At 47.2% G+C, this 60,948-nt stretch overlaps 1 protein-coding gene and 2 long non-coding RNA genes across 4 annotated transcripts; 2 read left to right on the top strand and 1 right to left on the bottom strand.

Moving 5' to 3' along the window:
• Nucleotides 1-6,152: 6,152 nt before the first annotated feature.
• On the bottom strand, nucleotides 6,153-25,351 carry LHX5 (LIM homeobox 5). 2 transcript variants are annotated; one of them, XM_082202912.1, is made up of 5 exons: nucleotides 24,834-25,351; nucleotides 21,687-21,910; nucleotides 18,354-18,598; nucleotides 13,771-13,936; nucleotides 6,153-6,661 (listed from the first exon to the last, which is right to left on the bottom strand). In XM_082202912.1, exons 1-5 carry the CDS (start codon nucleotides 25,004-25,006, stop codon nucleotides 6,303-6,305), a joined length of 1,167 nt encoding a protein of 388 aa, XP_082059038.1. In that variant the 5' UTR covers nucleotides 25,007-25,351; the 3' UTR covers nucleotides 6,153-6,302. The 2 variants fall into 2 exon arrangements, with proteins under 2 accessions (XP_082059038.1, XP_082059037.1); XM_082202911.1 differs by having other exon boundaries at nucleotides 18,354-18,631; nucleotides 24,834-25,347.
• LOC309520956 lies at nucleotides 18,193-19,225 on the top strand. Its single transcript, XR_014214490.1, has 2 exons — nucleotides 18,193-18,296; nucleotides 18,840-19,225. It is a non-coding gene; the product is annotated as an uncharacterized lncRNA (long non-coding RNA).
• A 15,617-nt stretch (nucleotides 25,352-40,968) lies between the features above and the next one.
• Nucleotides 40,969-44,395, top strand: LOC309520955. The gene is made up of 2 exons (XR_014214489.1): nucleotides 40,969-41,293; nucleotides 44,136-44,395. It is a non-coding gene; the product is annotated as an uncharacterized lncRNA (long non-coding RNA).
• Nucleotides 44,396-60,948: the final 16,553 nt, after the last annotated feature.

Raw genomic sequence — 60,948 nt, 5'->3', positions numbered from 1 at the left:
CACTGTACTCTTTTCAGCATCCGCCAAAAACATTTGTTCGTTTAGGGAAGCTATCCAGACACACAGAATGTTGGCATGTGCTTTTATCCGGGTTTAAGCTTATTGTTGATTTTAATTGCTTTTGAATGTTTTAAATAACTGTTTTTAACTGGGGTTTTGTTTTCATTAAAAATTATAATTTCATTGTTTTAGTTTTGAGGGTTTTTTCTTCCTTTTTTTTAACAGTAGAACATTATATAATTTTTTATGAAATAAATAAAATAAAACCTTGTCTCTGAATACCAGTTGCTAGGGTTCACAAACTGGAAAGGCTATAATTCTTGTGTTTCAGGGGTTGGACTAGATGACTCTTGGGGTCCCTACAATTCAATGATTCTACTGTAAAGTCCTGCTTGCGGGTTTCCCAGAGGTATCTGTGGCAGTGGTGTAGCGTGGGGGGTGCAGGGGGGGGGCGTCCGCACCGGGCGCAACATCTGGGGGTTAGGGTTAGGGGGCGCAAATCCACGGGTTAGGGGGCGCAAATTACTTGCCTTGCCCCGGGTGCTGACAACCCACGCTACACCACTGATCTGTGGGCCTCTCTGAGAAGAGGATGTGGAATTTAGCTATGTTCTGGCCTCTGCCAAGCCCCACCTACCTGCCTACCTATGTACTTTCACCCTAGTGGGTTGGCATTAAATAATAATAATAATAATAATAATAATAATAATAATAATAATAATAATAATAAAATTTATTTATACCCCTCCCATCTGGCTGAGCTTCCCCAGCCACTCTGGGCGGCTCCCAATCAAATATTAAAAACAGTACAGCGTTAAATATTAAAAACTTCCCTGAACAGGGCTGCCTTCAGATGTCTTTTAAAGGTAGGATAACTGCTTATTTCCTTCACATCTGAAGGGACGGTGTTCCACAGGGTGGGCGCCACTACCGAGAAGGCCCTCTGTCTGCCAGTTTCCTCCTTCTTGGCCTCAGTGTTGCCAAGAAGGAGAACTCGTCAGGAAACAGGATGGGAGCAAAACTGGAGATATTTGCTTCAGTGGACCAGCCTCCACACTTACACACGGAGATGTGAGCTAACCAGGCCTCTTGTTTCAAAGGCCCTATGTCAGCCTTGGAAAGCATAATTACAAACAACCATCTTGCATTTCTCTTTCATTTTTTCCCCAAGCTGTTATACAAGTCTCAACTTGTCCTCCTAGGTTTTGCCATTGCTGGTCTCTCTTTCTCCCGCCCTCCTTTTCCTCCATTCTCTTTCTGGGGAAGAGAAGTGACAGTCACAACATCTATTATCACCACTGAGCTGGTAACTTGCTGATCGCTGTGTAAGATTAAAAACTGAAGGTTGGCCAAAGAACAGAATACACGGTATCTGAAACGAACAAAGAGGACACATATTTGCACCCCAGCACACATATCTTTGCAACTCACTGCTGTAAGACACAGTAATGGCTCACAGTATAAGCGCTGTGGTGTATACGCATAGTGCCTTCTTAAATAATAATAATCATGATGTTATTTTTTTATTAAGTATACATGGTGCCTTTTTAAAAGTCTCTTAACATTCTGCATCCTGGAAGTTCAAATTGTGCTCTAAGAAAAACTGAATTCTGTAAGATGTGTAAATGACACAAACAGAAAATGTACAGGATATTTCTCATTTTGCTCATTAATTTTTTTTTTTTTTTGCTGGTATTTGAGGGGGAATGTAATGAGTTGTGCTGGGTGGTGAACCCTTCAAGCTGCCCTGAGATCTACAGGTATAGGGCAGTATACACATTTAATAAATAATAATAATTATTATTAGTGCATTTTTGGGGAGAAAAATATGCCATGAAGTTACTGAAACCATGAAGATGTTGCAGCAAGTGCCACACTTTGAACATTTGGGGTGGTGGTGGTGCCAATAGAGTGGTATCTTGGGTTACAGACGCTTCAGGTTATAGACGCTTCAGGTTACAGACTCCACTAACCCAGAAATAGTACCTTGGGTTAAGAACTTTGCTTGAGGATGAGAACAGAAATCACGTGGCAGTGGCTCAGCGGCAGTGGGAGGCCCCCATTAGCTAAAGTGGTACCTCAGGTTAAGAACAGTTTCAGGTTAAGAACAGACCTCCAGAATGAATTAAGTTCTTAATCCGAGGTACCACTGCACTGTGTACCCAGAAAAAAAGCACCGACTATTATGATCATTTATTTAATTTTTATACAGCCCTTTACCTGTAGATCCCAGGGTGCTCCACACCATAAAACCACAGTAGAAAAAACACAAGATACTTTTGATCCTGCGGATTTATGCAAAAGCCAGAAGACTGCACAATCAAATTAACAATTGCCCGACTTGTGCTTTGTTCTGGGAGGTGGGGAGTGTTTCATTTTTAACCATGTAATTATTTGCATACATGCATACATGCCCTGACGGTACTTAATGGGCATAACAGACCCGACAAATATGGGGAAAACAGCAATAGGGGAATGCCTATTGGACCAAAGTTGCTCTCAGATACAAAATCAAATGTGGATGCGTGTGGGTGACTCTGGCCTAATTTGAAGGGTGGGGGAGTGGATTAACAGCTAAATAACCCGGGTGGTGCTGTAGGGACATGGGTGGCGCTGTGGTCAAAACCACAGAGCCAAGGGCTTGCTGATCAGGTCGGAAGTTTGAATCCCTGCGACAGGGTGAGCTCCCGTTGCTCGGTCCCAGCTCCTGCCAACCTAGCAGTTCAAAAGCACATCAAAGTGCAAGTAGATAAATAGGTACCACTCCAGCAGGAAGGTAAACGGTGTTTCCATGCACTGCTCTGGTTTTGCCAGAAGCAGCTTAGTCATGCTGGCCACATGACCTAGAAAAACTGTCTGCGGACAAACGTTGGCTCCCTCGGCCTATAAAGCGAGATGAGCACCGCAACCCCAGAGTCGTCCACGACTGGACCTAATGATCAGGGGGTACCTTTAACTTTAACTCTCAGATATGGATGAGCTGTTGAGACTTACATTTGAGTACATGCCTGAGATTGAGACACTTCCTAAAAAGTGGGACTACCATAAGAATATCAGAAGAGCCTGCTAGATGCCCATGGGAAACCAGCAAGCAGGACCCAAGCAGAAAGGAACCCCCTCTGCTCCTGCAGTTTCTGGCAACTGGTATTCAGAAGCATAGCCATGATGGCCAGTAGCCACTGATCAGCTGTTATCCTCTTGCTAAGACAAGTATCTTACAGCAGAAGCCTCACAAACGTGGAGCTTGGCTGTTAAGGGGGACTCCAGCGTGAAACGACCGAACTAGAATTTGTTGGCAAGGTTGAAGCTGTCCGTTTAGGACTCATTCAGGAGCAGGGCTTTCACTCACCACTCCAAAGGTTAAATTAACACACCCAAAGTAGGAAGGTCATTTATTTTCATTGCACTTAACTGGGATACCTGTGTGTTTTTGCATAGAAACATTGCAGACTGTATACCTCTTGGGTCTGAGGCCTTAATGGCCTGCCAATTTACACACACACACACACTGCCCCCTTTCTCATGTGCATCTGAGCCGACTGAGGACACGCCAAGCATCTGACGAGATGGACTCTGGTCCATGACAGCATCTGCCACAGTAAATCGGCCTGGGATCTTCAAGACACCACAACACATTTCCTGGCATCTTACCTATCACCATTCCTTTCATCACTGTTCTTCAGGGCTGTGCGCACCACTGCTTGTGTAGCTAAAACAGAGGTCCCTATTTTCATGGGAGAAATGTTGGATGGTATGTAAATGCACATTATGTAGCTAAAACCCACACACAGATTGAAGGTTATAGGGGGGGATTTCAAATTTTGCAGAAGTATATCTCTCCCCCCCCCCCCCAACTGGGGAAAAGAAACTCTCAAATCAGCTCATTAGGAGCAGAACATGCTTGCTACTTAGGGAATACAGTACTGGTGTGTTTTAGGGGGGTGGGTGGGCAGAAAACCAGACAGGAAAATAATGGATTATCCTGCAGGAAGTCATGGCTGACTTAACTGGGACCTTAGACAGGAGTATTCCATGCTGCAATATTTTATTGTCGCTCCCACATGTCAGTCAGCCGCCATCAACCTTTGCAGACGCAAGGCCCGCCTTTAGCTACAACCTGTGCAATGAGGCCACTTCTGATTTTTGGACCAGCGATCTATGCCCCTGTTCCTGTTTCGTTTTGCTTTTTTAAAACCTAGGATGACCGGATGCAAGAGAGGTCAAGGAAGAAATCTCAGCAAGGTCATCTTGTCATTCAGGAAAGAGAAAATCTACACCTTTTGGGATTTCTTCTAGCAGAGGTGAGGAAGCCGTGGTCCTCCGAATGTAGCCAAGCTACAGCTCCCATCACCCCCAAGCATAACCCACACTGGCTGGGCCTGATGGGAGTTGGAGTCCAGTCGCAGATTCGCCATTCCTGAATGAGATACACCTTTGGCCTATGTTGTCTGGGATGTTTTTAAATATTTGAAAGCTGCCGCCATGTGCTAAATTGGTTCAAATAAAACAAAAACTTGTTTTAGATTCGAAAGCACGTCAAAGTGCAAGTAGATAAATAGGTACCGCTCTGGCGGGAAGGTGAACGGTGTTCCCGTGCACTGCTCTGGTTTGCCAGAAGCAGCTTAGCCATGCTGGCCACATGACCTGGAAGCTGTACGCTGGCTCCCTCGGCCAATAAAGCGAGATGAGCACCGCTACTCCAGAGTCGGTCACAACTGGACCTAATGGTCAGGGGTCCATTTACCTTTACCTACCATATTTTTCAGTGCATAAGACTAGGTTTTTCCCCTAAAAAATAATGTCAAAATTTAGTGGGCGTCTTATACACAGTTACATCTCTTCTCCCCCCCCCCATTTTCTTAAATCTGAGTCCCCAAAAAGAGACTTAAACATGAGGGTGTCTTATAGATGGAAAAATACGGTACTTTGTAATCAGGCACTGTCCTCCTGTGAACATTTCTTCAGAAGTAAGTCCCTTTAAGTTTAAGATCTCTGGGGTTTACTCCCAAGCTGCTGTGTATATGTTAAAAACAAGGGATTTCTCTCCCACTCTTTCAGGCAGATCCCCATCTTTTCATGATTACTCTGAGAAATGCAGCACCCATTAAGAACAATTGCAATTAACAGTAATCATTTTTGCACTGAATGATAATAATGAGAATTATTCCAATTAATAATAATTGTAATTATTATTGTTGTTCTTAACTGCATTAAATGATAAAATAATCAGCAGAAGAATGAGAATCTTTCCAGTACTCCTACTTATACTGTTACCTCAATTGCAAATTGACACTTCAGATGACTACGGTACAATAAATAACCAATAAACACAAAAACATACTTTATTTGTTTCTTCTTTATACAAAATAAAGAAACTAGGAGCAAAAAACTATAATACATTCTTAAACAGGTGTGTTGCCTCCGAGGAAGGTTTAGACTGGATTGGCGTTTGCTAGCGACATTCCAAAATTGGGTTTTTAAAAAACTTTTATTGGTAGTTGTGGTTATATTTCCGCCAAAATAATTATAATTATAATATAATAATATTAATAATAATAATAATTAAGAAAACAAAAAAAGGAACACCCTCCCCAAATCCCTCTCAACATATTTAAATAAGTCCTGCAAGTCGTTCCAGCACTTACCACGAGGGGGCGACGTGTCACCAATGAAACATTCCTCCTTTCCGGAGATCTTTTCCCAAAGTCCCTTCTCCTGCCACCATCGAACACGCACAAAATAAACCTTTTAATTAAAATAAACTGGTTCTCTCTCTTTTTTTCGGATTTAGGAAAAACAGAAACCCAAAACAACCCAAAAAAACAACAACAACCCAAGACGCAATCCTGGACGGGGCGGGGACAGGTGTGGGTCGTTTTGCTCCCCAACCTCTTTCTCACATCCTCCAGTCTGTGAAACAGGCGAGTCCAGCTTTGGTCCAACGAATGGGCGAGTTCCAGAGATTCGCTGCCAGAGGTTCCTCGAACAAAGACGGCGAACCACCTCTGGGCGCTGCAACCGGGGTGGGTGGGTGGGTGGGTTGGTTGGTTTGTTGGTTGGGGGGCCCGCCAGCCGTGTCCAACGTCCCCACTGTGAGCCCACCCGGGGCCAAACAGCGGGCCGCGCGCGGTCCTTGAGCGGCCCCCGAGGTCTGGCGAGGCGCGATTTGGCATCACGGTGGTGGCGCTTTTGGTAAACGGAGTTTTCACCCCGACGGAGCGGACGGAGCTGGACAAAAAAAAGGGGCTACTCTTCTTTCGGTCCGGTGAGGTCAGGCGCGCGCCCTCCGCCAGGGGGTGGCTCTACCACACGGCCGTCTCGTTCAGCTCCTGGTTGGGGTGCGAGAGGGGCCCGCTGTAGCTGGACATGGAGAAAGGGGGGCTGGGACCCCCGCTGAAGACCTCGCCCGGGATGGGGTGCAACGAGCCTGGCAGCCCGGGCTCCGGGCTGGGCGTGTCGGGGTGAGAGATCATATCCGTATACCTTTGGTTCTCGGAAGCGTGGTGCCCGGGAAGAGGGGGTTCCAGGGGTCCGAGCGGCGTGGATCCGGCCCCCGAGGTCGGGATGTAACTGGAATCGGCGGGGGACTGCGCCTGCGAGGGGGGGCCGTGCGGGAAGAAGTCGTAGTTGCCCCCAGGGCCGTAGTAGTCGCCTTGGTAATCTGAGCGGGGGAGGGAGGGGAGAGAGGAGAGAGGGAGAGCAGGTGAGACGGGATCTAAAACCGGGCTGGAGAGATCCTACAAGGAGAAAAACCCTCCTCCCCTCAAAACCAAAAAATTCCTCCCAGTAGCACCTTAGAGACAAACTATGTCTGTTATTACAGTGGTACCTCAGGTTACATACGCTTCAGGTTACATACGCTTCAGGTTACAGACTCCGCTAACCCAGAAATAGTGCTTCAGGTTAAGAACTTCAGCTTCAAGATGAGAACAGAAATTATGCTCTGGCGGCGCGGCGGCAGCAGGAGGCCCAATTAGCTAAAGTGGTGCTTCAGGTTAAGAACAGTTTCAGGTTAAGTACGGACCTCAGGAACGAATTAAGTACTTAACCTGAGGTACCACTGTAGTGATGTATGGAAGTGAGAGCTGGACCATAAAGAAGGCTGATCGCCGAAAAATTGATGCTTTTGAATTATGGTGCTGGAGGAGACACTTGAGAGTCCCATGGACTGCAAGAAGATCAAACCTCTCCATTCTTAAGGAAATCAGCCCTGAGTGCTCACTGGAAGGACAGATCCTGAAGCTGAGGCCCCAATACTTTGGCCACCTCATGAGAAGAGAAGACTCCCTGGAAAAGACCCTGATGTTGGGAAAGATGGAGGGCACAAGGAGAAGGGGGCGACAGAGGACGAGATGGTTGGACAGTGTTCTCGAAGCTACCAGCATGAGTTTGACCAAACTGCGGGAGGCAGTGGAAGACAGGAGTGCCTGGCATGCTCTGGTCCATGGGGTCACGAAGAGTCGGACACGACGAAACGACTAAACAACAACAAAAGTTTGTTATTGGTATGAGCTTTCCTCCCCTCAGTTAACCATTAAAAAATCCCATGGATGGAGAGGTGGTGTGGTGCAATGGTTAGAGCTCTGGACCGAGGTTGGGGAGGCCAGGGTTCAACTCCCCACTCAGCCATGAATCCCTGTGGCAAATCACTATTTCTCAACCTACCCTCCCCTCCCCACTTAAGGAGTGGGGAGACAACAGCAATCTCCGTGGATAAGCAAGCAAACAAGAAAACAATACATCAACATATCGATGCCAACGGGATTTGGCAGCCCTGGGCTAGGAAGAAGAAGAAGACACCGCTGGCTTCCTGCCATTTCTCTCCTGGACGACCAGGGCAGGCAGGCAGCCGCGCCCACAGAACTGCCTTGCCTTGCCAGTTTGGGGAGTTGAGACCATTGCGCGTCATGCAGTTCGGTGCTGCGCGCAATGGCTGGCAGAGGCTCCTTTCCGGGGTTCCAGGCAGGGAACATTCCCCAGCACTAACCCGGAGAGGTCATCGGGGATGGGACCTGGGACAAAAGCCGAGCTGCGGCCCTTCCGCAAGCCTAGCTGGCCATTGACACCTCCCGGAAGGAAGAGCCGTTTACGCGCAAGCGAGTTCGAGCATCAGCTCCGCCACTGAATCCAGCTCGACTCCTTTCCGGAGAAACACCTCGGAGAGGTAAAGCTGCAGGCCCCGCGCATTGTTGGGCGGCTGTTCCGCTCAGAAGCAAACCCTCTCTGCTCCACATCCCCTGACCTCCCGCAGATAAGCAGAGGGATGCTCACAAAGACATCTGCAGAGGCCAGGACAGTCGGAAAGGAATGAAGGACGCTCGGGAAGGCCCAAGAAGGGTCAAACGCATAGCTGTCAACTTTCCCCTTTTTTAAAAAAGGGAAATTCCCTTATTCCGAATAGGATTCCTCGCAAGAAAAGGGAAAAGTCGACAGCTATGGTCAAACGCCAGTGAGGATTCAAACTTAAAATTATCCACAGTGGGCCAGATGAAACAGGCCAGGACATAACCCCAGGAGAAGTGCAAAGATTATAAACAACCACGATTATTGCAAATAATACAAATGTAGCATAGAAATATATTATTATTATTATTATTAGTAGTAGTAGTACAATAACAGCTGATATTTTATTTGCATTCGTTATCAACAACAGCATGCTGTAATAATAATAATAATAATAATAAGAATAATAATAATGGTATGCTACTAATAATTTTATTATTAGTATAACATGGTAATAACAACAACGTACTACAACAACAACTACTACTACTACAACAACAACAACAACAATAATATATACTGCTACTAAATTTATTGCTAGTGTGCCGCATTTTCACATTGATCTGCCCCCAAAACAGCTCACAGCACAAATTATAAATCAGTGAGCGCGCGCGCGCGCGCACACACACACACACAGAGAGAGAGAGAGAGAGAGAGAGAGAGAAAGAAACATACACAGAGACATTTATATAAAGGATAAACTTCTACCACAGAAACCTAGGCATGGACACGGCCTTCAGGCCAGAAACCCAGTTATAGCTCCATGCTGTACAGGTAAACTCAAAAGTTCCACTCAATTCAATAGCGCCCCCCCCCCAGGAATGGGTGTAGGATCGCAGCCATGGCGCGCAAGGCGGTTGCGCCATTTCCCGCATGAGGATGAGGGTCTGTGATCAGCTACTGTGGGGTGGGATCGGTGCGCGCGCGCACGGAGGCTGGGGTGGACGGTTTGGGGTCACCGAAAACAACACAGTGTGAATCTACGGCGATTATTATTATGTAAGATGTGGGGTTTAAAAACAAGAAATAAGCAAATGCATTCAATAATAAACTCAACAATAATTTTGGTGAGTTTTGTCTTAATAATTGGGACAAAAACAAAACCTCCATCCCCAGAGGCAGTATACCGCGAAATAAATACGGCAGAAAGAGAACGGTGAAAAGCCAGCTCCTTTTGTTTTGGTTTTCTTGCCTAAGCGTTTTGCTGGCGTGTTCCGCGGACGTGGGAAGCCAAAAACTGGATTTTTTTTGGCCTGGCGCATCAGACAAGCGCCTCCACCCTCCAACTATCTACTACCGCCTGCCTAAACTGTCATGGAGCAGTTTAAAACGCCCCACAAACCTCTCCCGATTTTATGCTTCAGAAACAAACACCCCCGACGACACACTCAAGCGGTATAAGAGCATCCTCAAAGGACATCGGACCCCCCCCCCGCATCGAATTCTATTCGATACGTCACAGCGTTCCAAACAGAACGTTCGTGGAGAAAGTAGCAGACACATCAAAGCCCGGAGCCGCCTTAACGTTCGTTTGTTTCTGGACTGCTATCAGATGCGCGCCTGATTCCATACGCTCCGAGCCTGAAGAAAAAAATACGCGCAGGAGGGAAAGAGGGGCTTGTAACAATTTTTTTTTAAAAAAATACAAAAATCTTAAATCTCCAGAAATTGGAGCTTCACATTCAAATTAGGTAATCTTTACTAGCAGGAACCCGGGTGGGAGGAGAAAAAACTTCTTAAAATGCGGTGGGACTTCAACGCAGAGTAAACGCGCTTAGGATTGGGCTGCAAATTTAGTTTCGGAAAAATAGGAGGGAGGAAGGGCAGAAGCAGTCGCTTTAAACCGGCTGGAGTTAATCAATTCTCTCCCGGCTTGCGCCTTCCTCACCCCCCACCCCCCGCCCATCATCCTCCGCCAGTCGCGGATAGGATGTTAATTCGATTAAAGATACACCCATTCCTTAAAAAAAAAAAGGGGGGGGAGAAGGCCCACACAAGCCTAGAACAAAGGTGTTCAGCCGGAGCCAAGTCCGCACGCTTATCCTCCAGAGGGGAAGAGGTTACTTACATTATCTTGCCGCTCTAATTATTATTATTGCTTTTCATAATAATAATTTTAAAAAATAATTCATCACTCGCCCTTCACCAGCAGGTCTCGGGGCCAGTTGCAACTATTTAAAATTCAGAATAAAAGACACAGTTGAAAACATTGATTCACAAGAACAGGGCGGGTTCTGGAAACACAGACTAAAGTGTCAAAGGCCACGGTCTTCAGCGTTCCCGCAAAAAACTGCGTAGTGAAGGCGCCAGATGCACCTCTCTGAGGAGGGCATTCCACAGTTTAGGAGCTGCCACAGAAAAAAAGGCCCTCTTCTCGGAAGTATACATTTATATTACGCACACTCACACAGAGACTTTTTTTCTCCATGAGAAGAGGGCATTTCCTGCACATAATTTGACACATACACTCTCAGAAATAAAGGGAGAAACTTCTGGGAACAGCTAGAATTCGCCAGCGAACAGGAGTTTCTCTTCAGGCAGCCCGAAACCCCCGCAGGGCACCACGCTGTAGCAGTGTATTTTAATATATCTTGTAGTAGATAGGTAGCCGTGTTGGTCTGCCATAGTCAAAATAAAAAAATTCCTTCCAGTAGCACCTTAAAGACCAACTAAGTTAGTTCTTGGTATGAGCTTATCTGAAGAAGTGTGCATGCACACGAAAGCTCATACCAAGAACTAACTTAGTTGGTCTTTAAGGTGCTACTGGAAGGAATTTTTTTATTTTAATATATCTTATTTGACTTCACTTCTCATGCTAAATATCCAACGTACAGGCTGTTCCCGTTCCTCTCGGATGCTTAAATTGTGGCTTTATTTATTAGTTTGCATGCTTTATTTATTTCTGACACCAGAAGATAGTTCCATAGAATGCACATTTAATTAATTATTTACTTAATTGTTTAATAACACTCGTGTATACCTCTTCCTAACAACACCCGCGCGCGCGCGCACGGAACAACTAGAGCTAAAGAGACGCGTAAAACACACGAGTAAATCCTCTGCAGTGCTTATTGGAAAATAAGTCCCGCCGTGTTCAAGTAAGTTTACTTCCCAAACCAGCCTAGCATCATTCCCGTCACTACCCGAAAACTACCCCTGGCGATTTAAGGGGAGAAGGAGCTCACAGCCATAAAAACGGACTGATGTAGAGTCCGACCAGCTAAACTCAAGCTTTGTCTGCCTGCACTGACTGGCAGCGACTCTCCACGGTTTTAGACAAGGGATTTGGAGGTACTATTTGGGATTGAACCTGGAGCCTTCTGCATGCCAGAAAGATGCTCTGCCACGGAGCTACAACCCTTCCACGGATACCAAATTGAATAAAAAATGGGGGGGGGGGCAGGCAAGCCCCGCCCTGCCTAATCGATCAGGAAACACGGCGCGCACACCATCTGAACGGCAATGCCTGTCAACTTTGGAGGGACCAGTCCCCTCAAATGTTTTATGGGGGGCAAGTGATCTCGACCCCTAGGAGTTGGATGAGCCCCTTTCCTGTCTTTGGAAGTGTTTTTTGGGGGGAAGGAAGAGTGCCAAATAGCACCCCCTACCTCCAAAGACGGGGTATAAGGAGCAGGAAACCAGATAGACTTCGGAATCCTCGGGAAAATGGGGTTTCCAGGTTCCCTCCTTGCTCAAAGAAGTAAATAAATATTTTCCCTCCCGGCCTTTGGTTCCTTTTGGGGGGTCGTTTTTTTAAGGGGGTTCGCCTTCAGTTAGCTGGAAGGTGACGGGGTGCGGGGAAACGGGGACGCGGTGCCTGGAAGACAAATGTCCGGGGCCCTGGCCAGAGGCGGCGGCCGCCTTCCATACGCGCCTGGAGTTCGGCCGTAATTGGAACAAATGCCGTCTGAAAAGAGTACAAAGGCGAGGCAGCTGGAGCTTTGTTCGTCGCAGCGCAGGGCGAGGGAGCGCGGGGCGTCAAAGGGGTCGGGCACAGCCGGACCCTCCCGCACAAAGCCCGCTTTCTCGGGCGGGGCGGCGGGAAGGAGGAGGAGATCCAGGCAGGGACCACGCCTCCTCCCCGTCGAGGAAAACCGGGGCGGAGGGAGAGGCTGGCCTGAAAAACGTCGGGGAAGCCGTTGGAAAGGGTTAGACTGAGGAACCAGCTGGAGGGCGGGGGTAGAGGAAACCAGGGGGAGGGTAAGAAGAGGAACCAACGGGAGGAGGAATCAACAAGGGGGGCAACTATGGCGAAAGAGGAACGAAAAGGAGAGGAACAGCAAAAAAGCAGGGGAAAGGGTGTATTTTGGGGGGGAGGGGCGGGCAAATTCAAGCAACCGGCGGCCCTGGTTTCCGAGCTCCCTCCGATTTTCAGTGATTTTAGCGAAGGCAGGAAAAGAGCGGGATTAAGGAAGGGAGGGCAGGGGAAGAAAAGCAGAAGACAGAGAGAGGTGGAAAAGGAAGAATCTGTGTGTGGAAGGGAGAGGAAGTAGATGAAAAACTACGAAAGAAAGAAAGAAAGAAAGAAAGAAAGAAAGAAAGAAAGAAAGAAAGAAAGAAAGAAAATTTTACTCTTTCTCCCTCAGGAAGCAGGAGGTTCAGATTCTAAAGAGGCTGGCTCCAAGATTGGTACAAGTTTTACTCAAAGTAGCCCCTAAGTTATTTGCTCTAGTGACTGATAGATAAAAATTTATTCGCATTGGCCAATGGCCATAGCAATAATAAAACATTACAGTATACGCAGAAAGGGAAAATTGGGCTCTAGTGGTTATTGATATGTGTATTTATATACAGCTTCCTTGTCAGAAAATGGCATCTAAGCGGTTTACAAATGTAAACCCAATGATAAAAATTATATCCGCCCAGTTAAAACGCACAATGAATGAAACCAGTTAATCAAACCATCCATAATCGCAATATACAAGAGCACAAATTCATTAAAACAGCATGGTTGAAGAAACAATTATTAATACGGTTAAACAAGGAGGTTGTGGCCAGGAGATCAAGGATGGCTTGTCTAGAGAGGCGCGTCTTCAGGAGCTGGTGGGATGTCCAAAAGGGGCGGAATTTCAGCAGCGAGAGTATTGACTTCAAGTTAGTCCCTAAATGCACATTTACTCCGAAGTAAAATCTGGCTGTGCTCACAACATTCAAACCCCATTTAAAGCACAGCACTTCTACTCAAGGAATCATGGGAATTGTAGTTCCTCACTCACAGACCTACGGTCTCCGGTACCCCGAGGGGGGGAAAAAGCTCCCAGGGTCCTTTGGGAAAAGTCATGTGCTTTAAATGTAACTAGTGTGGATCTGCATCAGGTAAGATGCTCAGGTAAATGCCTCTAGGATGGTGGTCCTTGTTTGATTGGGATTCAAATATGTTTTGGGGTCTGGGGACAAAACTCAGAAAAAGTCAATGGATGAAAGGAAGGGAAAGCGCCCACCACGATTCCGCCCACTCCCAATCGGGGGTGGGGGGGACCTTCTTACCTCCGTAATAAGTATAAGGGGTGGAGCCTAGCATTTCGGATTCATCCAAGCGGCCTCCCAGAGGGCGCATGCGTCGAGGACTTCTGAAGAAAGCGTGTCTCCGGGCACCCAGCGCGCTCAGTTGTTTCATCCTTCGCTCCTTGGACCGTCGGTTCTGGAACCAAACCTGCAGCGGGCACAGAAGGAGAGAGACCACGGTAATGCCCTCCAGCCGGACTGGACCACAACAGACAGCCAAAAGAAAGGCCGACGGATGGAGAGGCAGGAAATTAGGATAAAAAAACGCACACCACACAATCAAACTCAAAATATACGTACATAAAAGGAAGAGAAGATGAAGAAGCGGGGAGGGGAGGAGAAAGTGGGGGAGGGCATGCAATGACAAAAAGGATATCCCCTCCCCCTGCTTGCAGAAAAACGTAAGGATTTTCTTTGTAGGTCCATCAAGAGGAAACCCGGTTTGGAGGAGAGGGGTTCAGGATCTGCCCATGAAGACTAAATAGTTGAGATTCCTGCATTGCAGGGCGTTGGTCTAGATGACCCTTGGGGTCACTTCCAACTCTACAGTTCTATGACTCTAGGACACTGAAAAGTCCCTATGTATTACTACACTAATAAATGATGTTATATTACCATGGACTGGTAGTAGGGTGGGTAGGCCCGCTAATTTGTGGGGTGAAAGGTTGCGCGATGGCTCTGCTGCTATGACTGCTGCTGCTGCTTTGTGCCCTAATTAAGCACCAGTCTACTACTACAACATAGAAAAATGCCTGTAGTAATTACTACTAGGAGTAACAACTACTAGGAGTAGTGTGTGTTCTAAATGGTACAATTAGCAGTGTGGGCAAACAATCCAAAAATATCTCCTGTTTCAACTCATCACTTTCCCCACCTTAAAAAAATCATGTTGACTTGCCCTAGAATATCCTAGAGATTTCCCACTGCATTTTCTAATACTTCTTGGTGGTGCTTGTATTGGTTTTGCTCCAGTATTCTCAAAAAACCTGGTGCTTTAAAGTACCAGAATGGGGTTTCCTTCTGTCCTATTTTATCCATAAGACTATCCCTGTTAGATGGGATCAAAGGTCCATTCGAACTGGAGATGGAGAATCTGTGGGCTGCCAGGTCAGGTTGGACTGCAATTCCCATAATGCCTAGTCATGGGTCATACTGGCTGAGGATGATGGGAGTTGGAGTCCCACCTAAAAGGCCACCGTTTCCCCATCTTTGATCTAGACCAGCATTCATTTAGACCTTGCAGGTGCTTTTGAGAATCAGATAAGCGGAACATGAAGGCAACACCCTTCTCTTTTCCCTGGCCTCAGCAGCTGAACTTAAGAGGTATAGTGCCTCTGAACTCGGAAGCTCCACTGTCATTCTCTATTAAACTGCTCCAGAGGGAGAAACCACACTTGCAAGATGCTCAGTCCTAGACAGGCTGTTTCATTCATCATGGACAGGAGGAAAAGGCAGGGGGAACTAGAGGGATCTGATCTGTAAGCTGCCCAGAGTGGCTGGGGAAACCCAGCCAGATGGGCAATGTATAAATAAAATATACTACTACTACTACCACTAATAGTAGTAGTAGGGTTTGATTCGGTAGACTCCAGATGGCATGATGCTACTGGACCACCCAGATGGAAGGGCACCTGGGGAAGAGGACTGGGGTTGCGCTACATGGCACCATTGTAGCTTTGCAAAAGAACACTGATCCCATGTTTCAAATCCACAGTCCTTCGTTGGATTATTCATTTTCAGCCTTGGCCTCTGAACTGAGGTAAACATCAAGGGATTGGATCCAGTGCAAGCCTTACACAGAATAGATACATTTCCATAGGTCTACTTTGAGTAGGACTATCAACAGTTACAACCCATCCTTTCCATTTTGGAGGTCTCTTTCTCTCCATTTCTATGGCTAAATTCTGATGACTATATTTTTTATTAATGCCTATATGATTTTATGACTTTTCCCTAGTCCTCTGTCCACTTATCTGGGAGTAAGCCCCACTGAACTCAATAGGATTTACTTATTACAGTAGTAGGCAGGGATTGTATTGCCCTTTTTTTTAGTCAGTAATTTTTTTACCCACTTTTCATAAGCTACCTTATGTGACGATATTCTAAAATTCATGACATTAATCCATATTGCCATCATAATGTATTGATAACTGGAGCCAAGTTGATGGATTTGAGGGCTTATATTCAGCTAAGTTAGACTAGATCCATTGAAAATGATAGACTTAAATTAGCCATGTCCATTAATTTTCAATGGGTCTACTCTTGATACAACTGATGACCCTGTGGCTCCATTAATGTTTAATTTACAACTTGGGGTCGAAACAGTCATTGTAAGTGAGGCTGCTTTGTAAGTCAAGCAAGAGTCCCTGAATCTCACCAGAGCTACTCATTGTTCTTTTGGCCTGCACCCCATCCCAATTTAAAACATAAGGCAATCATACAGGAGTGTGATAAAAATTGCTGAAATGCCCTGCATAGGAATGCTACCAGCTACCACAGTTCCATTTTGAGTTCCTTCAAATTCTGTGCACAATACAAATCAAAACAAAAAAACAAACATGTAATATTAATTTGCTATCCTGTCACTTTCCTCTATATTATTGCAATATTGCATTTATGTAATGTTTCCCATTGTTTAAAATGGCTTATCAAATCCTCCCTTAGATGGCTTGCAATGCTGGAAATATTTCAAGCAGAAAAGGGTTGTGTTAAACTGAGACATACTCAGCATAGACCCATTGAAATAAAGGGGCATGACTAATCCAAGTCCAATCAATCAATCAATCAATCAATCAATCAATAGTTTCAGTGGGTCGCCTCTGAGTATGACTTACTTGGACAGAAAAGATAAGTAGTAACCTTACAACAACATCATGGCTGTCTTAACACCAGCTCAAAACCATGCATGTTTACTCAAGAGGAAGTCCTGCTGATTTCAGCAAGACTTACTGGTAACTTCATAATTATTGTGCCCAGGATTGCAGTCTAGCCTCCAACCTCATGGCGGCTGTGTAAATTGCTGGGGGGAGGGCCATAGCTCTATGGTGGAGCATCTGTTTCTCAGGTAGAAGGTCCTGGTAGGTCTGGGCTGGGAATGTCTCCTTCCTGAAACCCTGGAGAGCTGCTGCCCAGTCAGTGAGGATACTGTACTGAGATAGATGCACCAAAGGCCCAACTAGGTATATAAAGCACCTGTCTATGTGTTGATTTCAATGGGAGAGCACCAAACTGAGGGATTCATTTTCCTGTTGAAATCAAGGGGACTAGTGATTTAACTGAGCTGAGGCTCCATTACTTTGGCCACCTCATAGAAGAGAAGAGTCCCTGGAAAAGACCCTGATGCTGGGAAAGATGGAGGGCACAAGGAGAAGGGGATGACAGGGGATGAGATGGTTGGATAGTGCTCTCGAAGCTACAAACATGAGCCTGACCAAACTGCGGGAGGCAGTGGAAGACAGGAGTGCCTGGCGTGCTCTGGTCCATGGGGTCACGAAGAGTCGGACGCGACTGAACAGCAACAAGTGATTTAACTTTGCCGGGCATAAATACTGTCTGTGCACTTTAAGGACCAAGGCTGCAGTTCTCTGCACATTTACCCAAAAGTAAATCTCATTGAAATTACTAGGAAACGCTTCTGTGCAAACATGGATAGGGCTGGGCTTTACAATTCTAGGCATGCATCCTTATGAGGAAGCTCGACTGAGAATTCCTAGCACTTATTACTTCAAAGTAAACATGAATAGGCTGGTATCCACATTCATTTTAAAGGGACTTGAGCATACATTTTCCCTTAACTGATTTTCAGCCGGGTCTGCTGGGAAGTACAGTAAATCCCATGAATTTCGTGGGGTTTACTTCCTCATAAAGTGTTCCTCAGGTTGGGCTTTCCTAGGCAGCTAGCACGGTGGGACAATAGGAACAATGGGGTGTACGATGTCCTTTTGATGAAGCATGAAAGTTTTGCCCTTTCTACAAAAGGAGAGAGGGAGGTGTCACATAGCCTGCAAAAAACCAACCAACCAACCAACCTATACTTTAGTACTACCCATCCGGATTTCCACTATCCATAAAAACAAGTATTCTAATATTCCACACTTAAGTAAACGAAGGTTTCCCAAAACATTTCAGGATGAAGAACGAAGGTAAAATGATGGCCACCTTCTGGTAAGGAGAACAAAAAGCCTGAAGATTTCTGTAGCTCGACAGCTTCACTTTCCAACTTTCCTGGTTGTTGCTGAGTGATGTGAGTGAGTGAGTGAGTGAGTGAGTGAGTGTGTGACATCTACAGCCCAGATGACATCACAGCACAGGAGACCCTTTGCCGATGTCATTGGTGACAAGCTATGATGCAATCTGCAACATGTAGAAGATCACCCCCTTTCGGTAGACGAGTGCATGGCTGGATATAGAGAACGCTGCGTTCCAAAGAGCAGTGGCTCTATCATCCCCTAAGGGCCACCAAAATGCACAGAGATGAGCAAACCCCTTTATGGTCTAGTGCAGAACAGGTAAGGTGATAGTCCCATCGGAGCTCGGACTCAACAACCGGGCGCGGGTCCTCTTACCTGGATGACTCTCATGTTGAGTCCCGTTTCTTGGGCCAGCTGCTCCCGGATATGCCTGGTGGGCTTCGGGGTGGCAGCAAAAGCTGCTTTGAGGGTCTCCAGCTGCTTCGCCTTGATGGTGGTCCGGGGTCCCCTCCGCTTGGTCCCCGAGTTCTGCTCCTCATTCTCGTTGTTGGTGGTCTCTTTGTCGGAGGAGGTGGAGTTGTCGGTCTCCTTTGTGTCGTCCTGCATCGGGTCCTGGATGTCTGGAGATAGACTTCGGTCGGTACAAGAGGACACTGACAAGGAAAGGGGAGAGTGGGCGTCACTCTTTGGGAAGAGAGGGCGATTTGCAGAAGGAAGGGGGTATCAGTCTTTCTCTTTCCCAAAGGATTACTTGGAAGGACAGCGTTCATCAGTCAGCAGGTTAGGTATGCAAAGACCCCTCCCCTCCTGCAAGGACTTTAAAAAAACACCAACATCAGATTTCATCCTGTTTGGACCTAGGGTAGGAGAGAAGACAGGCCTGGAAAGGAAGGTGGAAGTGTGGTGTAGTGGTCAGACATGGACCTGGGAGACCAGGGTTCAAATCCCCACTCAAACCATGAAGCTCACAGGGCGACCACTGCCTCTCAGCCTATCCTACCTTGCAGGGCTGTTGTGAGAGCAGAGAGGAGAACTTTGCGCGCCATTTTGGGAAAGGAGGGCGACACAATTAAATCTTACTCCCTCGAAAGAAATACGCAGAAGGTGAAAAGAAAAGACAGGAGGAAGAGGACACAGGCTGCCCTGAGGAGCACCGAGGATCCCAAAGGCGGAGGGAAATGCAATCAATTAATTGATTCATTAATGAATCAAACAAACAAATAAAGCCGTCTGAAAAGCAGAGGCCAGCGGCGCTCCACCCCCCGTCCTCTTGGTCCCTTTTCCCCATTTTATCCCCTAGATCTAACCCAACCCAAAGCACCTGGGTCCCGATCCTGAAGAAGAAGAAGAAAAATGGAAGGAGGGGGGGATATGGGCAGGTCTGGTTTTGGAAGGAGTGTTGCAGGACCATTGGGGCGGGGAAGAATCCCAGACTATGTGCTCTCTACACACCTTAATCGGAGACGCACGTTTCTGGGAAGGCGGCTCTGTTGGAGGTAAGGGGAGTTGACTTCTGAGCTAAGGGAAGCATGTCCCAGTTGCAGGAGTTGTGAAATAAAATGAGGTTTGTTTTTCAGAAAAGTAACCTCGCCAGCAACCTCTTCAGTACGTTGCCTTCTAATTTGCTGCTGTTGCTATTTGCATTTATATCCCACTTTTCCGGCAAGGAGCTCGAGGTGGCACACATCGTTCTCCCTCCACAACAGCCCTACGAGGTAGGTTAGTCTGAGAGGCAGTGACGGACGCAAGGTCAGTCAGTGAGCTTCATGGCCGAGCGAAGATTCGAACCCTGATTTCCCAGGCCCGACACTTTAACCGCTACATTACACTCGCTTTCAACCTACTTTCAATAGGAATTTTCTTCTCTCCCCGCTCTAAAAGTTCTAATTTTATTCCTGCTGAAGGGCCGTGGCTCATTGGTAGAACATTTGCTCTGCATGGAGAAGGGAGCTAGCTGCTTGAATTTCCGGGGCCCCCCGTTACAGCTGAGACTATTCCCCTGACTGAATCGCTAGAAAGCCGCTGCCAGTCAGGGTAGACAATATAAGGCTGCTTCCTACGTTCCTGTGAGGTTTGGCTTGCTAAGCCAGGCCCCTCTTGGAGGCCCCGCTCTCACCAGTAACTTCCCCTGCTGGCCCTATTAATCGACGCCCGCCCCGTCTAAAGAGAGGGAGGCCGTTCTGAAATTTGCTTTGCGCTTATTGATACCGCTGGAAGGAAGCAAAAAGGCTCTGGGAGGCGTTGGAGACACCTCTACTGGTCTGTAGGTCTCCCTAGAGGCGCCTGCTTGGACGCTCTGGAGAAAAACATGCGAGGGTCTTTGGTTCTATCCTATCCAGCAAAAGCAGTTATTGTATTCAAACGAATGCAACGTGTCTCCAAGGGGGGGGGGAGGGAGTGAACCGCCAGATGCCTTCCCCTCGACGGCTACTGCAGGGAATCAGGGTCATATCCCCCACAGATGGAAGCGGGAAGGCACTCCTAAACAGAGTGACTTCCAAGTCCCCTCTTTTACAAAAACAAAACAAAACGAAAACAAAACGAAGACGGAGAAGGAAAGGGACAAATTCGACAGACCCCAAGCGATATTTTTCTGGGTAAAGCTTTAAGAGTAGACAAATACAAGGTCTTCCTTTTCTCCTTCACTCTCCCTTGTTGCTAGCGCGCACCCCCCCCCCCCATGTTGTGCAATCCATTTCGGCACCGACGGGTTAATTCCCCAAACAGAAAGAGCTGGAACCACGGTCTTCACCGCCGCGGCTCATCCTTCTGTTTTCCCCCACGCGAAATCCTTCCTTCACTCTCCTCGTCGTTCTTTTGTCTCCCTCCTTTCCCCGCTTCCCTTTGTCTAAAGTTAAACTGTAAGCTCCTCCAGGCAGAGACCCGCCTCGCGCAGAAATCCTTCTGCGCGGCGCCTGGTGGGATATAGAAAAGGACCTTCCAATAGGCGGAAGAAAGGCGCGATAGAAATGCAACGTTGAAGGTCCTCAGAATCACTCTGAAGGTCTGGGCTGGGGGCTGCGCTTGTCCTCATTTGTCCCTTCTGACCCATCCATCTCCGCTCCCTTTGCTCGTTCTCCGTCCAACGTAGGTTTGCAAGCAACTCGGGGCAGGGACCTGCGTTGCAGCGCAAGCCTCTGCGCCTTTACTGGGAAATCAGTCCCACCCAGTTCAATGAGTCCTACTTCCCAAAGGAGTGTGGCTAGGTGTCCACACATCAGCAATCAATCAGCAAAAAATAAACAAATAAAATAATAACAACAGGAACAGCAAAATCACAGAAGACCACCCCTATCTAGCAGCAAATGCACGCTATCCAACTGCAGGCAGTTCGAGTTACTTTGGCCGCTGAGGCAAAAAGCAAAGGAACCTATGAACCTGCCCGAAACTGAATCAGACACAAATTGGTCCATGTATTGCCTCTGCACCGACCCACAGCTCTCCAGGCTTTAAGACAAGGCCTCTCCCCCAGCCCTATACGGAGATGCAGGGGACTGATCCCGGGGACTTCTGCACACAAAGCGGATCCTCTACCACTGAGCTAAGGCGCTTCTCTTCCTCCCTGGCGCGCGCCCGCGCGCGCGCACACAGAGAGAAATCGCGAATCAAATAGCTAACAAAAGGCTGCTCTTTCCTGACACTCCATATCGGTTGCCAAAGGCGACTCCTTCCCCCTGCCCTAGGGTAGGGCTGGCTCCGTCGGCTCACCTGAGTTGAGACTGCCTTCTTTCAAGCTTGCCGAGCTCAAGTAATCGTCCTTGCAGACGAATTTGTTCTCGTCGATGATGTAAAGCTCCTCGCCCGTCGAGAGCTGCTTGTTACACACCATGCAAGTGAAACAGTTCAGGTGAAAGACTTTGCTCCGGGCTTTGCGCACCAGGTCCGACGGGGAGATGCCTTGCGCGCACCCGGCGCACTTGGTCCCAAACCTCCTGGATACAAAAGAGAGATCGTAAGAGTGGGGTGAGGAAAGGGGGGGAGGTCAGAGAAAGAGAGGATGAGGACCCACTAAGGAAGGAAAGGAGTCTTAGCGGGGAGCCGCTCTCCATGGTATTTTTGCGCGCTGGGAACTTCTAGACCTTCCCGGTAGACGCTGCCAAATAATTTAGGGACGGAGCGGGGGGGGAACAGAAGGGTCATTTTATTACCTAGCCCTGGAGAAGTTTTGGCGAAGGGAAAGGAACAGGATCCGACCAACGCAATCTTTCCCGCCTCCAGTCCAGAGGAATTGGGCCATCGCGGCCGACTTTGCGCAGGAGAACCCCGTCGGATACAGTCCCGGCTGCTTGATCTACTTGAGGCCTGTAGCAACACTCTCACTAGGTCCTTTTTTGATTGATTGTTGGCAGCCTGGGGTGCGTCCCCCTCCCCCGCGTGTGTGGTGCGTTGGACTGAATCGGGGCCACAGTAGAAAGACCCAAACTGGGGTCCTTTAGATCTAGGCATTAGGAACCACCCCCTCGCCGTCGCAAAAAGCAAAGCGCGCTGCGTTACGGGAAACGAGAGCTGTGGAAACGCTTTTAATTTTCCTCATTGCAGCGAGTGGTGTGTGTAACGTGTAAAAATCGCCTGTTGAAATGTGGTCCAAAAAACGAAAATCGAGGTCTCTGTATCGATGTGTCAGTGTGTCTGCCCCCGCATACACCTCGAATTTGGGGAATAGAGCGCACAAGGCTCCAGTCACGCTAGGCACCATTTTCTCCCCAGGATGGCCCACGGTGACGTTGATTTAGTGAAAACATTACAACCCATAAATCATTTTGGTGCGGTTATTTTGTAGGGCGGTCGCCTCATCTGCACCTTATTAAGATTTTTTTTTTTTATTTTTTAAACCAAACCGGTCAAGGGGTTTAAAGTTTTTAAAAAGTGGGGGTGGGGGAGGGAAGGGGCTGGAAAGTCTAAGAATTCAGAATGGCCATTACAGGCCCGTTTACATGTGCAAAGCCAGCTTAGCCTCCATTCATTCATATGCGTTTGCCTTGGGGGGCCCTATGCCCGCAGAGCTGAAGTCACTTCGGCTCCCCCTCTCTCGCCCTACAGCACCGCACCTTGCCGCGCCTGCCATTTCCATCCCTAAACAGATAGGCGCTTTACCTCCAATTAATGCCCGAAAACAAAAGGCTGGGATGGATTTGCATTTGCAAAATGAGGGTTTATTTGTTGATTTTCATTTTCCCCAAGACAATAAGGAAGGGAGGTGGGGGGGGGGAGTGAGAAATGCGTGTGGGCCACAGTCAAAGGATTTCCACCTCCTTCTCCGAAGGTTTTTGGCGGGGTGGGGGACAACACCTGAAAACAACTGGCTTTTAAGATCTAGGGGGCTTTGAAAAATATTATTGTTCAATGATGATGATGATAATAATAATAATAATAATAATAATAATAATAATAATAATAATAATACTTGGGGGGGGACTTGGACCCCTTTCCTCTGGACGAAAAAATAATGTGCCTCTACCCCCGAAACTGTCATCCTTTGCTTATATAGGCTGTAATTGCAACCCCACTTACCTGGGAGTAAGCCCGGTTGAAATCAATAGGACTTTAACTTCTGCGCAGACAGCTGTAAATTGTGAAGGAGACCATTGAAATCAATCGGACTTACTCCCGAGTAGGGTCGGACTGCATATATTTAAACCTCGGTTGCTCAGACTAACAGTCTTTTCAAGGAAAATATAAAATCAAGAGGAAGGGGATTGTGTCGATTTGACATTGTTGGGGTGGGGAGGGGGGGGGCGTTTGGACTTCCAGACGCAAGAACTTCAGGACCAGCTTCTGGGCCTCTGTTATGCTGACAAATATTTGTATCGTGCCGCCGGGAAATTCATGGGCTTTGGCGCGCCTAAGCCCACCTTGGAGCGCAGCCTCGACGTCAAAACAGGAGACCTGAGTTTACTCGGGAGGAAGCCCTAGTGAATTCGATGGGTGGGTGTTCTTCCTACGGAAAGCGTGCACATAATGGTAGGCTAAATCTTCTTTCGACCCTTTCTCTAAAGGAAGGAGGCTCTCCTTGCCTGTGTCAAAATGGATATGGAGTATTCCTTTTTATTTCAGTCTTTCCTGGGTAATTCGGGTAGCCCGATTTCGCGCCTTCTCGGATAAATCCATCGCTGGTGGAGGGAGCAGGTTTTGACCTTGCAACTCCCCCCCCCATTTGTCAGTATTTTCCAATACCAAGCTATATAAAAACCTTTAAAATAACAAAATAAAAAAATCGCAGGACCCCCCCCCTTTCTGTCTTTGGGCTGAGTTTCTAAATCAAAGGATGCAAGCCTCTTCCTCTTACTCGGTAGTAAATCCAATTGCCCCCCCCCATGGGGCTATCTTCCCTAGGAACCGAATTTAGGATGGCCCGATCCTATGCTCCTTTGTTCAGCAGCAAGCCTCCATTTCGATGGAACTTACTCCTGGGTAAAGGGCGCATGCTTAAGGAGCACGCTTGGCGATACCTGGCTTAACCCCAAGGAAACAGCCATAGAGGGATCAGGCCTTTGTGTGGGGCGTGAGTGGGGGGCGTTGTTCAGAGTCAGGGCCCTTAGCGTCTATTTACACATTGGCTATACAGAACTAGCAACACTTTTTGGAGAGTCGAGAGAAGAGTAGAACCGCAGTCCTGAAGGGGATGGACTATGGTGTGCAATTTTCCGGGGTGGGGAAAGACTTCAGGGGCTGCAATTCTAAACTCTGAGGTGTCGTACTCCATTTAGTGGGGGCTCAGACCCTAAGGAAGTGGGGTTACGACTACAACCCACATCATCCAAGAGGGGCTATTGGGGTGTTGGTGGGGGTGGGTTAGAAAAGAGAGGGGGGAGGCTTAAGGGTGGGGGAAGGAGATGGAGAGACGTCGCCCCTCACCTGAAAAAGTCGTTCTTACAGTAGAGCTTGCCTTCCCGGGAGAAACATTTCTCGGTCAGGTTGCATTTGCAATCGCAACACTGGACGCACTTGATGTGCCAGGCCCGGTCCAGGACGTTGAGCAAGAACCTGTCCAAAATCGGCCGCTCGCAGCCGGCACAGTGAACCATCATAGCCGCGGCCGGATGGGGGTGGTGGGGATCTCGCCGCGCCGCGCCCCGCTGCCAGCCCACCTCGCCTCTCCGCGCGCTCCCTCTCCGGCGCGCTTCTCGGTGCGCTCTCGCTCTCTCTACTTGCCGTCGGGGCAGCGCGCTAGCTCCTCTCTCCGCCTCGGTCCGCCTGCAGGGCGCCGTCCGAGCAGGTCAGCAGCGACGCATCCTCGGCCCGGCAGGGTGCCTCGACGACAGCGGTGGCGGAGAGAGACGAGGCCCAGCAGGCCCGGCGCTTCCTCCCCTTCCGCGGTCCTCTCCGCCGGCGTGTGGGTGGCTGCCCGGGACTTTGCTCCACTTTCATGCTGTTCCCATCGCCCAGCTTTGTCTCCCGGCTTTAGTAATTCGCGCATCCTTATTCAGATTTGGTGACGTCGGGCGCCACGTCGGGTGGGCGGCGGCCAATGGCGAGCCGGTGGCTATGGCAACCTCTTAATTTATAGCATATCTAAATTGGCTCCAGCCTTGCGCTTGGCACAGAGGGGGAAAAAGAAGGCAGCCCTATTGTTGAGGGGCGAGATTTTCACCTGGCTTGCCGGGGTACTCTGTGAGTATTTTGCCTCCTCAGGAGCCTTGGGGAGGAGGGGGTGCTCGCGGATCGGGGCCCACGGGGGGCTGGAGGACGCGTGTGTGTGTGTGTATCGGTAGATCGGTCCTGGGGAGACCCCCACCCCAAAGAAACAAGCCAGCTTTAGCAATAAAAGAAATCTCTAAAAAGGTGTCAGGTGGGGGGCAAGGAAGGCATCCAAGGATAGTTTTCCGCGCGGTTTGCTTTCGGGAGGGGGCTTGGGCTGCGAGCGGGCAGGCGGCGTTACCTGTCTGAAACAGTTGCGCGCGAGGATCTGGGCTGTAAAGTTTGTGTAAAATCGAGCCACTTATTCGGGACTCTGTATGTAAAACTATTATATTATATTATATTTATTATATTACTGATGACGAATCCACCCCGGCAGTAAAGTGAAAAGGGACCGGTAATTCTCGGAATGCCCATCCTACCACGTTCTACTCAAAGTAGACCCGTTGAAATGAATGGACTTGCGTTCGTTGTGCCCATTCTTCCGAGTGGGTCTACTCTAAGGAGGACTGGCATGCAACCCCGGAATTCCCCCCTCTCTTTCTCCCTCCCCCTCATTAATAATAGTAATATTAATAAATAGGGAAAATAAAACCTTTTGGGACCCCCTCCTTCCTTATCTTCTCGGGAAAGGGACTGGGAATCCTAGAATCTCCCACTCCCAGAGAATAATACTAATGCGAATAATTATAGCAATAAAACTTTGCCAATTAGTCCGCCCTTCCCCCGCACGCCGCCGCTCTCCAATTCCAGGGTCTTGAAAACTGTCCAAGGAAGCAATTGCAGAGGCAGAAAATGAAAGGGATAAAATAATCTTCGCGCGAAACGAGTGTTCGAATAGAATTTTCACCAGGACTCGAATGCTTAAAGTTGCTACTCGGAGGCTGGGGGAGTGCGAAAAAGCGAGAGTGAATCGACCGCGATATCTTTCGTGTTCCCCTTCAACTTCTCCTGTGTGGATTGGATTTCTCCGAGCCCCGTTTCTCTCAAGGCCTATCGATGGGGCTGGGTTGCTTACTTGGGAGTAAGGTCCATTGAGACGCCACATGGCCTAGTTAGGAAGGTTTGGGAGTGTGTTGGCAGGTTCCCTTCCCTTAAAAAATAAAATAAAATAAAATTCCTGATCTAGGAGGACTTTGGAAGTGTATGATCCAGGAGTGGGGAGGAGGAGGGGGTCGTTGGCCTCGTGCGCCTGTTGCCTAGGAATTTGGAGAGGGGGCTTGGCACCCCCCTTCTTTTTGTCATGCAAGGTGCACGGACAATAGGGGGGACAGGAGAGATTAACTTACAAGGTTCTCTCTCCTCCCCCACACCCCAAACCATTCCTTGCTCTCTAGAAATGGGAGGGTTTGACAAGCCTCTCACAAAGCCTCCGTGAATGGTCCGAGCCCCAAATACATAGTTAGTCATTTCATTAAGTCTGATAATGAAGAGACAACTCTTCCCCCCACCCTCATTTGTACGACAACATTAGAAGTGTGGGTGGGTGGGGGAGCTGAGAAGCAGAGCTTCAAAGAAGAGCTGAGGGGGGGGAAAGGGCAGAAACCCAAATAAATGCCCCTTCCTTCCTTTTCCCCAGAGTTCGCCATCTGAAATAGATGCCATCTGAAAAGAGAGAACATGGGAATCGTTCGTTCTTCCTAAAGAAAATCTATTTCCTCGACGTGAGCTCGGTGCGTTAGGAGGCCAGGCGGGGACCTCAACGGGATCCTTCCCACATCCTTACTCTAGGAAGACCCCCTTCCTCTTTCAAATGGAATCTAATTTTTCGTAACAAAAAAACAAAACAAAAACCCAAGCCACTTAATTTGCCTATTGGCCAATTTCTAATTTTGGAGGGGGGAAGGAGGAAGCGGGCTGGGCTGGATAAGGCCCCGATTTTAAAATACGCGTCGGAGCAAGAGGGAAGGGGGGTGGGCGGGATGGCAAAGCTTCGGTGTGTAAGGGTCGTGTTTGCGTGTGTGTGTGTTTGTGAAGTCGGTGGCGAAGGGAATATTAATGGCCCTTCCTGGAACCAACGCAGAAAAATCTGTTCAAAACAAAGGACTGGTGTGTTGTCCTGTGAGTCCAGCAGCCAAGACTTTTGTTCCCAATGTGAGTGAGAGAGACCAGCTATAGAGAGGAGAGACGCTGGAGACGCTGGACTTTGACCGGAGTGGAGAGTTCTAAAAATGGAAAGTTATTCAGTCTGGCAAACCTATTTTTAAATTATTATTAAATCAGAAATCGTTTCCTGTCTTGACTATATGCAGTGAGATTTAAAAAAAGGAAAAGGATTGTGTGTGAATGATTGTAAATTGAGACTCTCACCCTTAAGCTTATTCCCTTTGGCAAGATCTTTCCAGGTTTCCACCCGTTTGAAGGGGTTCTCTGTGTCCAAGGAAAGGTCTAAGGATGGTAGAGGTTTGTGGGTGGGTGGTGGGGGTGGGGAGGTAAATTCGACTTAAAGCAGAGTACTTCGGTTTTAAGATTCTGGATTGTTTTCTTTGGGTCTCTGTGTGAGATACAGCCACCCCTCTCCCAATATTTAGCACGGTGCGAAGGTCTTTGTCAAACGTGGGTGTATTATTCCTAGCGAAAGCTTTTCCAATCTAAACGGAAATTCAATTATATGTACCATCCAGACACATATATCACACGCACGCGCGCACACGTGCACTTATCTCCATCCCTGTTATTAACATACCGCTCACACAACTGCCGTGTAAGACGTGAAGTTAATCCGTATCCTACCTACTGACTATGTTGGTGGCATTTAATGTTGGCGTTCGTATCTCCCTTTACCTTCTGGTCTCAAAATCTTTTTGAATCTTGAAGAGACTCGGAAAGACTCCCACGCAGAAACCCACGGCCTCGAGAAGCATTTGCAGGGCGGGGGGAGATCCGTGGATAAACACTCTAGATATTTGTTTCCTTCCAAACACAAGGCAAAACAAAGACCTACATTTCCAAAGGCGCCCTGCGAGCCCTTTCTTGCAAATATTTTCTATTGGGTAAAATATATCAATAGGACTTGCATTTATCTGCAGGTTGGTTTTTTTATTTTTAGGGAATGATTTAAAAAAATTCTTTCCAGTTTTAAAACTATGTTTTTACCTGCGTAGGGAAAATCGAGTCCCGCGTATATACACGTATACAATATAGTAGAACATGCATTGTTACTCGTGGGTCGTGTGTGTTTTTTAGTGTGGTTTTGCCTGTGGCGAGTGTTTCCTTACCTATGAATAAAACCCCGTGGAATTACCTTGCGTTTATATTTACCACGCACCGCAGAAGGTATGTTGTTATGTACCAATAAAGGAGGTGTGTGCTGAGCGCGGAGACAGGGTAGCGCGCACGTTCACGCACACACTTCGCCATAAATCTATATGGAACGAAGGAAAAACGAGTAGAGAACAAGACATCCAAACCCTGATGGTGTGTAGATAGAAGGGGCTTTGGACTGAAAAAGTCCGCAAGCCTGAAAATTAACGCACCCCCAAAATAAGCCTTCAAGGTTCGTTTCTATAGTGTTAGACTAGAGCAGTGTACTCGAAGGTGGTTGAATCTGGATTCCAGTTTGTGCAACTTCAGTGCAATTCGGCATGAAGAACGTCCTACCTAGAGAGCCTTCCTTATACGGAGATATCTGTGGAAAGATACGCAGTTACTCGGTCATGCGTTTATGAATGCGTAGAATACTCTGAACCTCACCGTTAATATCTCCCGGCCACGTGCTTCCTTCCTCCTTTATCGTCTATAAAATATTTGATATATGTAGGGGTTCTTATCGTTTTCACCCAACCTTGGCAGCTTCTTCTTCCAATTTATTCTTTGGTGTTATGGGAAGGAGGTGGAGGAGAAAAAGAGCGGGGAACGGCAGCAACAACCACCTTGGTTTCTTTTATTTATTGCCGCAATCCTAATCGCATTGCATTTACTTCAAAGTAAGTCCCGATGACTTCAGGGCGTTGCGCTCCTTCCTTCAGCGCGGCTGGGATCGCAGCCACAACGCAACGGAGGGGTCCTTCCTTTATGGAGCTAGCATTCCTCTCGAATATGGTTGGCCATATTAAACCCAATCCTCTCTTTCTCAGAAACGCGCACACGCACAAATCCTCCACCCCCGAACCGGACCCCCTGCTTTCATCACTATCGGCTACTCAAAAATCTGCATGGGAGAGACGAAAGCCCCTCTCCCACCCAGCTACTGTTCCTGACACATCACCGGGCATCTATACATCAGAACTGATAATGCCCACAAAATCGATAATTTCCCTCCCTATCAGCATCTGGGAAGAGGAGATAACTCTTTCTCCCACCCTTTCAGTTCTCCCTCATCCAGGATGGAACAGGCTTTTCACCCCTCTTCCTCATTTTAATGCACTGGGAAGGAAAGGTGTGTGTGTGTGTGTGTGTGTGAGAGAGAGAGAGAGAGAGAGAGAGATCTTTTCACCTTCCATTCCCTGAATTGTACTACATTGGGACACCCCCCCCCCAATTCCACTCGCACAAATCTTCAGCTCTTTTTCACTCCTCTTGCACTTGGAAGAAAGAGGCGTGTGTGTATGTTTATGTGTATTATATATACCTCCATTCCCCAAACTGTAATACATTAGATTAGAACCTCCCCTCTTCCCAATTCCCTCCACGCAAATCTTCAGCTTTTTCCATTGGAAAGAAGGGGTCTGTGTATGTGTGAGAGAGAGAGTGTGTGTGAGAGAGGAATCTTTTTCCTCCCGTTCCCCAAACTGTACTACATTACAGCTCCCCCATAAGCCGCCCCCCCGAAATCTCCAGCTCTTCCTCCATTGCTCCCTCCCCCGCTAGGCCTATTCCGGGGTCCCGAGCGCGCTGGAACAGATGGTTAGAGAGAATCAAACCCTACAGTCTCTCTCTCTCTCTCTCTCTCTCTCTCTCTCTCTCTCTCTCTCTCTCTCTCTCTCTCTCCTTAGTTCATAAAGCGACTGCGCGTTGGCAACTGCGGTGGTGACAGTAATAAGAGGCGCGCGCGCTGTTGATGGAATTTACTATATTAAAAAAAAACAGAAAGGAAAAGAAAAGAAAGCAGCAAAGCGCCCCTTTGAAGAGAGTAAAGTGTATCAACATTACAGCGCAACAGACGGCGGAGGGATAAAGGAAACAGCGAAAAGACAAACAAGATAATCATCTGTTTCCAATCAGTTAAGCTCTGTAGAATTTGTAAGGCTGCACTCTGCATATCCCCCCTGAGTTTTGTAATTAATTACCTATCTGTTTGGCATTGCGACGGGTTTTTTCTTTTGTTGATATTCCAAATTATTCCCCACTCCCCATCGCCCCCGCCAACCTTACAGGAGTGTTGTTTAAAAGACACACATGGGAGAGGAAGGGAGGGGGAAAGACGTGGGCGCGCGTGTTAGTGGCTTCGGGGGCTCCAAGCTGTCTATTATGAGGGATGGGGAACGCGTGGCCTTCCAGATATTGGGACTCTAATTCCCAGCAGCCCCAGCGGCAGCAGCCAGGACCAGGGCCAATAGGTCCGGGATGATGGGAGTTGCACTTCTGCGGGGTCTGGTTCCCTAGTGCTGCTGCGTAAAGGCGAGTTTCCAGCAAAACCCCCAAAGGAATGTGTCTCTGTGTTGTGTCCAATCTTAGTCCTACTCAGAGTAGACCCGCTGAAGTTAATAGACAAAAATGCCTTCGGCCCATTGATCTCAGTGGGTCTACTCTGAGTAGGAGTTAAAGCTAGACTGAAAGGCGCTTTTTTTTTTGCCAAAATCCAACGCAGGCTTGTTTGTTTATTTGCTTGCTAGCTCGACGCTTTGCAGGGCGCAGTAAAGCAGGTCTCTGCCTCCAAGGAACTTACAATCTAGAGAGAGAGAGAGAGAGAGAGAGAGAGAGAGAACTATGACTCAGAAATCTGTCGAATGGGGCCTAGTCTTTGACATTTTCCTCCCCGCTCCCCTGTATACGCACCCCGCCCTGCACTGAATTAACAGATCTCACAGCATTCCGTGGGACTTTCTCCCAAGCAAACGTGCGCAGGGCCGCAATCCCCGGCAGGGTTAGTGTACACCGCTGTGTTCCACCAGCTTTTCTCTCTAAGCAGCCTCGATCGGGAAAATAAAGCCTTCACTTTCCATTTATTTTAGCTAGGGTGCATGTGCATGTGCGCGCGCTTTAAATCCCTCCCCTGTTCCAAAGGCGGGAGGGAGAGTCTCTAAATAAAAAATAAAATAAAAATAAAATTAGATTGCATTTCCACACTTCTTGGAACCAAGTCCCAGGGAGTCCAAGCGGGGCTTATTCGTTCCCAGGAGGAGACAGCCTTAAAAATGATTAACCTTGGCAGGATCGTGTCTTTGATTCCTGCACACACACACACACACACAACACACACACACACACAGAGCGCGCACATTGTAGGTGCGGAATGGAATGTGCTTGTTTCTGCAAAAGGAGGCGAGGAGTTTTGAGAAAAGGGCAAGCGAAGAATAGGTTTGGCAACAATGAGAGCGTTGGGATGGTGGGGTGCGTGTATGAATGACTTCTGATTTTCCTCATTAAAACCTCCTTCTGGAAAAATAAAAGAATAGGTAGGGAAGGAAAAGATGTTGGAGGGGGGAGGGTTCTTTTTTGATATATAACATTAAACAACCTCACCAAACCCAGCGAGGTTCTCGGGGCTTGTGGGCTGTGGGGCTCTTTCTGAGTGGCTGCGTTACAAATTGTAAATTTAAATTGCTCGCCGGATTCATTACTGCCTCCCTTTGATTTCAGTCAGCCGTGAAAAATTGTTACTGGTGTACCACTGCGAAAGTGTTTTGCCGCAAAGAGCAACAGCCCTAATCACCCAGCTTTCTCTCTCTCCCACAAAAGTGTAATTATTTTGTTTTGGGTGTAAATATAACCTACGGTACAAAAAGTCCAGCGGCGTCTGAATGCATTACGGAGCGCATTTAAAGGAGATCCGTCCGAAATTAATACCAAGGTTAAACAGGAAAGAGAGAGAGGGGGGGGGGAATAAGCAGGCAGATGGAAACGACACCATTTTTATAATTATTTTTAAAAGGAGAGTGAGAGCGGGGGGAAAGAAAAAGAAAGAAAGCGAGAAAGGAAAATTTTAAATAAAATAAAACGTAAAAGAAAGCTGAAAGGGGTTCATTCACACACTTTCACAAGCTTCCCTCCGCGAACAAAGAGGTGGAGAAGGAAATCCCCTCTCAAAGCTGGGGGTTGAATCTCCTGCCGGGAGGCCCTTCGGGAAAGAACGGGCGCTTTGCGCAAAAGGGGGTCTGGTCAGTTGCGCAGGAGACGTTCCCACCAGCTTGCGCTCCTGAGACCTCACTCCAGGCTCTTCCTGGCTCTGAAACGAATGATAGGAGGCGACCCTCGCGTCTGTCGCCTCCGAAATAAATAATGCCCCCCCCTTTTCCCTCCCTCCACCCCAGCCCAGTGCCAGGACTCGCTTTCTCTTAGGGACGCCCACCGGCGTGCGCAAAGAATCTTGGCGTCTGTTCAATAATGTCATTTATAATGCCACCCCCGCCTGTACACACCGGGGTTTGTAGGTGCTGATTCAGACATGCATATTCATCACATGGTGACTGCCAAAACAAACCAACCAACAAACCGTGATGACTCGCGTGTGTGAATGAGCCTCCACGAATCCAGGACCTCCAAATCTCATACTTTCCTTTCCCATCTCCCATGACAGCAAAGTGCACACAAAGTCCCCCAGCCGTTTCTGTCCCATTTTTACACACCGCTCACCAGCCCACACTTTTACCAAAACAGCGGCCACCTAGAAATTATTTCACAGCGTTTCGAAAGGAATCTCTAGTCAGCAGAGCTTGGAGAGAAATGGAGCGACTGTACCCCCTCTTGCGAACCGCTCATCAACACCGGAAAGTGCTGTAGAGTTGAGCTGGGAATAGGTTGGTGTAGAAATCTGAAGAACGCAATAGAATAAATAAAGAGAACAGTAAAATTAATAATAATAATAATAATAATAATAATAATAATATATCAGAGGTTTTGGGCATTGGATATCGAATTCTTAAATGGATTTCAGGTATCGTTATTTCATAAGTAAACGGATTATGGTACACTCAGACAGTACACGCCTCTGAACTCTGGAATCGTTTCTCTGTATATCTTAGGATAAGCTGGAAGGGTATTTCCAATTACGCGCGTTAAGTTGGGGCGCGTTTATGCATCCTGGGCCCCCCTTCCCACGCGTTCCGCACACGTGCAGCTTACGCGGGGTTACCTCGCGAGTTCGTGTGACTTTCCCACATCTCCCACGCCCGGGAATTGGGCTGGGATGCGTGGATCCAGTGAGCTGCAAGTTCCCTCCAGGTTTCCCCTCAAACTTCTAATTCCATCAAGCCAACTGGAAACGGAGGTGTGTGTGTGTGTGAGAGAGAGAGAGGGGGGGGGGAGAGAGAGAGAGAGAGGCGCGCCTCGAGGAGCAGGCGGGCCGAGTTTATGGAACCCTGCTAATTAATTGTGTCATTAAAGAAGCATCGTCTACCCACCCAAGGAAAATAAAACGGGTTGCTTGGTATACGAGGAAGCGGTGCTAAAGAAGGAGAGCGCTCATTTCGAGTTCCTCCTCCGCTTCCACCCCACCCCACCCCTTCTCCAAATCCCCCCTCTCCCCCCCCGCCCTCAATTCTTCTCTCAGAGCTGCACAGACTCTCCGCAGTTGGTTGGAAGGAAAGGAAGAGAGGGGTGAAGAAACAGAAAGGACATTCGAAGTCGGATAAACTGCGTACCTGGAACAAGGACCCGCCGGGTGCCGTCGGACGGCAAGAAAGAACAGCAGAAAAAATTCCCCAATCTCTCTCTCTCTCTTTTTAAGAGGAGAAGCGCAGCCTCGAACCCATAGCGTCTGCCCGCCCACCCACGCCTCGAGGGGTTATAAAAAGCTAAGAAAAAGAGGGAGGTCCTCCTTTTTTAAAGAAGAAAAGAAAAAGAAAGAAGCAATAGAATCACGACTGATCTCAGACGAGACTGCCGGGATCGACGGATTGTTGCTCCGTTCGTCATCCGAGGGGACCGGGGAAAAGGAACCGGTCGTGTGCAACACGCGGGGGGAAACTGCGCCCGCGTGTACTGAGCTTGTCTCTGTGCGGCAGCCGTTACTGGCTACTAAAATTAGAGGCGAACTTTTCCAGATCCGTCTCTGAAAAGAATCTGCTCTCTGGCTAGAAGCGACTGCGTAGTAGTGAACGAAGTAGTGAACGTGCACGTGTGAATGTGCTGCTCCATATCAAAGATGGGGGAGAGAGGTTTCTGCATGTGAGGCAGAATGAGAGGGTAGACATCTGGACCCTGCCATTTCAGAGTGTGTGTGTGTGTGTGTGTGTGTGAGAGAGAGAGAGAGAGAGAGAGCAGGAGTGATCTGTGTATCTTTGTGCGAGTTAAGAAAGTTTTTTTTAAAAAAACTTTTTGCGTGAAATAAATTATCGTTATCTGGCTGTGCTAAATCTTATTCTCAGATATGTTTATTACACTTAGTTTAAAAAACTTGTGCGCCTTCATACACACCATACATTTAAGGCGCTATGATAACACTTTAAACAGCTTCACCCAAAGAATCCTGGGAATTGTAGTTCAGTAAAGGTGCTGACAGTTGTTAAGAGACCCCTGAATTCCGCTCACAGAGTTATAGTTCCCAGAGTAAGTCCTTTACCTTTAAAAAAAAAAAAAATCTTTCCAGTGAACTCTGGGAATTGTGAGGAGAAGAGAAGGTCTCTTAACTACTTTCAGCACCCTTGCAAGGCCACAACCTCCAAGGTTCTCTGAAGGACTCCATGACTCCTAAAATGGAATCCTAGTGCTTTAAATGTATGGTGCAGGTGCAACTTAAAGAATGTAAAATGCTAATGTTTAGCCTCTCTGGCTGACTTTTGCAAGAGGGTGGGCTTGATTCCCACACTTTGCCCCTGCCTCCTTCTGGATGAGGTCAAGAGCCTGTGGATGTCATACCAGGGTTGATTATAAGCTTTGCACATTCATTGGTACAGGGTTGTGAGCCGGGCCTCATTTGCACAGAAGCAGCTGTGTCAGGGCTGGACCACTGCAATCCACTAGTAGTGGGAACTTGTATGATGGAATGCTGCTCCACAGGGGAGCAAACAACGACAACATCCAGGTAGGTAGAAAACTGGGGTCTAGGAGAAAGATTCAGACCTAGCCTTCTGCTTGATCTATCCATTTTCTTTAATGAAAGACATGGCGGTGGTGGTTGCGAGCAGCATTAATAATAATAATAATAATTTTTCAGTTTAAGGTTTTACAATCGATTATCCAACAATCACCATAAAAACAAGATTCCGAAGAATCTCCTGGACTTCCTTCCTCCCCTTTGTGGGTCCTTTTGTTAACCATTTCCTCCTGCATCCAAATCTTTGACATCTCCATTATATCCAAAATTCAACATTAAACTACAAGTGTTATTCCAATAGGGAGGAGCATTTTGTTATCCTAGCAACCAGCAGTGCTGGTTAGCTCCCCCATTCTGAAGTGTTACAACCTGGGAACCTCAATGAGAACCAGCCCCTTGTATGAAAGACCGAATGAGGTCAGTGTGCATATGAAATGGCTCATGTATACTACAAAACCATATGTTATGCTACCCCTCCATCACTGAAGTGTGTCTCCCCCTGTCCATCCCTTGACAGAGAAGGCAGCAAAGTGAACTATATATTCTACCTGGGAGTATTTTCCATTGAAATAAACAAGTTTCTTTTTACAATCTAAATAAATGCGCCTGACCCTTGAAGCTCTGGAAACCAACCCCTTCGACCTGCAAAACAGCACATACGCATCATAGGTGAAAACTGAATGTCAAGCATGTTGGGTTTCTTTTTAGTGATGGAGGTGGTGAAAATATGGTTATGCTTCTGCACATGCTTAGAGACACCCTCAACCACCTACTCATATCCACAGTTAAACCTTGACGTTACAAACACGTTCCGCTTTAAATCTGTATTCTGCTGGTTCCTATTGAGTCACAGATACTTCGGAGGCTATGTAAATGGAACAGTCTGAAATTGGTGGTGTTAATGTTATACAGAGGTTTAGAGGACACCCCACCCCGCCTTTCTTTTTGGGTTGAAGGAAACTGGAAGTAGTACAAGCAGAGGCCGCACTCTTCTGCTCCACAATAATCAACCTGCAAGAACTACCATGCCCAGGTTCCCAACTCACCATCACTGGAGTGCCTTAGAAAGTTCACAAACAGTACTGAAAAGCCAGTGTTCAGTGGCACCAGGTGGGTTGTGTTAAGGCAGGCTTCCTCAAACTCAGCCCTCCAGATGTTTTGAGACTACAATTCCCATCATCCCTGACCACTGGTCCTCCTAGCTAGGGATCATGGGAGTTGTAGGCCAAAAAACATCTGGAGGGCCAAGGTTGAGGAAGCCTGTGTTAAGGGATCATAACTGAGCCCCATTATCCAAACTGGAGTATGCACCTCAGACTGGAGAAACAAGCCCTGACCCCCAAACCACTGTTTTTTATAGGATAATTCTGGCATAGAGCTTCCGACAGGGAGTGGGGAGGGCTCAAGTGCTTTCTCCTCCTCCCCATTCCCCAAGAGAGCTCTGTGGCACTCAGCTTCTGGTTTCCCACAGGCATCTGGGTGGCTGTTGTGAGAACATGATGCTGGACTAGATGGGTCATTGGCCTGATCCAGCAGCAAGGCTCTTCTTATGTTCTTAAGTGTTTGCCAAACTTGGGTCTCAAACTGTTGTTGGACTATAACTCCCATCATCCATAGCTAGCAGGACCAATGGTCAGGGATGATGGGGATTGTAGTCCAACAACAGTTTGAGACCCAAGTTTGGGAAACCCTGCACTCAACAAATTCACGAAGGATTTGGTTAACATTGGCTGCTTGTTATGATGGCTATTCTCCCCCTCTGCTGTGGTGGCCTGCTGGGAATTACAAGTGATGAGATGTCCTGCTTGTGAGTTTCCCACAAGGCATCTGGTTGAGCTCTGTGAGAACAGGATGCTGGACGAGATGGGCCACTAACCTCATCCAGGAGAGCTTTCCTTCCTCCTCTCAGAGGCCAAGCTCTCTCTGGTTTAGGCAACCCCTGACCAGCAACATTTGAAAATAATGCAGGCCGGACTGGAACCTGGGAAACATATGGTTTTCATCACACCTGATGAAGTTGTGTGCATCTACATAGTGTATACCTGTGAACCCACCAGAGGACCAGACCACCCACCCATTCATTTTCCTGTGTAAAGTCAAGAAACCTTTCTATTAATCTCACTTGAGTCTTTCTAACACCCCTCCCCCAATTAAATAGAGTTTTGTTCATCTGGCCCCAGCACTTACTCTGATCACCTCGTTCACAGTTGAATGTGCTGCTAACATCCACCTTCCTTCTTTAAAGCTATTCATTTGGTTTGGACCAGAAGTCTCAGGTCTCGCGGGAGTTGGCTTTTTGTGTGTGTAGGGGGCGGGGAGAAAAAGTAAATAGCCACAGGGCTTTTCTTTATCTTTGCTCGGATTATTTCCCAAACTTCCGGTTCCTTCTTCCGACGAAAGTCTGTAGACGAATTCCAGCGCAGCAAAATAACCCGGACAAAGGAAGCGCTGAAGGAGCCCCTGAGTAATGCGGGAGCGCTGTGTGTATATATATATATATATTACCACGATGTAGGAAGAGCTTTTCAGATAAAAATATAAGTTACAAGATGTCTCTCTGATCAGACCATCTGTGTAGAAATGAATCTTCTCCAACACACACAAACACACAAAATCACAAACGTTACTTGCAGAACTTAGTTTAAACGTTCCGGAAAGAATAATTCTGTTACATTTTGTTTTAGTCTTAGAGATTGTTTCGACACTGATCCCAGTGTGAGGCTTAACAGTATATTTTACTAAAATGTAGCTTTTCCAGCTAGAAATCCACAATACTCTGTTTCTCTCGCTCCCCTCTCCTGCTTCAAGCTACATACATGCTGAACCACACCCAGCTAAGCACTGCTAAAAACTCTGTGATGGGGGCGGGGCAACTTTATTAACATATGCAAACAGTATGTAACTCTATCCAAACCTTGTGGTTTGGTCCTAAGGTCTAATTCACATCGCCTTCTACACAAGCCTCATGGAAAAATATTGACATGCGCTTAAGCATTCTTTACAGTGTTGGACACAATTTAATTAGATTTCGCAGCCTTTTATGTAATTTTAAACACAACGTCAACATTCTCTTCCCCTTCCTCTGTGTTTCAGACCAATGTGATCCCCGACCCGCACCCTCTACACCTCTCATTTTATAGATAGGACCACTGCAGAACTAGACGCTGTGTGACGGTGGTTACAAAAAACTGAATGAGTCAGTGTAGCCAGCCTTGGCGCGCACACAAAAGGTGACTATTAATTTGTTGTTATAACTCTGCTGAACTCCGGCCTTCAACAAAGAAATCACTTATTAGTTTAAACCATCATTAAAAACAACGACAACAAATACTCATTAAGACTCATTTTCCTTTTCAACTTTAGGTTGAATTTAAAGGGGCTTTTAAAACTCTGCTGAAAACGAAGTCCCCAAATCTGAAGTGGTGTCTCTCTCCAAAAGACCCCCGTTTTTTGTTTTTGTTTTGCTTTAGTTTTCCGAGAGAGGAAGGGTCATTCTCAATTGTTATGCAGAAGTGTCCAGGCTGTCGGCTACCTGGAAGTCTTCCATGACAGGGAGCCTCTAATTCTTGACCACAAGTGAAAAACATTGAGGACACCTAGAGATGCCTTAAATCCAGCTACAGATGAAGTTCTAGCCTGTTAGGGCTACGATTTCAGGCTCTCTCTGCCTGACCAGGCTTGGAATATGCCTGTTACACTACTGCTCCTAAAACAAGGAGAAAGGATCTCGCCAGCCAAAGCCTAACAGCTTCTTCCTAGGGTTATTTTAACCACTTTTTATTTTAAATAATAAGGCTACAGGAAGGGACATACATTGGCAGAGATTGGTGAGAAGTCTGGACTTGCTGATTTCATTAAAGCCCCCCCATTACCCAGTGCTTTTTTCTGGGGGTACGCAAACCCCTAAACATTTTGTGAATCTAAGTCTGGCCTCATTGAGGGGCAGTATTTCAATATGAGTAGGAGAATGAGAGTACTCCTAAACATTTTTCTTTAAAAGCACTGCTAATACTGTACCTATCCAGGCCCCCTCTAATTCCAGCACCAAGAGATACCCTTAGTCAGATATCTTCTTACGTTAGCTATGCCAGCTGATCCTCCGTGTTTAGGAGTAGTAACTGCAACAAACAGTTGTGGTGGCGCGGGGAGAGCAAAGAGGAGACGTATCCGTTAAGTCCTGCTTCTGGAGCTTCGGCCACTTCCGGAAAGGGGGTGTGGACCGGATGGCGCCTTGACGTCACCCAGCATGGCTCTTTTTATTTTTAATGTTTAATTCCTAAACTATTGTTGAGGCTCATTCAACCATCACACACAGATCATTGAACCCAAACAGCTGTTTTAACGCCCAGCAAACCGGCAGCAGATAACCCCATATCGTTACAGGAAACACAGGAGACGGCCTTATCTCGAGTCAGCTCAGCATCGCCTACACTGACTGGCAGCGGCTCTCCGGGGTTTCAGGCCTTTTTCAAAACCACCCTGGAGACGCTGGGGATTGAACCTGGGCATGCTCAAACCACTGAGCTTTAAGGCCTTCCTCTTCCCTAGCTGAAAACAAAACAAAAACAAATTCAGCAGCATCAGCCTACAACCATCACGAAAAGCAAGATGGAGTCAGGGGTGTCAAATTGAATAAAATAAATTTTTTTGGGGGGGAGGTAAGCCCCGCCCCACATAATCAATCATATGATGTGGCACACGCACACTATTTGAATAACAATGCCCATCGATTTGGGGCGGGGGGGAGCGCGGCGGCAGACAGACCGCTCCAATATTTTATGGGACGGGGCCGAAGGGACCTCGGGTCCCTAGGAGTTGGCTTCTATGGATGGAGTAGATTTAAACAAACACCACCCCCTCCAAAAATCCCGAACGGAAGGGGGCCAATTGTACGTCATTGGGCCAAGGGTGTCATAGGCCTGTGGGGCCACCACCACCGGAGCCAACCTCTACGAGTCAATATAAAATATATGAGGGGGCTGCCCCCCCCCAAGTTGATGGGCATTCCCATTCAAATGGTGTGTGCGCATTGCGTTATGTGATCGATTGTGCAGGGCGGTGCTTATCTGCCCCCCCCAATATTTTGTTCAAATTGGCACCTGTGGCCACCACAGAAAAGGCTCTGCTGCGGGCGCGCCAACCCAGTCAAGCTGTCACTGGAATGAAGGAAGGTGAGCAGCTTTTCCCCATTCGTTCCGATGGGCCGTGGACAAGAACAAATCTATCTGTCCATCCATCTATAACACACAAACACTCTCTCTCTCTCTCTCTCTCTTTCTCTCTCTCTCTCTCTCTCTCTCTCTCTCTCTCTCTCTCTCTCACACACACACACACACACACACACACGAGCTGATTCTGGCGAGCTAGGCGAATGGCCCATGGAACATTTTGAGTTGCCTGAGCTGGGTGTGAGTGGAGAAAACGGGAGCTGGGAGCTGTGGAGGAAAAGAGAAATCTCCTTCTCGGTCTCCCTGCCAGCCTACCGCTAATGACTGCGTGTTGATCCTGCGCGGCGGTGCCCTCGTTTGCCTTTGTTTAGAAGGTGAGAAAAAGGGAAATCCGTGATCGACAACTCACCGGCTCTCCAGCAGTAGGGGAGGGGAAGGGAAAGGCGGAGAGGGTTGGCCGAGCTTAGCAGTTGCCCCTCCAGGGGGAATCCCCAACAAGGGTGGCAGAGGTGGGGAGGCGGAGGAGGGGCCTTCTGGAGTCCTCTCCCTTCTCCCCCGGAGCTGGAACTGCACCCCAAAGGGCCGCCTCAATGTTAACAGGCTGGGAGTGGGTGACTGGGAGGTGGCGGGGTGGGGGACGTCCTATGTTGCTGTTTCGTGTGGCTTGCGGGGATTGTTGCATGGGTGGGGGTGCGGGTTGTCGAGCAGTTCACGTGGACGAGGCGATGCCCACTCCTACAGTAACCCCCCTCCCCACAATACCACCCCGCTCGCGAGAGAGCCCAGCGGGGAAGAAACGAAATCAGGACTGAAGCATAACGCTGGGGAATTTTGGTGTGTGTGTGTCACGGGTCTCCTAAAAAGCACCCGAGGGAATTGGAGGGCTTGTGGCGGGTGCAGGATGCTGGGCAAGGTGGAAGTTCTCGCGATGAAGAGTCCCATCGAAATAAAAGGAAACGGCTCTCGGTGGGTGGGTTTGCGCAGGAGAAGCTCCGGCCGTATGGTGGGTTTTAATGTAAGCTTCTTTCTCTCTCCAAAGTGACAGAGCACGTGCCTTGCCAATGCAAGGCGGTCCTAGCTTCTATTCTTGCCATCTCCATTCAGGAAGAGATCCTGGGTTCAAGGGCTGCCAGTCAGAGTAGACAATAGCAGGCATCGGTGGACCAGTAGTGAGACGAGTTTCTCTCCCTCCTCCCTTCTGCCCATTATAAGCGGGAAACCAAAACAGATCTTTTTTTTGCCTCTCTTGGAACGAAGCTGCTTGGAGGAGTGGGGTGGTGACGGTGGTGAAGGAAAGGGTTATTATGGGTAGCAATCTTTTGCGTTAGATTCAATGAGGCCGGTTCTCTGGGAGGCCGATTGCGCTCGGAGTAAATCCCATGGCATTCAACGGGGCTTACTCCCTTGTAAGTGAGCAAAGGATTTCAGCCTTTCATTGCTCTTGACATAGAGATCTATCGGGGAGCCGGCGGAGGAGCTGTCTCTCCTTCGCCCCCAGCCGCTGTTAAATCGCACAGCCCGAGCAACGCGCTCTTTCTCCCGGCTTAGTTTGAACCCCTCGCATTTTCACATTAAATATCCGAATGACACTTCACGTCACATCCTCACATATTTGTCTTCGGGATTCATTCTCATGTTTCCTCCATTTCCCCCATTGTTGAAAAAAGGGGAAGAATTCCACCATGAAAAGTGAAATAACCAAATCCTTCCAACGAATTTTGTGTACCTGTAGAAATATGGCAAATTTTGCTGAGACCCCAAAATAATCTTTTTGAAAACCTTCATATTGTAGTTTATTCTCTCCTTTTTTAAAAAAAAAACCCCCAGCAACATCCCAAAACAAACAAAAAAACCCAGAACAACCAGGCGGTGAATACCTAGGGATTTAAAAATCTGCTGCATCCCAGAAGAAAATTGTTTAGTATTAGTATTTAAAGTACAGAAAATCCCATCCATTTAAAGAGAGTTTGTATTCCCTTGGACCATGCCATTATTAGTAGAAATAACAATATTTTAATATTCATTATTGTGTTCAGAAACATGGGTTTCCTACTTTAAAATATTTACTTTAATATTTAATATTTAAGCTTGCCAGGGAAGGAGCCCCTAACCAAAGCAGACTCATGAAGGAACGCGCGCACACACGCCCCATTGGTCTGTAATTTAAATCTTTTGTTTGTCGTGAAGCCCTAATCTGAAATAGATCTAATAATTATTATTCCTTTCCATCACAGCTGAACACTGCCGGAGCGCTGCTGGTATATAAATACCTGAGTTTCCTCGCCTGGCTGACAATAATACCCTGCGCCTTAAAAGAAATAAATAACATACCGCCCGCTTTCTCACTGCCCCAAAGAGGAGGGAGGGAGGGACATATCCCACCCCTTCCAGATAGCTTTTTGCGGAGGGGTGGGGGCGGGAATGGACACAGATCCATCATACTTCCTTGCCTTTATTGCCGGCGCGCTCACGTAGAGCGCTCGGGAGCTGACCAGGGTGCTGAGGTCGTTCTATTGACCGTAATGAGGATTCCATAAGCTTATCCCTGCCTTCCTTTTTGGGGTCTGTGCGTGCGTGTGTTTAATCTCTATTTTAGCCTCATTATTTCAGTTAGGCGACAATGAAGCCACAGAGCGCGCCGTGACGTCCCTAACTTTTATTGCCTCATGGCTTAGCTCATTTCCCCCACCCTCTGCATAATGTTTATGGTAGGCAGCGTGTGGTTCATTAGCTGAACCACGCTAATACCCTTAACGGAAAAAGGGGAGGTAATCAAAAACAAACGCCGGGAAGTTGTATAACTACAACCCGGAAACATAACGGACCGCTTGTCCTAGAGGGAGTTTCCAGAGGGCTGGAAGTTTAAGGTTCTGGAATACAAATATGCAAACTTTGGGTCCCGAGGGCCCAGAGGATAACAATCCTAGTGCTGCTACTGCTAAAAACAGGAAGGTTAACTCTTACGTGTTGCTGATATCTTCGGGGGGCAGTGGAAGCTCTGAGGCGCAGGGAAGAATTCAACATCTCCCCGCTTGAATTTCCAGGGCCCAGCTAGACGTTACACTGCAGACGCCAGGACTCCCCCCCCCCCAAGAGGGAAGGCGACTGTTGAAGGATGGAGTTTTGGCTAAGGAGCAAACTCAATGGAGGGGAAAGGCTACGTGACCCTTTCCTCCTGGTCATTCCTTCCCTCCCACTCTGCGTTGGCACCCGCAGGTGAAACAAGCGCTGGCGGAGGAGGGGTCGTGCGCCTGGAGCAGAAAACGACTGGAGGGGAAAGGGCTAAGTGCTCCCCGTTGCCATGCTTCCTTGGAAGGAAGGGAAGAAGGAAATGTCAGGAGACCTTAACACGCGACTGTTTGTAGCTTTTCATTTGGTCCTTCACAAGTGACACGAAGAGCACCCAAGATGCTAAGCCCTAGAAGAGACGGAGTTTAGGGCAAGGAGGAAAGAAATACTTCTTTCTTTTGCAGAAATTTGTGAGATACGTGTGTGTATAGAATGCAGAAAGTTCCAGGTTCAATCCCTGGTGTCTCCAGGTCGGGCTGGGAGAGACTCTTGCTTGCAACCCTGGAGGGTCTCTGCTAGTCGGTGTAGACAATATTGAGCTACATAGACCAATAAAGGTAAAGGTAAAGGTACCCCTGCCCGAACGGGCCAGTCTTGACAGACTCTGGGGTTTGTGCGCCCATCTCACTCAAGAGGCCGGGGGCCAGCGCTGTCCGGAGACACTTCCGGGTCACGTGGCCAGCGTGACAAAGCTGCATCTGGCGAGCCAGCGCAGCACACGGAACGCCGTTTACCTTCCCGCTGGTAAGCGGTACCTATTTATCTACTTGCACCCGGGGGTGCTTTCGAACTGCTAGGTTGGCAGGCGCTGGGACCGAGCAACGGGAGCGCAAGCCCTAGGCGCTGAGGCTTTAACCCACAGCGCCACCCGCGTCCCCACATAGACCAATACTATGACTCAATATAAGGCAGCTCCTGATTTTCTAGGTTCCTTAACTATAACGTCTGCGAAAGAGGGACCGACCACCAATATCGCTCTCTGCTTTCTCCAGATTTCGTGCAGCGTGACCCACCCCGCTTCACGTCCCTGGCAAGATAGGCTAGACTGAGTTGCTTTGCCCATTCCCACCAGAGCAAACAGTAAGCGGTGCTGGTGAAACCTCAGTTAAGTTCGGGAGCATTGCTGTTGGCTATGATCCTGTGCACACTTATCTGAGAGTAAGACCCCTGAGCACAGTAGGAGGTACTTCACAGTAAACATGCCAAAAAGATTGGTCTGCAGGTATAATAACTTCTGATCATTCATAAGGGACATGGGCAATCCATGGCTAAGTTCTCCCATACAAACCCCATTGAAATGAAAGGAGCAGGAACGTGTGTTTCCTACTACATCGTGGTTGGAATTCATCTATTACTTAAGCTATAATCCTGTGCACAGCTTCCTGAGATTGTCCTATTGAATCCAGTAGGGTTGACTTCTGAAAAAAAAATCCGCACAGGCTCTAGCTTTTAATCAACTGGTAAATGTGCATTTCTTTGGATCTGAGTAAAAACAATACTTCTGAAGCACACCCCTCCATTATATTTTGTGTTCTCATTTTGTATTTTTTCGTGAACCACCCTGTGATCTTTGGACGAAGGGCGGTATACAAATTTAATAAATAATAATAATAATAATAATAATAATTTGTTTTTAGATGATGAGGCACTCTATGTCAGAGATAGGGGTTTTTGGGAGGATAAGTTGGAGAAAATGGAATCTCCTCACTTAGCTGGGCACTTCCTCTTCGCTCTTTGCTCCTTTGCCTCTCTTCACTCTTACTCTTCATCTCATCACTAAGCCGGAAATGTGAAGAAGAATCTGCTATGTCTGAGCTCCAATGCTCAGACCCCATCTTAAGCCAGACTTAAGCATGTCTTTGTAACTGAATTACCATCTTAAGCCTGACTGAACAAAGCTGCTGTATCTGTTACTCTTCAAGTATTCCGAGTGAGGAAATGTTATTTTTACCTTTTACAAGATTGTTTGTGTGATTATTGTTTTAAGGGGAAAAAAGGGGGAAATACCAGGGGAATCTGGTCTGCCTTAAAGCATCCTGGATTACTTAAACGAAAAGGCTAGAACTAGCCTATCTAAGCTTCTCTTTTAAGCTCACAAATGTGAGGAAGAGTCAGGGCCAGATTTAGGTTTTATGAGGCCCTAAGCTACTGAAGTGATGCCGGTTGTGCTGTGGGTTAAATCACAGAGCCTAGGATTTGCCAATCTGAAGGTTGGCGGTTCGAATCCCCGTGACGGGGTGAGCTCCCATTGCTTGGTCCCTGCTCCTGCCAACCTAGCAGTTCGAAAGCACCTCAAAGTGCAAGTAGATAAATAGGTACCGCTCCGGTGGGAAGGTAAACGGTGTTTCCGTGCGCTGCTCTGGATCGCCAGAAGCGGCTTAGTCATGCTGGCCACATGACCCGGAAGCTGTACGCTGGCTCCCTCGGCCAATAAAGCGAGATGAGCGCCGCAACCCCAGAGTCGGCCACGACTGGACCTAATGGTCAGGGGTCCCTTAGGCTACTGAAGGTAATGTTTTACATGTTGCCAACAACCAGTCCATGCAGAATGTAGGCACCCTATATATAGAAATGAGCAAACCAGTGATATTTTAGGGAGCAGGCTAGCAGGTGGGGCCCATTACTTACATCATAGGAATCTACACAACACAAAAGACTGTTGCTGTATGTAGGTTTTATTTTATTTGTTTTTTATCTTATATTTTGGAAATGTACATCCAGGTTTTTTTCCTTTAATTTTTTGGGGGACCCCCCAAGAGAGTGGGGCCCTAAACTATAGCTTGTTTAGCTTATACATAAATCCGGCACTGGGAAGGTAATATCTAATAAATGTATCCTCTTCTAGCATCTATTCACATCCTTACAAACTTCCAACCTTCAGCTTCAACTGGATGCTTGCAAGCTCTAGTTCTATGAGACACACAGAGTAAAAAACTTTCCTTTGTCCACTTCCTTCATGCCATGCATCCTTTTATAAACTTCTGTTCTGTGGCATCTTCTAAAAAGTCCCAAATGCTGCAACCTTTCTTCATAGGGGAGCTGCTTCACCTGCTTGGTCATTTGAGTCACCCTTTTCTGAACCTGTCTGAGCAGCTCATGGTGAACTGTCTGGTAGCCACAGAGAGCAGTTCCCAAAAGCTGAAATGTAAGACTTAAGCATTTCTGACGTTGGGTTGCAAGTTGCAAGTGGTATTCGTCACCTTTCAAGAATCAAAAGCAATTATTTGGGGTTTATTTATAAAGCCTGCCACCCACTTAGACTGGTTTTGCTACCCACTTGCGACTGACTCCAAGCAAGGCCAAGAGGAATCAAGGTTGCCAGTTACTCTGAGTGGGCATCTCCTCCAGTCAGGAAGAGAACTCTTAACGTGCAGAGGATGAATCAAAGATGGAAGAAGTCCTACAAACACCATGCTTGCAGTCATAGTGATCAGTCACTGTAAGATTAGGATGCTGGATTAGATGGCCCATTGGCCCCATCTAGTTCTCAGTTACTGGTCCAAGTCACCCAATGAGCTTCATGGCTGAGCGAGGATTTGAACTCAGAACTTCCCAGTTCTACCCTGACACTCTTAATACACTTCCCCAACCAAGTGCCCTCCATTGATCCTTGACTAGGGTCCCCATCAGCCTCAGATGGCATGATTGTGCTAGCTGGGGCTGATGAAAGTTGTAGAACAAAACATTTGGAAAGTACCCAATTTGGAAGCAGGGAGGGGGAGGGTGCTCTAACCACTATATGATGTTACCTCTAATTTCAGGTCAATCCCAGGATTTAAATTTTTTATGTTAAGAAGGAGGTTCCACCACTCCTTGTACTTTTAGAACTATAAGGGAAGGCATTCCTGCAGGATCCTGCCTTGCTGAAGAACATAAGAAGAGCAGTGCAGGATTAGACCAAAGACTCATCTAGCCCAGAATTCTGATTTCACAGTGGCTAACTAGATGCTTTAAGGCCGCAAGTTTTTTATGTAGTTGATTTATATCCTGCCCTTCTTCTTCCAATCCCAGCCAATGATGGCAAATACAGTTAGGCTGTGTACACACTGCCCATTTAATGCATGCTTAAAGCAGATATCGTCCTCCAAAGAATCTTGGGAATTGTAGGGAATTGCAGCCCTGGGAGGGGTAAACTACAATTCCCAGGATAATTGGGGGGGATCTATCTATCTATCTATCTATCTATCTATCTATCTATCTATCATCTATCTATCTATCATCTATTATCTATCTATCTATATCTATCTATCATCTATCTATCTATCTATCTCTATCTATCTATCTATCTATCTATCTATCTATCTATCTACCTATCTATGCCACTTAAATGCAAGATTAGATTGCATTTTATTAATACTCAATTCAGTGAATTCACTTTAAACACACCAGGCTGTCTGCATTTATGTTCTTGTGGCTCTGCAATGATTCATTGCCACCTTAAGCCTCCCCCACAGCAAAAGTGCCAAATCATTTCCACCAGCCCAATGGAATCCAGGGATAACTTTTTATTCAGCTGCTTTGCTGACCGCATGTCAGAATGATCTCTGAACCTCTTATAATCTCAGTCAAAGAGAAGAGGGAATGAAAGAACATTATACAGCAGCAGAGTCTAGACATTTCATATGTGTGAAGTCTGAGTGCAGTTCAGAGCCTCAGAAACAGGAGAGGAGTCCAGCTGATTTTCCTGAAGGTTTACACATGGGGAGCTACTGGGGAGCTACCACAGCTTCTGGAGTTCTTCTCATGCTAAATGCTTCAGACAATGTCCCAAGTGCTTAATGCTTTTAAAGAGAGAATGCCAGGTGTTAAGGAATGTATGCTAATCTTCCTTGACGTTTTAGTCCCAGATAAATTGGGGAACAACTTTCAGTTACTTAGTGGTGAAGAAAATGCACTCTTGACATACTTAGAGGATTCTTCTCCTCTGATTATTACTTCCAGTCTTCTAGGGTGGAGTCTTGGCACGGAAAAAGGAAAGTCTCCAGACAAGAGGCCATTACTCTGAGGACTCTCAAATCCTGAATCCCAGTGTGGCCCTGAACCTAACACACCTTACAGGGCAGTTGTGAGGGTAAAACAGAAGCTCCCCTGAGCTCGTTGGAAGAAGAATTGCATTTTGAAATAAAGTAGTAATTCAAAGGGGACGCGGGTGGCGCTGTGGGTTAAACCACAGAGCCTAGGACTTGCCGATCAGAAGGTCAGTGGTTCGAATCCCCGCGACGGGGTGAGCTCCTGTTGGTTGGTCCCTGCTCCTGCCAACCTAGCAGTTTGAAAGCACGTCAAAGTGCAAGTAGATAAATAGGTACTGCTCCGGCGGGAAGGGAAACGGTGTTTCTGTGCGCTGCTCTACTTACTGAGCTTATTGACCTACTTATTGAGCTTCCAACCTTGTTTACTTGCAGGGAGATTAGATGATGAGCAGCTCTTTTATGACCATTCATTCTGATTCTGAAGGAGCGTCTCCACCTCCATCATTCTGCCCGGACACTGAGGTCCAGTGCCGAGAGCCTTCTAGTGGTTCCCTCACTGTGAGAAGCCAAGTTACAGGGAACCAGGCAGAGGGCCATCTTGGTAGTGGCACCCACCCTGTGGAATGCCCTCCTACCAGATGTCAAAGAGAAAAATAACTACCAAACTTTTAGAAGACATCTAAAGGCAGCCCTGTTTAGGGAAGCTTTTAATGTTTAATAGGTTATTGTATTTTAGTGTTTTGTTGGAAGACGCCCAGAGTGGCTGGGGAAACCCAGCCAGATGGGCGGGGTATAAATAATAAATTATTATTATTATTATTATTTGGCAGGGAGATTAGGTGACATTGTGTCAAAGCAAGCGGCATTCCACATTTTCTGTTGCATTTTCCCTTCACTCTCCTTATCATGCAAAGCCTGATCTTTTGAGGAAGCAGAAGATAAGAATGGAAGAAGAGACTGCTGGATCAGGCCAATGGCCAGTGGCCAACCAGATGTCCCAATGGGAACTCCATAAGCAGGATCTGAGCACAGGGCCACTCTCCCTTCCTGTGGTCTTCAGGAAGCATTACTGCCTCCAACCATGGAAGCCGAGCAGAGCCATAATGGCTTGTAGCCACATCCTCCATGAATTTCTCCAGTCCTTTTTTGAAGCCATCCAAGATGGTGGCTGCCACTGTTTTCTAGGGGTGCCAACTTGAATAAAGTATTGGGGTAGCCCAGGTAAGTCCCACCCCACAAAATCAATCACATGATGTGGCACACCCCCCCATTTGAATGGCAATGCCCATCAACTTTGGGGGGGGGAGACCTCAGCCTCTAGGAGTTGGAGCCCATGCTGCCTCCTGAGGAAGAGAGTTCCATAGTTTAACCATGTGATAGGTGAGTAAGTCCTTTCTTCTAGCTGTTTTGAATTCTCCAACATTAAGCTTTATTGGATGTCCATGAGTTCTAGTGCTGTGAAGGAGAAAATTTTTTTCCCCTATAGCTATAGCTATCTTCCCAGTTAAGGATCTGACCAAATGTGACTACCCATCTACAGAGTGGAGTGCAGTGGAGACAGAAGCCTAGCATCCCTATGGAATTCCAAGTTTGCTGAGCGACCCTGGGTGATGTGGGAATGTTCAGGGATGCAGGAGAGGATATATTGACTGATTATATCCTTATCCAACTTGTGCTAACAAGTTCCCAAAATATCAGCAAAGTAAGACATTCGCAACGGTAACGTGTGCTCAGGTTCGCTAGAACCTCTATAATAACTACTCTGGTAATTTCCCCTTTGTTCCCTCTTAAAATAGAAGACACGACACAGTCCTTTACAAAAGTATAAAAAGAGTTTACTCACATTCTGTTCACAATCGGATCCCAGAAGGCAGACAGCTTAATAAAGTAATATACATTTAGAATCTATCTTATAAGAAGATAGTCCCTTTGTCCTCTCTTGGCTGGGAGCCAAGAGGGCATCTTTAGCAGATGTTGCTTCTTCGAAGGAAGAGAAGAGAGAGAGAGATGGCTGCCCCTGCCCTGTGCTTTTATCATTACCTGCACAGGTGATGCCACACCCACCTCTAGTCACATGAGGAGGAAGTCTGTCCCAGGAAGTTTACCTGCTGGCTGGACAAACATCCCTCCCCATGTCTAAACATGTACACTCTAGGAATGTTGTAATCGACTGCTCCTGTGTTTTACATCCCACAGGTGAGTCGTTCTCTCCCGCTTAAACCTATCTTGAAGGCTTGTTTTGAGGATAAAATGAGGACGTGGTGGGGAGAGATGCTTGTGCGCCACTCTTTGTGTTCAGGATGAAATAGAAACATAGGCTGCACTCCTATCAGTGCAAGCACATCAGTGGGACTTACTCCCGGGTAAACAGGTGTGGGAGGGCATTAGTAATAAATCACAGCAATCTGTAAGCCTTGTGGAGAATCTTGCAGCCCCACTACCCTCCCCACCAACGCCCAGGTCCCAAATCTGAAGTCATACCCCTGCTAATTCCTGCCATTGAATTCTCACTGATTTTGATGGAACCCAAAGGCAACTTCCCTTTCTTGGAATATTTAGGATTTTCCATTTGATGGTGGAATTTCAATTAAAGCATACCCTCCAACATTTCTCCGATGAAAATAGGGACATCCTCATTCCATAATGATAATTTTCCTATTTATATCCCACACATCTTACTGGGTTGCCCCAGCCAATCTGGGCACCTTCCAACATTTTACAAAACATAATAAAACCCTTCTCTGTACAGGATTGCCTTCAGATGGCTTAGGAGTTGGATAACGCCAATGAAAATAGGGGCAACCTAAAAGTCAAAATGACACCTTCTACTTTGTCAGAGGGTCTTTGGGAAAAAGAGAGAGAAAGAGAGAGAGAGAGAGAAAAGGGGAATGTTTCAACCAAAGGCCTTCCCAGAGAGTTGTGAGGGAAGAGTAAAAACACAGGTCCATTAAATTGTAGTTAGCCTCACTTTTCTGTGTGTGTGTGGTTAGGAATATGAACTTGATGAGTTAATTAAGCCAGAGCCTGTAAAAACCAGTTTATTTGCATAGCAAACTCCTGGGCCAGCGTGTAGCCGGAGCAAAACGTGTACAGGCAGACAATTCCGGGGAAATTACAACCTCATTAATATGCTAATCTGGTTGCAGGCCTGGAACGCATTTTGGCTTTCTGGTGCTTGCTTGGGGGGGGCGGTGGGTGTTTGGTTGCCTAGCAACCCTTCTCTCCAGGTAACCCTTCTCTGGCTTGCCCTTGATATCCCCAAAGGATTGCAATGTGGGAAAGAGGTAAAAAGCAGCAGGAATATATATATATATAATAAAAGCTCCATCCCTCTCTCTCTCTCTGCTCACTGTTGTGTGACAACAAGACAGAAAGTCAAATGCAAGCATGCACTGGCTAGTGAGCCTGGAACCCACACATTTATGTATTGGGGGTGAATGGACCAACACCATGGTGGAACTGCCCCTAGGCCTGAAGGGAACTAGCTTCCTGAAATTCTCCAACCTTTTTGCAGATAGCAACATAGGAAAAGCTCTGGTGAATCAGGCCAATGGCCCATCTCTTCCAGCATCCGGTTCCCACAGTGGCCAACCAGATGTCTGTAGGAAACCTGAACACAAGAGCAACTCTCCTGTGGTTTCCAGCAACTGGTATTTCAGATGCATTGCTGCCTTCAACTGCGGCTTGCAGAGCACAGCCACCATAGCTAATAAGCATCTAATAAAATTGGGGAGCAGTGGCAAGCAGGAGCATTTCACTGAGTATTCAGGGTGGGGGAGGTTCTCCAACAGTTGGAGACTGTTGGGGGTAGGGACTCTGAAAAAGACAGAACATTTCTCAGAAATGTTCAGCTCAGTGAATCCTGAATGAAACCCAATCACAGAAACATAGGAAGCTCTCCCAGGTTTCAGACGTGAGTCTCCCCTTGTCCTGCCTGGGGATGTGGGAGATTGAACCTGTGACTTTCTGCATGGAAAGCAGGTGTTCTACCACTCAGCTATGGGCCTCCTCTTAATACATAGAAACCTAGGAAGCTGCCTTGCACTGTGTCAGGCCTTTGGTCCACCTAGCTTGGTATTGTCTACACTGGTCAACAGCGGTTCTTCAGGGCTTCAGGGAAGGAACATTCCCAGCCCTACCTGGAGATTCTGGGGAGTGAATCTGGGACCTCCTGCATGCAGATCAGATGCTCTACTACTGAGCCATTGCCCTATAAAGACCTCAGGTTCCAGGTAATGAAAGTGACACCTACTGTTACATCATCTAGAGGTGTATCGCTCATCTATGGATGAGGAAACTGTGGTCCTCCAGATGTTGCTGAACAATGACTCCCATCATCCTTGGCTATTGGCCATGTTGGCTTTTGGGTGTTAGAGTCCAGCAACATCTGGAGGGCCTTAGTTTCCCCATACCTGGCCAAAGTCCGATGTACTCTAACCAAGTCCACAAGTCACTGCTAGGCATCTCATCTCTTTGCCACTGAATGCTCCCATGATGACCTGTAGTAACTCACTCCCAAAAGAGGGGTTGACATTCTGCTGGTGCTGAGAGAAGCTAAAATATTTGTGAAACTCCAAACTGTGTTAAAAAGACAGGGTGGGAAGAAGAGGAAGGAATGTGCCAGGGATTGCATCCACCCTTTACCTTACTGCGGTGCTAAAACAGTGTTCACATTTGCAGATGTGCTCTGCCTGGGGGAAAGGTGTGGGCATAGGTGCCACCTCCTAGGGGCCAAGCTCCCTTCTTTCCCCCAGTAAAATATTTGAGGGGGCCAGCCCCCCCAAAGTTGATAGGCATTGCCATTCAAATGGTGTGCACGTGCCATGTCATGAGATCGATTATGTGGGGAGGGGCTTACCTGGACCCCCTCAAATATTTTATTCAAGTTGGCACCGTTGGGTGGTGGTCTAAACCCCTATTGGAGTGAATAGCAAGGGCTGGTTAGCAAAACAAAACAAAACAAAACAAAACAAAACAAAACAAAACAAAACAAAACAAAACAAAACAAAACAAAACAAAACAAAACAAAACAAAACAAAACACTCTAAAGCTGATGATCTCATAAAGTTGGGGACTCATTTGGGCAGACACCACTGGCTCTTTCCCAATGAATATGCAACTAGGGGTACCAACCTTGGTCTGTAGGAGTTGGCTTCTATGGATGCAACTGTGTTCTCTAAACATATTGGCCACATCCCTCACCCCCCCCTCTCTCTCTCACACACACACACAGGATATCACTTCTCACAGCCCTGGCAGGCTCTTGATCCTACAAACCCTTCCCAAATTAAGATGAATGACAGGAATATGTTTTGACTGAGCTTGATTGTGTTAGTTCTGTGACCACAGAGTCACAGTGAAAAGCTGGAAGCGAGGTCCACTCTGCTAATCCAGGCTTTCAGCAAGCTGACAGTTGGCTTTCCCAGGGATGGGGAGAAATTTGATTCAGGTTGCATTGAAAGTCAGAGCTACCTCGTTTGTACTTTTCCCGAAACAATGCGTGAACCGAAACACAGCCATCCTTTGACACCCTCACTTCTCCAAATTTTGCAATGCAGTTTTCCCGCAAAGGAATGTGGCACAAAAATGCACCTACAGAGGGAAGGTGTGCATAAGAATGTGAAGAATTTATTAATGAAATTCCCAAAATGCATTCTATTAGAGAAACCCATTTTGAAAAATTGTGTATATTAGGTGTTTATTACAATGAATCCAGCCTAAAATGCTGATGAAATATCATGATTTATTTTTTTTTAATTGCAAACTGATGTGGAAATATGAAGAACTGAACTGAAGGTTCTTTTGGGGGTGGAAATGAGAATCTGAGTGAAAGCAAATTTGGCAGATTAGTCCATCCCTACTTTTCATTTAGGGGACACGGGTGGTGCTGTGGGTTAAACCACAGAGCCTAAGACTTGCTGATCAGAAGGTCGGCCAATAAAGCGAGATGAGCACTGCAACCCCAGAGTCGTCTGCGACTGGACCTAATGGTCAGAGCTCCCTTTACCTTTATGTTTACTTTTTATTTATGACCTTAAAAAAAAACTTTGTCATTATTTGGAGGACTGGGAAGCTGGATCAAGCCAGGAGGCTGACTCCTTCAGCTCTTATGGTCTGCTACTTGACAATGACAGCAATGTCAGGTGACCCATTTCCCTTTGCCCATTCTTTTTGAATTTAGATCGGCCCAAGTTCTTATGCATTTTCAAGCTTCCCCCCTTTTTTTTGGTTCCCTCCCCAGTAAACATTCTAGTTGGTTCATTTTCTTTATGAGTAAGGTAAAGGCAAAAAGTTAAAAGACCCCAGGATGGTTAAGTCCAGTCAAAGGCGACTATGGGGTTGCGGTGCTCATCTCGCTTTGAGGCCGAGGGAGCTGGCATTTGTCCAGTTTTCCAGGTCATGTGGCCAGCATGACTAAACCGCTTCTGGCACAATGGAACGCCGTGACGGGAGCCAGAGCGCACAGAAATGCCGTTTACCTTCCTGCCACAGTGGTACCTATTTATATACTTGCACTGATGTGCTTTTGAACTGCTAGGTTGGCAGGAGCAGGGACAGAGCAACGGGAGCTCACCCCGTCACAGGGATTCGAACCGCCAACCTTCTGATTAGTAAGCCCAAGACGCTCAGTGGTTTAGACCACAGCACCACCCACGTCCCTCTTTATGAGTATTTATGAACAGCTTAACACAAAAAATCCAAAGTGACGCACACAGAAATTAAAAACAAAGAACATACAGCACCCCATAGAATTATTATTATTATTATTATTATTATTATTATTATTATTATTACACCTTTCTCTTCCCTTGACCACATTCCCAGTTTTGGATCCTGTTGGATATTGAGGGGTCCTTTTCTAAATAATAACAATATGGAATTTGGCAAGTCAGTCATTAACATTTGTGCAAAACTGGATCCTGTCTGAAATGCAAAAGGGCTGAAATTTTGCCCAATTTCAAATTTGTCTGCAATTGCTCTTCGGCTCTGCTCTAAGCAGGCCTTTCGCCATCAGGCAATGTGCTGGTTTTGGATGTATCTTTAATGATGTGATTATCTCCTATCTCCCGGAGGGCAGTTGTAGGCTAGAGAATGTAATAAACTGCCAAGGAGAATGTTTTTATGGTTCCCTTTCAGTGGCTTGAGAATAGCTGATAGGTACAGCTTGTTCATCTTCATTTCCTAGCATAATCTACCTCACTGATTCATGGAATCATCGAACTGTAGAGTTGGAAGGGCCACAAAGAGTCATCTAGTCCAACCCTCTGCATTGCAGGAATCACAGCTAATGAATCCTTGGCAGATGTCCAGGCAAACTTTGTTTAAAAACCTGCAATGAAGGAGAGTCCACCACCTTCGGAGGTTGTCCATTCCACTGCTGAACAGCTCTTATTGCCAGAAAACGCTTCCTAATGTTTAGCTGGAATCTCCTTTCTTGTAAGTTGGATCCAGAACTCCAGGTGGAAGCCTAGCTAAGGCAGAATAGAGCGACAGCCCAACTCACCCAGTGAGCTTCATGGCAAAGAGGGGATCTGAACCCTGATCTCTACAGTCCTAGCCCAATGTTCTAACTATGACTCTTGTGAGAGCTCTACACCACAAGTTGACTCACTGCTATGTGTTGGTGTGACAGAGCATAATATCCAACTCCCTGCAACAGGTGTGGACTAGCTTTGGCCCTCCAGATGTTGCTGAACTACAACTCTCATCGGCTCTGGCCAATGGTGAGGAATAATGGACACTGAAATTCAACAACGGGACGCAGGTGGTGCTGTGGGTTAAACCACAGAGCCTAGGACTTGCTGATCAGAAGGTCGGCAGTTCGAATCCCCACAACGGGGTGAGCTCCTGTTGCTCGGTCCCTGCTCCTGCCAACCTAGCAGTTCGAAAGCACATCAGAGTGCAAGTAGATAAATAGGTACCGCTCTGGCAGGAAGGTAAACGGCGTTTCCGTGTGCTGCTCTGGTTCGCCAGAAGCAGCTTAGTCATGCTGGCCACATGACCCAGAAGCTGTATGCCGGCTCCCTCGGCCAATAAAGTGAGATGAGTGCCGCAGCCCCAGAGTTGGCCACAACTGGACCTAATGGTCAGGGGTCCCTTTACCTTTACTAGTTCAACAACATATGGAGGATCAAAGCTTTTCCACACCTGCCTTACAATCTGCTAGACTACAGATTTTCAGACTATGGTCAATGGTGGTCCGAGATCCATTCTAGTGGTCCATAGAAATATTTTTCTGAACCAACAATGTCTGTCAACAATGTTAGCTCACCCTGAGCTTCTTGGCTCCCTACTGCCAGCATGCAGCCCTCAACAGATGACCCCTCAGGAAATCCCTGTGGCCTTCTAGATGATGTCAGACTCCACCTCCCATCAGCCCCAGCCAGCACGATCAATGGCCAGGGATAATGGGAGTTGTAGTTCAACAACATCTGGAGGGCCACAGGTTTTCTACTCCTGCTCTATGGTGTAGTGATAGATCCTTTATGTTTTGGAAGAGGTGTCTATTCACCTGGAAGCCAAGGCAGAGAAAACCCCTTGCCCTCTCATTATTTAAGAAGAAGCAGAACATCCTTTGAGAGCTTGCCCTTGCCCCATTGCATTCCCCAGGAAAACATGCTCTTTAGTGATAGATCAGAACAAAGGTCCGTCTGGCAAAAACCCAACTTACATTTACTCCAATTCAGCGGTAAAGATCAAGTAAGTTTGTGTGAGCCCATAGTCTCAAGCCTAGTGCATTACCCTGTTAATTCACAACAGTATATCAGGGTCAAACTATACCTGAGTGCATTTTTATTTTATTTTTTGCATCTAAATTGCAGGTGTTAAATGTAAACCACTTTCTCTTTCTTTTGGAGCATGGTGTTAATTAGTGGGATCAGAGCAGGCATGGAAAGGAAATCTAATCCTCTCTGTCATTGCAGAGATCCCCAGGAAAATCCCTTTTCTGAAGCTGGTATTTGGTTTGGTGGTGAGGGTTCCTCATTGGCAGCCATGATGGGATTTCCTAACCAATGTAAACAATACTTTCTGAAGAGGGATTTCAGAGTCGTCTCATGGTGCAGAAAGGAGACTGTGGCCATGGATTCTATGAAAAAGGTTAATACAGCAAGAGATGGGAGTCCTGGTGGGTAAATTTTGCTGCAAGGAGGAGAAAAGGTTTCACCTTGGAAGGAATCAAAGGGTTTCATATATTTCTCTAGTCAGCACTGAGGCAGAGTTAGCCTGTGTTAGGCTGGCAGGGAAACTGACACAGTGACAGAATTAGTTATAAGCAGCTGATGGGCTGTTGGTATTTAACTGGCAGCTTCTCCATTACTAGAGAACAGAGAAGGGGAACAGGCGGCTGTCCATATGTCACTGGACTCAGACTCCCAGCAGCCCCCCAGGAAGCAGGGCTGATGGGAAGGGTTGATGGGAGTCGTAGCCCAACAATATTTGGAGGACCACAGCGGCTCAGGGCTGCTGCTTCAAGTCTTGTCTATGGGCTTTTGGGAGGCACCTGGCTGCCTACTGAAGGATGCTGAACTGGACAGAGCTACTGTCCAGTCTTCTTAACCACATTGTTATTGAGTTTTATTCAATTACAAATCACTTTCCATAGGATCTCTGTAAGCAATTTCACAGTAGGAACATCTGTGAGGAGGGTCATGGCTCAGCAGCATACCCTACAACATTTATCCGATGAAAATAGGGACATCCTAGTCAATGATGATGATGATGATGATGATGATAGCAACAACAACTTCTTTATTATTTATACCCCGCCCATATGACTGGGTTGCCCCAGCCACTTTGGCAGCTTTCAACATACATAAAAACTTAATAGAAGATTAAACATTTAAAACCTTCCCTATACAGGGCTACCTTCAGATGTCTTCTGAAGGTTGTATAGTTACTTCTCTCCTTGGTTTGGGGTGTGTGTGTCACATACTCCATACCCTTCAACATTTCTCTGATGGAAATATGGACGTCCTAAGGAAAAGCGGAACATTTTGGGATTAAATCAGAAACTGGGATGGCTTTTTAAATCAGGTACATTTGAAGCGTCTTCAGCAGTGGTGTGCAGAAGGTCTCAGCTTCTGCCAGGTAAAATTGGGAGAGAACTTTGTCTGAAACCCTGAAGAGCCTCTGGCAATTAACGTAGAGAAGATTGAACTAGATTGATCCATGGGTCAGTATACGGCAGTTCCCTCTGATCCTAAACAACCTGAAGGAGCGTCTCCACGCCCATCGTTCTGCTTGGACACTGAGGTCCAGTGCCGAGGGCCTTCTGGCAGTTCCCTCACTGTGAGAAGCCAAGTTACAGGGAACCACAACCTGAAGGAGCGTCTCCACCCCCATCGTTCTGCCTGGACACTGAGGTCCAGCACCGAGGGCCTTCTGGCGGTTCCCTCACTGTGAGAAGCAAGTTACAGAGAACCAGGCAGAGGGCCTTCTCGTAGTGGCACCCACCCTGTGGAACACCCTCCCACCAGATGTCAAAGAGAAGAACAACTACCAGACTTTTAGAAGACATCTGAAAGCAGCCCTGTTTAGGGAAGCTTTTAATGTTTAATGCATTACTGTATTTTAATACTTTGTTGGAAGCCGCCCAGAGTGGCTGGGGAAACCCAGCCAGATGGGCAGGGTATTAATAATAATAATAATAATAATAATAATAATAATAATAATAATAATAATGTGTTAAGCCCCCTGATCATTTTTGGTTGCCCTTCGAATGGAGCAGAACACATTTCCTGGTCCAGCGTTATCACTGTGGCCTCAACAACACAAGGTGTGCTTTATAGCTCAAGGTAGTGAATGAATACAATCTGGGTCATCAAAGTGTCAAGCGAAGGGTGTGTCCTGGGTTAGTTTTGCCTCCCAGCCCCACTCTTCCACAGAGCTGTTCGCCCTCTGCTTCCTGACACTGGTGAAGTTATTAGGCCTCATTATGGATAGGAGTTTAATCTACTGCAAATAGCCCTGCCATTAGAGTATCATAAGAAGCAATTATCTCTCTCCCCCCCTCCGCCCCCAACTTGCCGCCTTGCATGTGGGGGAGCTCAATGTGGCTTTCAAATGCAGAGAAACTTCATGCCCACCCGCAGTCAGCTGAAGGCCCCTTCTGCACAGGGCTGTGCTTGCTACATCCTCATGGAAGTCTCTCTCCAGTCTTTTGTACCACCCTCAATTACCTGTGCAGGTAGCATAGGAAACTGTCTCATACTGAGTCAGACCATTGGTCCAGCTAGTTCAGTATTGCCTGCACTGACTGACAGTGGCTCTTTGCAGGGTCTCAGGTGGGGGATCTTTCTTTTCCAGCTCTACCTGCAGATGCCAGGGATTGAACCTGGGACCTTTGGCATGCCAAGTAGATGCTCTGAACGCTGAGCCATGGCCCTTCCCCTAAAAGAATAGAGAGAGAACAAGGTTCTAGTCCTCATGGTTCTAGATAAAGGACTGAATTAAGCAGGAACACAGGAGGCTGCCATATACTACCAATCAGTTCATTGGTTCATCTAGTTCAGCATTGTCTACGCTAACTAGCAGCAGGTCACCAGGATTTCTGGATGAGGGCGTTGTGAGCCGTACCTGGAGATGCCAGATGTTTTGATGATTCAATATATGGCAGTTTCAGAGGTCCACATGAGCCATGAACCAACCTTCACCATGCCTGTAGACATCCTCTAGAGCAGACTTTCTCAACCTGTGGGTCCCCAGATGTTGTTGAACTACAACTCCCATCACCCCTAGCTAGCAAGACCAGAGCTCAGGGATGATGGGAGTTGTAGTCCAACAACACCTGGGGACCCACAGGTTGAGAACCGCTGCTCTAGAGTCTAGCTATTGTGGACTACAACTCCTATCAGCTCTAGCCAGGCTCTGCCAGGTGGAAGGCTGATGGCAACTGTAGTCCCAAACCATTAGAGAGCACTGGATTCATTAAAGCTGGGCTAAACTTTATTTACCAATTAATTAATTAATTAATTAATTGCCTGTCCTTC

This window comes from Podarcis vaucheri (genome assembly GCF_965113315.1).
Source record: "Podarcis vaucheri genome assembly, chromosome: 16".
Classification (NCBI taxonomy): Eukaryota; Metazoa; Chordata; class Lepidosauria; order Squamata; family Lacertidae; genus Podarcis; species Podarcis vaucheri.
The sequence above is the reverse complement of the archived record's forward strand: the minus strand, read 5'-3'. Positions and strand labels throughout refer to the sequence as shown.

Coding starts and splice junctions, on each gene's coding strand:
- LHX5 (XM_082202911.1), bottom strand. CDS start 25,006: ATGATGGTTCACTGTGCCGGCTGCGAGCGGCCGATTTTGGACAGGTTC. Junction 21,911..24,833: donor TGTAAGAACGACTTTTTCAG/GTGAGGGGCGAC, acceptor TTTTGTATCCAG/GAGGTTTGGGACCAAGTGCG. Junction 6,662..13,770: donor CCCTTATACTTATTACGGAG/GTAAGAAGGTCC, acceptor TCCCCCGCTCAG/ATTACCAAGGCGACTACTAC.